A 71,058-nucleotide genomic window follows, 5' to 3' on the forward strand; every position below is an offset into this window, starting at 1 on the left:
GCATGTCTGCCGCTCTCCCGTGCCTACTAATGGCAGCGTGGCGATGCAATTACTTTAAATAGGCCAGTAATGGTGCTGTCGCTGTCAATGTCGTTGGTTCTTCCGGAGAAAAACTGTAGATGGTGTGCGGGTTCCGTCGATAACGAAGGCACCATTCATCCACCATTGGCGCTGAGAACATCAGGTCCAGTGGCAACTGCACTGTCGTTAAAGCGCCAGGTGTCGAAGGAAGCCATGCGCCAAGCAGAAGAAACTGCACAAGGAAATTGAATGGAGGGGTTAGTGGCTAGCGCTTGTCTGCCGCTCTCCTGTGCCTACTGATGGCAGCGTGGCGATGCAATTACCTTAAATAGGCCAGTAATGATGCTGTCGCTGTCGATGTCGTTGGTTCTTCCGGATAAAAACTGTAGATGGTGCCCGGGTTCACTCGATAACGAAGGCACCACTCATCCACTGTCGGCACCAAGAACTTCATGGCCAGTGGCAACGGCACAATCGTCAAAGCGCCAGGTGTCGAAGGAAGCCATGCGCCAAGCAGAAGAAACTGCACAAGGAAATTGAATGGAGGGATTAGCGGCAAGCGCATTTCTGCAGCTCTCCTGTGCCCACTGATGGCACCGTGGCGATGCCTGTCCCTTAAATATGCCGGTGATGGTGCTCTCGCTGTCGATGTCGTTGGTTCTTCCGGAGAAAAACTGTAGATGGTGACGGGTTCACTCGATAACGAAGGCACCACTCATCCACCATCGGCGCCGAGAACTTCAGGTCCAGTGGCAACTGCGCAGTGGTCAAAGTGCCAGATGTCGAAGGAAGCCATGCGCCAAGCAGAAGAAACTGCACAAGGAAATTGAATGGAGGAATTAGCGGCAAGCGCATTTCTGCAGCTCTCCTGTGCCCACTGATGGCAGCGTAGCGATGCCTGCTCGTTAAATAGGCCGGTAATGGTTCTCTCTCTGTCGATGTCGTTGGTTCTTCCGGAGAAAACTTTAGATGGTGCCCGGGTTCAGTCGATAACGAAGGCACCACTCATCCCCCATCGGTGCCGAGAACTTCAGGTCCAGTGGCAACTGAGCAGTCGTCAAAGCACCAGCTGTCGAAGCAAGCCATGTGCCAAGCAGAAGAAGCTGCACAAGGAAATTGAAGGGAGGGATTTACGGCTAGCGCATGTCTGCCGCTCTCCTGCGCCCACTGATGGCAGCGTGGCGATGCCTGTTCGTTAAATAGGCCGGTAATGGTTCTCTCTCTGTCGATGCCGTTGGTTCTTCCGGAGAAAACTTTGGATGGTGCCCGGGTTCCCTCGATAACGAAGGCACCACTCATCCACCACGACGCCGAGAACTTCAGGTCCAGTGGCAACTGCGCAATCGTATAAGCGCCAGGTATCGAAGGAAGCCATGCGCCAAGCAGAAGAAGCTGCACAAGGAAATTGAATGCATGGATTAACGGCTAGCGCATGTCTCCCACTCTCCTGAGCCCACTGATGGCAGCGGGGCGATACGTGTCCGTTAAATACACTGGTAATGGTACTCTCGCTGTCGATGTCGTTCCTTCTTCCGGAGAAAAACTGTAGGTGGTGCCCGGGTTCACTCGATAACGAAGGCACCACTCATCCACTGTCGGCACAAAGAACTTCATGGCCAGTGGCAACTGCGCAATCGTTAAAGCACCAGGTGTCGAAGGAAGCCATGCGCCAAGCAGAAGAAACTGCACACCGAAATTGAATGGAGGGATTAGCGCCAAGCGCATTTCTGCAGCTCTCCAGTGCCCACTGATGGCACCGTGGCGATGCCTGTCCCTTAAGTGTGCCGGTAATGGTGCTCTCGCTGTCGATGTCGTTGGTTCTTCCGGAGAAAAACTTTAGATGGTGCCCGGGTTCACTCGATAATGAAGGCACCACTCATCCACCATCGGCGCCGAGAACTTCAAGTCCAGTGGCAACTGCGCAGTCGTCAAAGTGCCAGATGTCGAAAGAAGCCATGCGCCAAGCAGAAGAAGCTGCACAAGGAAATTGAACGGAGGGATTAGCGGCCAGCACATGTCTGCCGCTCTACCGTGCCTACAGATGGCAGCGTGGTGATGCAAGTACTTTAAATAGGCCAGTCATGGTACAGTCGCTATCGAAGTCGTTGATTCGTCCGGAGAAAAACTGTAGATGGTGCCCTGGCTCAGTCGATAACGAGGGCACAACTCATCCACCATCGGCAGCGAGAACTTCAGGTCCAGTGGCAACAGCGCAGTGGTCAGTGCGCCAGGTGTCGAAGGAAGCCATATGCCAAGCAGTAGAATCTGCAAAAGGAAATGGAACGGAGGCATTAGCGGGCAGCGCATCTCTGGCGCTCCCCCGTGCCCACTGAAGGCAGCGTGGCGATGCCAGTCGCTTAAATAGGCCTGTAATGGTGCTGTCGCTGTCGATGTCGTTGGTTCATCCGGAGAAAAATTAGATGGTGCCTGGGTTCACTCGATAATGAAGTTACCACTTATCCACCATCGGCGCCGAGAACTTCAGGTCCAGTGGCAACTGCGGAGTCATCAAAGCGCCAGGTGTCGAAGGAAGCCATGTGCCAAGCAGAAGAAACTGCTCAAGGAAATAGAACGGAGGGATTAGCGGCCAGCGCATGTCTGCCGCTCTCCCGTGCCTACTGATGGCAGCGTGGCGATGCAAGTACCTTAAATAGCCCAGTAATAGTGCTCTCGCTGTCGATGTCGTTGGTTCTTCCGGAGTAAAACTGTAGATGGTGCCCGTGTTCAGTCGATAACGAAGGCACCACTCATCCACCATCGGCGCCGAGAACGTCAGGTCCAGTGGCAACTGCGCAGTCGACAAAGCGTCAGGTGTCGAAGGAAGCCATGTGCCAAGCAGAAGAAACTGCACAAGGAAATTGATCGGAGGCACTAACGGCCAGCGCTTGTCTGCCGCATTCCCGTGCCTACTGATGGCGGCGTGGCGACGCCTGTCGCTTAAATAGGCCGGTAATGGTGCTCTCGCTGTCGATGTCGTTGGTTCTTCCGGAGTAAAACTGTAGATGGTGCCCGTGTTCAGTCGATAACGAAGGCACCACTCATCCACCATCGGCGCCGAGAACGTCAGGTCCAGTGGCAACTGCGCAGTCGTCAAAGCGCAAGGTGTCGAAGGAAGTCATGCGGCAAGCAGAAGAAGCTGCACAAGGAAATTGAATGCATGGATTAACGGCTAGCGCATATCTCCCGCTCTCCTGTGCCCACTGATGGCAGCGGGGCGATACCTGTCCGTTAAATACGCTGGTAATGGTGCTCCCTCTGTCGATGTCGTTGGTTCTTCCGGAGAAAAACTTTAGATGGTGCCCGGGTTCCCTCGATAACGACGGCACCACACATCCACTGTCGGCACCAAGAACTTCAGGTCCAGTGGCAGCTGCGCAGTCGTCAAAGTGCCAGATGTCGAAGGAAGCCATGCGCCAAGCAGAAGAAGCTGAACAAGGAAATTGAACGGAGGGATTAGCGGCCAGCGCATGTCTGCCGCTCTACCGTGCCTACAGATGGCAGCGTGGCGATGCCAGTCGTTTAAGTAGGCTGGTAATGTTGGTGTCACTGTAGATGTCGTTGGTTCCTCCGGAGAAAAACTTTAGATGGTGCCCGGGTTCAGTCGATAACAAAGGCACCACTTATCTACCATCGGCGCCGAGAACTTCAGGTCCAGTGGCAAGTGCGCAGTCATCAAAGCGCCAGGTGTCCAAGGAAGCCATGTGCCAAGCAGAAGAAACTGCACAAGGAAATTGAACGGAGGGATTAGCGGCCTGCGCATGTCTGCCGGTCTCCCATGCCCACTGAAGGCAGCGTGGTGATGCCAGTCGTTTAAATAGGCCCGTAATGGTGCTGTCGCTGTCAATGTCGTTGGTTCATCCGGAGAAAAACTGTAGATGGTGCGCGGTTTCACTCCATAACGAAGGTATCACCTATCCACCATCGGCGCCGAGAACTTCAGGTCCAGTGGCAACTGCGCAGTAGTCAAAGCGCCAGATGTAGTAGGAAGTCATGTGCCAAGCAGAAGAAACCGCACAAGGAAATTGAAGGGAGGGATTTACGGCTAGCGCTTGTCTGCCGCTCTCCTGTGCGAACTGATGGCCGCGTGGCGATGCCTGTCCCTTAAATAGGCCGGTAATGGTGCTCTCGATGTCGATGTCGTTGGTTCTTCCGGACAAAAACTGTAGATGGTGGCCGGGTTCACTCGATAACGAAGGCACCAATCATCCACCATCGGCGCCGAGACCATCAGGTCTAGTGGCAACTGCGCAGTCGTCAAAGCGCCAGGTGTCGAAGGAAGTCATGTGCCAAGCAGAAGAAGCTGCACAAGGAAATTGAACAGAGGGATTAGCGGCCAGCACATGTCTGCCGGTCTACCGTGCCTACAGATGGCAGCATGGTGATGCAAGTACTTTAAATAGGCCAGTCATGGTACAGTCGCTGTCGAAGTCGTTGATTCGTCCAGAGAAAAACTGTAGATGGTACCCTGGCTCAGTCGGTAACGAGGGCACAACTCATCCACTATCGGCGCCGAGAACTTCAGGTTCAGTGGCAACTGCGCAGTCGTCAGTGCGCCAGGTGTCGAAGGAAGCCATATGCCAAGCAGTAGAATCTGGAAAAGGAAATAGAACGGAGGCATTAGCGGGCAGCGCATCTCTGGCGCTCCCCCGTGCCCACTGAAGCCAGCGTGGCGACGCCAGTCGCTTAAATAGGCCTGTAATGGTGCTGTCGCTGTCGATGTCGTTTGTTCATCCGGAGAAAAATTAGATGGTGCCTGGGTTCACTCGATAATGAAGTTACCACTTATCCACCATCGGCGCCGAGAACTTCAGGTCCAGTGGCAACTGTGCAGTCATCAAAGCGCCAGGTGTCGAAGGAAGCCATGTGCCAAGCAGAAGAAACTGCACAAGGAAATTGAACGGAGGAATTAGCGGCCAGCGCATGTCTGCCGGTCTCCCATGCCCACTGAAGACAGCGTGGCGATGCCAGTCGCTTAAATAGTCCTGTAATGGCGCTGTCGCTGTCGATGTCGTTGTTTCATCCGGAGAAAAACTAGATGGTGCCTGGTTTCACTCGATTATGAAGTTACCACTTATCCACCATTGGCGCCGAGAACTTCAGGTCCAGTGGCAACTGCGCAGTCGTCAAAGCGCCAGGTGTCGAAAGAAGCCATGCGCCAAGCAGAAGAAACTGCACAAGGAAAATGAATGGAGGGATTAGCGGCTAGCGCATGTCTGCCGCTCTCCCGTGCCTACTAATGGCAGCGTGGCGATGCAATTACCTTAAATAGGCCAGTAATGGTGCTGTCGCTGTCGATGTCGTTGGTTCTTCCGGAGAAAAACTTTAGATGGTGCCCGCGTTCCCTCGATAACGAAGGCACCACTCATCCACCATGACGCCGATAATTTCAGGTCCAGTGGCAGCTGCCCAATCGTATAAGCGCCAGGTATCGAAGGAAGCCATGCGGCAAGCAGAAGAAGCTGCACAAGGAAATTGAATGCATGGATTAACGGCTAGCGCATATCTCCCGCTCTCCTGTGCCCACTGATGGCAGCGGGGCGATACGTGTCCGTTAAATACACTGGTAATGGTACTCTCGCTGTCGATGTCGTTCGTTCTTCCGGAGAAAAACTTTAGATGGTGCTCGGGTTCACTCGATAATGAAGGCACCACTCATCCACCATCGGCGCCGAGAACTTCAGGTCCAGTGGCAACTGCGAAGTGGTCAAAGTGCCAGATGTCGAAGGAAGCCATGCGCCAAGCAGAGGAAACTGCAGAAGGAAATTGAATGGAGGAATTAGCGGCAAGCGCATTTCTGCAGCTCTCCTGTGCCCACTGATGGCAGCGTAGTGATGCCTGTTCGTTAAATAGGCCGGTAATGGTTCTCTCTCTGTCGATGTCGTTGGTTCTTCCGGAGAAAACTTTAGATGGTGCCCGGGTTCAGTCGATAACGAAGGCACCACTCATCCCCCATCGGTGCCGAGAACTTCAGGTCCAGTGGCAAGTGCGCAGTCGTCAAAGCACCAGGTGTCGAAGCAAGCCATGTGCCAAGCAGAAGAAACTGCACAAGGAAATTGAAGGGAGGGATTTACGGCTAGCGCATCTCTGCCGCTCTCCTGTGCCCACTAATGGCCGCGTGGCGATGCCTGTCCCTTAAATAGGCCGGTAATGGTGATCTCGATGTCGATGTCGTTGGTTATTCCGGACAAAAACTGTAGATGGTGGCCGGGTTCACTCGATAATGAAGGCACCACTCATCCACCATCGGCGCCGAGAACTTCAGGTCCAGTGGCAACTGCGAAGTGGTCAAAGTGCTAGATGTCGAAGGAAGCCCTGCGCCAAGCACAAGAAGCTGCACAAGGAAATTGAACGGAGGGATTAGCGGCCAGCACATGTCTGCCGCTCTACCGTGCCTACAGATGGCAGCGTGGTGATGCAAGTACTTTAAATAGGCCAGTCATGGTACAGTCGCTGTCGAAGTCGTTGATTCGTCCGGAGAAAAACTGTAGATGGTGACCTGGCTCAGTCGATAACGAGGGCACAACTCATCCACCATCGGCGCCGAGAACTTTAGGTCCAGTGGCAACTGCGCAGTCGTCAGTGCGCCAGGTGTCGAAGCAAGCCATATGCCAAGCAGTAGAATCTGTAAAAGGAAATGGAACGGAGGCATTAGCGGGCAGCGCATCTCTGGCGCTCCCCCGTGCCCACTGAAGGCAGCGTGGCGATGCCAGTCGCTTAAGTAGGCCTGTAATGGTGCTGTCGCTGTCGATGTCGTTGGTTCACCGGAGAAAAATTAGATGGTGCCTGGATTCACTCGATAATGAAGTTACCACTTATCCACCATCGGCGCCGAGAACTTCAGGTCCAGTGGCAACTGCGCAGTCATCAAAGCACCAGGTGTCGAAGGAAGCCATGTGCCAAGCAGAAGAAACTGCACAAGGAAATTGAACGGAGGAATTAGCGGCCAGCGCATGTTTGCCGGTCTCCCATGCCCACTGAAGGCAGCGTGGCGATGCCAGTCGTTGAAATAGGCCGGTAATGGTGCTGTCGCTGTAAATGTCATTGGTTCATCCGGAGAAAAACTGTAGATGGTGCGCGGGTTCACTCGATAACGAAGGTACCACCTATCCACCATCGGCGCCGAGAACTTCAGGTCCAGTGGCAACTGCGCAGTCGTGAAAACGCCAGGTGTCGAAGGAAGTCATGTCCCAAGCAGAAGAAACTGCACAAGGAAATTGATCGGAGGCAGTAGCGGCCAGCGCTTGTCTGCCGCATTCCGGTGCCTACTGATGGCGGCGTGGCGACGCCTGTCGCTTAAATAGGCCGGTAATGGTGCTCTCGCTGTCGATGTCGTTGGTTTGTCAGGAGAAAAGCTGTATATGGTGCCCAGGTTCTGTCGATAACGGAGGCTCCCCTCATCCACCATCGGCGCCGAGAACATCAGGTCCAGTGGCAACTGCGCAGTCGTCAAAGCGCCAGGTGTCGAAAGAAGCCATGCGCCAAGCAGAAGAAACTGCACAAGGAAATTGAACGGAGGGATTAGCGGCTAGCGCATGTCTGCCGCTCTCCCGTGCCTACTAATGGCAGCGTGGCGATGCAATTACCTTAAATAGGCCAGTAATGGTGCTGTCGCTGTCAATGTCATTGGTTCTTCCGGAGAAAAACTGTAGATGGTGCGCGGGTTCAGTCGATAACGAAGGCACCATTCATCCACCATTGGCGCTGAGAACATCAGGTCCAGTGGCAACTGCACTGTCGTTAAAGCGCCAGGTGTCAAAGGAAGCCATGCGCCAAGCAGAAGAAACTGCACAAGGAAATCGAGTGGAGGGATTAGCGACTAGCGCTTGTCTGCCGCTCTCCCGTGCCTACTGATGGCAGCGTGGCGATGCAATTACCTTAAATAGGCCAGTAATGAAGCTATCGCTGTCAATGTCGTTGGTTCTTCCGGAGAAAAACTGTAGATGGTGCGCGGGTTCAGTCGATAACGAAGGCACCATTCATCCACCATTGGCGCTGAGAACATCAGGTCCAGTGGCAACTGCACTGTCGTTAAAGCGCCAGGTGTCGAAGGAAGCCATGCGCCAAGCAGAAGAAACTGCACAAGGAAATCGAGTGGAGGGATTAGCGACTAGCGCTTGTCTGCCGCTCTCCCGTGCCTACTGATGGTAGCGTGGCGATGCAATTACCTTAAATAGGCCAGTAATGAAGCTATCGCTGTCAATGTCGTTGGTTCTTCCGGAGAAAAACTGTAGATGGTGCCCGGGTTCACTCGATAACGAAGGCACCACTCATCCACTGTCGGCACCAAGAACTTCATGGCCAGTGGCAACGGCGCAATCGTCAAAGCGCCAGGTGTCGAAGGAAGCCATGAGCCAAGCAGAAGAAACTGCACAAGGAAATTGAATGGAGGGATTAGCGGCAAGCGCATTTCTGCAGCTGTCCTGTGCCCACTGATGGCACCGTGGCGATGCCTGTCCCTTAAATATGCCGGTGATGGTGCTCTCGCTGTCGATGTCGTTGGTTCTTCCGGAGAAAAACTGTAGATGGTGCCCGGGTTCATTCGATAACGAAGGCGCCACTCATCCACCATCGGCGTCGAGAACTTCAGGTCCAGTGGCAACTGCGAAGTGGTCAAAGTGCCAGATGTCGAAGGAAGCCATGCGCCAAGCAGAAGAAACTGCAGAAGGAAATTGAATGGAGGAATTAGTGGCAAGCGCATGTCTGCCGCTCTCCCATGCCTACTAATGGCGCCGTGGCGATGCAATTACCTTAAATAGGCCAGTAATGGTGCTGTCGCTGTCAATGTCGTTGGTTCTTCCGGAGAAAGACGGTAGATGGTGCCCGGGTTCAGTCGATAACGAAGGCACCATTCATCCACCATTGGCGCCGAGAACATCAGGTCCAGTGGCAACTGCGCAGTTGTCAAAGCACCAGGTGTCGAAGGAAGTCTTGTGCCAAGCAGAAGAAACGGCACACGGAAATTGAACGGAGGGATTAGCGGCCAGCGCATGTCTGCCGGTCTCCCGTGCCCACTGATGGCAGCGTGGCGATGCCTGTTAGTTAAATATGCCTGTAATGGTGCTGTCGCTGTCGATGTCGTTGGTTCATCCGGAGAAAAACCAGATGGTGCCTGGGTTCACTCGATAATGAAGTTACCACTTATCCACCATCGGCGCCGAGAACTTCAGGTCCAGTGCAAACTGCGCAGTAATCAAATCGCCAGGTGTCGAAAGAAGCCATGCGCCAAGCAGAAGAAACTGCACAAGGGAATTGATTGGAGGGATGAGCGGCTAGCGCATGTCTGCCGCTCTCCCGTGCCTACTAATGGCAGCGTGGCGAAGCAATTACCTTAAATATGCCAGTAATGGTGCTGTCGCTGTCAATGTCGTTGGTTATTCCGGAGAAAGACTGTAGATGGTGCCCGGGTTCAGTCGATAACGAAGGCACCATTCATCCACCATTGGCGCCGAGAACATCAGGTCCAGTGGCAACTGCGCAGTTGTCAAAGCACCAGGTGTCGAAGGAAGTCTTCTGCCAAGCAGAAGAGACGGCACACGGAAATTGAATGGAGGGATTTGTGGCTAGCGCATGTCTGACGCTCTCCTGTGCCCACTGAATGCAGAGTGGCGATGCCTGTCCCTTAAATAAGCCGGTAATGGTGCTCTCGCTGTCCATGTCGTTGGTTCTTCCGGAGAAAAACTGTAGATGTGCGCGGGATCAATAGATATCGAAGGCACAACTAATCCACCATCGGCGCCGAGAACTTCAGGTCCAGTGGCAACTGCGCAGTCGTCAAAGCGTCAGGTGTGGAAGGAAGCCATGTGCCAAGCAGAAGAAACTGCACAAGGAAATTGAACGGAGGGATTAGCGTCCAGCGCGTGTCTGCCGCTCTCCCGTGCCTACTGATGGCAGCGTGATGATGGAAGTACCTTGAATAGTCCAGTAATGGTGCTCTCGCTGTCGATGTCGTTGGTTTGTCTGGAGAAAAACTGTAAATGCTGCCCGGGTTCCTTCGATAACGAAGGCTCCACTCATCCACCATCGGCGCCGAGAACATCAGGTCCAGTGGCAACTGCGCAGTCGTCAGAGCGCCAGGTGTCGAAGGAAGCCATGTGCCAAGCAGAAGAAACTGCAGAAGGAAATTGAACGGAGGGATTAGCGGCCAGCGCATGTCTGCCGGTCTCCCATGCCCACTGAATGCAGCGTGGCGATGCCTTTCAGTTAAATATGCCTGTAATGGTGCTGTCGCTGTCGATGTCGTTGGTTCATCCGGAGAAAAACTAGATGGTGCCTGGGTTCACTCGATAATGAAGTTACCACTTATCCACCATCGGCGCCGACAACTTCAGGTCCAGTGGCAACTGCGCAGTCATCAAAGCGCCAGGTGTCGAAGGAAGCCATGTGCCAAGCAGAAGAAACTGCACAAGGAAATATAACGGAGGGATTAGCGGCCAGCTCATGTCTGCCGCATTCTCGTGCCTACTGACTGCACCGTGGCGATGCCAGTACTTTAAATAGGCCGGTAATGGTGCTGTCGCTGTCGTGTCGATGTCGTTGGTTCGTCCGGCCAAAAACTAGATGGTGCCTGGGTTCACTCGATAATGAAGTTACCACTTATCCACCATTGGCGCCGAGAACTTCAGGTCCAGTGGCAACTGCGCAGTCGTCAAAGCGCCAGCTGTCGAAAGAAGCCATGCGCCAAGCAGAAGAAACTGCACAAGGAAATTGAATGGAGGGATTAGCGGCTAGCGCATGTCTGACGCTCTCCTGTGCCCACTGAATGCAGAGTGGCGATGCCTGTCCCTTAAATACGCCGGTAATGGTGCTCTCGCTGTCGATGTCGTTGGTGCTGCCGGAGAAAAACTGTAGATGGTGCCCGGGTTCAATCGATAACGAAGGCACCAATCATCCACTGTCGGCACCAAGAACTTCATGGCCAGTGGCAACGGCGCAATCGTCAAAGCACCAGGTGTCGAAGGAAGCCATGCGCCAAGCAGAAGAATCTGCACAAGGAAATTGAATGGAGGGATTAGCGGCAAGCGCATTTCTGCAGCTCTCCTGTGCCCACTGATGGCACCGTGGCGATGCCTGTTCCTTAAATATGGCGGTGATGGTGCTCTCGCTGTCGATGTCGTTGGTTCATCCGGAGAAAAACTGTAGATGGTGCCCGGGTTCACTCGATAACGAAGGCACCACTCATCCACCATCGGCGCCAAAAACTTCAGGTCCAGTGGCAACTGCGCAGTGGTCAAAGTGCCAGATGTCGAAGGAAACCATGCGCCAAGCAGAAGAAGCTGCACAAGGACATTGAACGGAGGGATTACCGGCGAGCGCAGGTCTGCCGCTCTACCGTGCGTACAGATGGCAGCGTGGCGATGCAAGTACTTTAAATAGGCCAGTCATGGTACAGTCGCTGTCGAAGTCGTTGATCCGCCCGGAGAAAAACTGTAGATGGTGCCCACGCTCAGTCGATAACGAAGGCACAACTCATCCACCATCGGCACCGAGAACTTCAGGTCCAGTGGAAACTACGCAGTCGTCAGAGCGCCAGTTGTCGAAGGAAGCCATATGCCAAGCAGTAGAATCTGCACAAGCAAATTGAACGGAGTCATTAGCGGCCAGCGCATCTCTGGCGCTCTCCCGTGCCCACTGAAGGCAGCGTGGCGATGCCAGTCGTTTAAGTAGGCCGGTAATGTTGCTGTCACTGTAGATGTCGTTGGTTCGTCCGGAGAAAAACTTTAGATGGTGCCCGGGTTCAGTCGATAACGAAGGCACCACTCATCACCCATCGGCGCCGAGAACTTCAGGTCCAGTGGCAACTGCGCAGTCGTCAAAGCACCAGGTGTCGAAGCGAGCCACGTGCCAAGCTGAAGAAACTGCACAAGGAAATTGAACGGGGGTATCAGCGGCCAGCGCATGTCTGCCGCTCTCCCGTGCCTACTGATGGCTGCGTGGCGATGCAAGTACCTTCAATAGGCCAGTAATGGTGCTCTCGCTGTCGATGTCGTTGTTTTGTCCGGAGAAAAACTGTAAATGCTGCCCGGGTTCCCTCGATAACGAAGGCTCCAGTCATCCTCCATCGGCGCCGAGAACATCAGGTCCAGTGGCAACTGCGTAGTCGTCAGAGCGCCAGGTGTCGAAGGAAGCCATGTGCCAAGCAGAAGAAACTGCAGAAGGAAATTGAACGGAGGGATTAGCGGCCAGCGCAAGTCTGCCGGTCTCCCATGCCCACTGATGGCAGCGTGGTGATGCCTGTTAGTTAAATATGCCTGTAATGGTGCTGTCGCTGTCGATGTCGTTGGTTCATCCGGAGAAAAACTAGATGGTGCCTGGGTTCACTCGATAATGAAGTTACCACTTATCCACCATCGGCGCCGAGAACTTCAGGTCCAGTGGCAACTGCGCAGTCATCAAAGCGCCAGGTGTCAAAGGAAGCCATGTGCCAAGCAGAAGAATCTGCACAAGGAAATTGAACGAAGGGATTAGCGGCCAGCTCATGTCTGCCGCATTCTCGTTCCTACTGATTGCACCGTGGCGATGCCAGTACCTTAAATAGGCCGCTAATGGTGCTGTCGCTGTCGTGTCGATGTCGTTGGTTCGTCCGGCCAAAAATGTAGATGGTGCCCGGGTTCAATCGATATTGAAGGCGCAACTCATCCACCATCGGTGCCGAGAACTTCAGGTCCAGTGGCAACTGCGCAGTAGTCAAAGCGCCAGATGTCGGAGGAAGTGATGTGCCAAGCAGAAGAAACTGCACAAGGAAATTGAAGGGAGGGATTTGCGGCTAGCGCATGTCTGCCGTTCTCCTGTGCCCACTAATGGCCGCGTGGCGATGCCTGTCCCTTAAATAGGCCGGTAATGGTGCTGTCTATGTCGTTGGTTCGTCCGGCCAAAAACTAGATGGTGCCTGGGTTCACTCGATAATGAAGTTACCACTTATCCACCATTGGCGCCGAGAACTTCAGGTCCAGTGGCAACTGCGCAGTCGTCAAAGCCCCAGGTGTCGAAAGAAGCCATGCGCCAAGCAGAAGAAACTGCACAAGGAAATTGAATGGAGGGATCAGCGGCTAGCGCTTGTCTGCCGCTCTCCCGTGCGTACTGATGGCAGCGTGGCGATGCATTTACCTTAAATAGGCCAGTAATGATGCTGTCGCTGTCAATGTCGTTGGTTCTTCCGGAGAAAAACTGTAGATGGTGCCCGGGTTCAGTCGATAACGAAGGCACCATTCATCCACCATTGGCGCCGAGTACATGAGGTCCACTGGCAACTGCGCAGTTGTCAAAGCGCCAGGTGTCGAAGGAAGTCTTGTGCCAAGCAGAAGAAACTGCACACGGATATTGAATGGAGGTATTTGCGGCTAGCGCATGTCTGACGCTCTCCTGTGCCCACTGAATGCAGAGTGGCGATGCCTGTCCCTTAAACATGGCGGTGATGGTGCTCTCGCTGTCGATGTCGTTGGTTCTTCCGGAGAAAAACTGTAGATGGTGCACGGGTTCACTCGATAACGAAGGCACCACTTATCCACCATCGGCGCCAAAAACTTCAGCTCCAGTGGCAACTGCGCAGTGGTCAAAGTGCCAGATGTCGAAGGAAACCATGCGCCAAGCAGAAGAAGCTGCACAAGGACATTGAACGGAGGGATAACCGGCCAGCGCAGGTCTGCCGCTCTACAGTGCGTACAGATGGCAGCGTGGCGATGCAAGTACTTTAAACAGGCCAGTCATGGTACAGTCGCTGTCGAAGTCGTTGATCCGTCCGGACAAGAACTGTAGGTGGTGCCCAGGCTCAGTCGATAACGAAGGCACAACTCATCCACCATCGGTACCGAGAACTTCAGGTCCAGTGGCAACTGCGCAGTGGTCAAAGTGCCAGATGTCGAAGGAAACCATGCGCCAAGCAGAAGAAGCTGCACAAGGACATTGAACGGAGGGATAACCGGCCAGCGCAGGTCTGCCGCTCTACAGTGCGTACAGATGGCAGCGTGGCGATGCAAGTACTTTAAACAGGCCAGTCATGGTACAGTCGCTGTCGAAGTCGTTGATCCGTCCGGACAAGAACTGTAGGTGGTGCCCAGGCTCAGTCGATAACGAAGGCACAACTCATCCACCATCGGTACCGAGAACTTCAGGTCCAGTGGCAACTACGCAGTCGTCAGAGCGCCAGGTGTCGAAGGAAGCCATATGCCAAGCAGTAGAATCTGCACAAGCAAATTGAACGGAGTCATTAGCGGGCAGCGCATCTCTGGCGCTCTCCCGTGCCCACTGAAGGCAGCGTGGCGATGCCAGTCGTTTAAGTAGGCCGGTAATGTTGCTGTCACTGTAGATGTCGTTGGTTCGTCCGGAGAAAAACTTTAGATGGTGCCCGGGTTCATTCGATAACGAAGGCACCACTCATCCCCCATCGGCGCCGAGAACTTCAGGTGCAGTGGCAACTGCGCAGTCGTCAAAGCACCAGGTGTCGAAGCGAGCCACGTGCCAAGCTGAAGAAACTGCACAAGGAACTTGAACGGGGGGATCAGCGGCCAGCGCATGTCTGCCGCTCTCCCGTGCCTACTGATGGCTGCGTGGCGATGGAAGTACCTTGAATAGGCCAGTAATGGTGCTCTCGCTGTCGATGTCGTTGGTTTGTCCGGAGAAAAACTGTAAATGCTGCCCGCGTTCCCTCGATAACGAAGGCTCCACTCATCCTCCATCGGCGTCGAGAACATCAGGTCCAGTGGCAACTGCGCAGTCGTCAGAGCGCCAGGTGTCGAAGGAAGCCATGTGCCAAGCAGAAGAAACTGCAGAAGGAAATTGAACGGAGGGATTAGCGGCCAGCGCATGTCGGCCGCTCTCCCGTGCCTACTGATGGCCGCGTGGCAATGCAAGTACCTTAAATAGGCCGCTAATGGTTCTGTCGCTGTCGATGTTGTTGGTTCGTCCGGAGAAAAACTGTAGATGGTGCCCGGGTTTAGTCGATAACGAAGGCACCACTCATCCCCCATCGGCGCCGAGAACTTCAGGTTCAGTGGCAACTGCGCAGTCGTCAAAGCACCAGGTGTTGAAGCGAGCGATGTGCCAAGCAGAAGAAACTACACAAGGAAAGTGAATGGAGGGATTAGCGGCCAGCGCATGTCTGCCGCTATCCAGTGCCCACTGAAGGCAGCATGGCGATGCCATTCGCTTAAATAGGCCGGAAACGGTGCTCTCGCTGTCGACGTCGTTGGTTCTTCCGGAGAAAAACTAGATGGTGCCTGGGTTCACTCGATAATGAAGTTACCACTTATGCACCATCGGCGCCGAGAACTTCAGGTCCAGTGGCAACTGCGCAGTCCTCAAAGCACCAGGTGTCGAAGCGAGCCATGTGCTTAGCAGAAGAAACTGCACAAGGAACTTGAATGGAGGGATTAGCGGCCAGCGCATGTCTGCCGCTCTCCAGTGCCCACTGAAGGCAGCATGGCGATGCCATTCGCTTAAATAGGCCGGAAACGGTGCTCTCGCTATCGATGTTGTTGGTTCTTCCGGAGAAAAACTGTAGATGGTGCCCGGGTTCACTCGATAAGGAAGGCACCAATCATCCACCATCGGCGCCGAGAACTTCAGGTCCAGTGGCAACTGCGCAGTCGTCAAAGCGCCAGGTGTCGAAGGAAGCCTTGCGCCCAGGTGAAGAAGCTGCACAAGGAAATTGAACGGGGGGATCAGCGGCCAGCGCATGTCTGCCGCTCTCCCGTGCCTACTGATGGCAGCGTGGCGATGCAAGTACCTTGAATAGGCCAGTAATGGTGCTCTCGGTGTCGATGTCGTTGGTTTGTCCGGAGAAAAACTGTAAATGCTGCCCGGGTTCCCTCGATAACGAAGGCTCCACTCATCTACCATCGGCGCCGAGAACTTCAGGTCCAGTGGCAATTGCGCAGTCATCAAAGCGCCAGGTGTCGAAGGAAGCCATGTGCCAAGCAAAAGAAACTGCACAGGGAAATTGAACGGAGGGATTAGCGGCCAGCGCATGTCTGCCGCTCTACCGTGCCTACAGATGGCAGCGTGGTGATGCAAGTACTTTAAATAGGCCAGTCATGGTACTGTCACTGTCGAAGTCGTTGATTCGTCCGGAGAAAAACTGTAGATCGTGCCCGGGTTCAGTCGATAACGAAGGCACCATTCATTCACCACTGGCGCTGAGAACATCAGGTCCAGTGGCAACTGTGCAGTCGTCCAAGCGCCAGGTGTCGAAGGAAGTCATGTGCCAAGCAGAAGAAACTGCACACGGAAATTGAATGGAGCGATTTGCGGCTAGCGCATGTCTGCCACCCTCCTGTGCCCACTGAATGCAGAGTGGCGATGCCTGCCCCTAAATACGCCGGTAATGGTGCTCTCGCTGTCGATGTCGTTGGTTCTTCCGGAGAAAAACTGTAGATGGTGCCTGGGTTCACTCGATAACGAAGGCACCACTCATCCACTGTCGGCACCAGGAACTTCATGGCCAGTGGCAACTGCGAAATCGTCAAAGCGCCAGGTGTCGAAGGAAGTCATGCGCCAAGCAGAAGAAACTGCACAAGGAAATTGAATGGAGAGATTAGCGGCAAGCGCATTTCGGCAGCTCTCCTGTGCCCACTGATGGCACCGTGCCGATGCCTGTCCCTTAAATATTCCGGTAATGGTGCTCTCGCTGTCGATGTCGTTGGTTCTTCCGGAGAAAAACTGTAGATGGTGCCTGGGTTCACTCGATAACGAAGGCACCACTCATCCACCATCGGCGCCAAGAACTTCAGGTCCAGTGGCAACTGCGTAGTCGTCAAAGTGCCAGATGTCGAAGGAAGCCATGCGCCAAGCAGAAGAAGCTGTCAAGGAAATTGTACGGAGGGATTAGCGGCCAGCGCATGTCTGCCGCTCTACCGTGCCTACAGATGGCAGCGTGGCGATGCAAGTACTTTAAATAGGCCAGTCATGGTACAGTCGCTGTCGAAGTCGTTGATTCGTCCTGTGAAAAACTGTAGATGGTGCCCTGGCTCAGTCGATAACGAAGGCACAACTCATCCACCATCGGCGCCGAGAACTTCAGGTCCAGTGGCAACTGCGCAGCCGTCAGAGCGCCAGGTGTCGAAGGAAGCCATATGCCAAGAAGTAGAATCTGCACAAGGAAATTGAACGGAGGCATTAGCGGGCAGCGCATCTCTGGCGCTCTCCCGTGCACACTGAAGGCAGCGTGGCGATGCCAGTCGTTTAAGTAGGCCGGTAATGTTGCTGTCACTGTAGATGTCGTTGGTTCGTCCGGAGAAAAGCTTTAGATGGTGCCCGGGTTCAGTCGATAACGAAGGCACCACTCATCCCCCAGCGGCGCCGAGAACTTCAGGTCCAGTGGCAACTGCGCTGTCGTCAAAGCACCAGGTGTCGAAGCGAGCGATGTGCCAAGCAGAAGAAACTGCACAAGAAAATTGAATGGAGGGATTAGCGGCCAGCGCATGCCTGCCGCTCTCCAGTGCCCAATGAAGGCAGCATGGCGATGCCATTCGCCTAAATAGGCCGGAAACGGTGCTCTCGCTATCGATGTTGTTGGTTCTTCCGGAGAAAAACTGTAGATGGTGCCCGGGTTCACTCGATAACGAAGGCACGACTCATCCACCATCGGCGCCGAGAACTTCAGGTGCAGTGGCAACTGTGCGGTCGTCAAAGCGCCAGGTGTCGAAGGAAGCCATGCACCCAGCAGAAGAAGTGGCACAAGGAAATTTAACAGCGGATTAGCGGCCAGCGCATGTCTGCCGCTCTCCCGTGCCTACTGATGGCCGCGTGGCAATGCATGTACCTTAAATAGGGCGGTAATGGTGCTGTCGCTGTCGATGTTGTTGGTTCGTCCGTAGAAAAAGCTGTAGATTGTGCCCGGGTTTAGTCTATAACGAAGGCACCATTCATCCACCGTCGGCGCCGAGAACTTCAGGTCCAGTGACAACTGTGCAGTCATCAGAGCGCCAGGTGTCGAAGCAAGCCATATGCCAAGCAGTAGAATCTGCACAAGGAAATTGAACGGAGGCATGAGCGGGCAGAGCATCTCTCACGCTCTCCGCTGCCCACTGAAGGCAGCGTGGCAATACCTGTCCGTTAAATACGCCGGTAATGGTGCTCTCGCTGTCGATGTCGTTGGTTCTTACGGAGAAAAACTGTAGATGGTGCCAGGGTTTACTCGATAACGAAGGCACCACTCATCCACTGTCGGCACCAAGAATTTCATGGCCAGTGGCAACTGCGCAATCGTCAAAGCGCCAGGTGTCGAAGGAAGCCATGCGCCAAGCAGAAGAAACTGCACACGGAAATTGAATGGAGGGATTAGCGGCAAGCGCATTTCTGCAGCTCTCCTGTGCCCACTCATGGCACCGTGGCGATGCCTGGCCCTTAAATATGCCGGTAATGGTGCTCTCGCTGTCGATGTCGTTGGTTCTTCCGGAGAAAAACTGTAGATGGTGCCCGGGTTCACTCGAAAACGAAGGCACCACTCATCCACCATCGGCGCCGAGAACTTCAGGTCCAGTGGCAACTGCGCAGTGGTCAAAGTGCCAGATGTCGAAGGAAGCCATGCGCCAACCAGAAGAAGCTGCACAAGGAAATTGAACGGAGGGATTACCGGCCAGCGCATGTCTGCCGCTCTACCGTGCCTACAGATGGCAGCGAGGCGATGCAAGTACTTTAAATAGGCCAGTCATGGTACAGTCGCTGTCGAAGTCGTTGATCCGTCCGGAGAAAAACTGTAGATGGTGCCCTGGCTCAGTCGATAACGAAGGCACAACTCATCCACCATCGGCGCCGAGAAGTTCAGGTCCAGTGGCAACTGCGCAGGCGTCAGAGCGCCAGGTGTCGAAGGAAGCCATATGCCAAGCAGTAGAATCTGCACAAGGAAATTGAACGGAGGCATTAGCTGGCAGTGCATCTCTGGCGCTCTCCCGTGCCCACTGAAGGCAGCGTGGCGATGCCAGTCGTTTAAGTAGGCCGGTAATGTTGCTGCCACTGTAGATGTCGTTGGTTCGTCCGGAGAAAAACTATAAATGGTGCCCAGGTTCAGTCGATAACGAATGCAACACTTGTCCACCACCGGCGCCGTGAACTTCAGGTCCAGTGGCAGCTGCGCAGTCGTCAGAGCGCCATGTGTCGAAGGAAGCCATGTGCCAAGCGGACGAAGCTGCACAAGGAAATTGAACGGAGGGATTAGCGACCAGCGCATGTCTGCCGCTCTCCCGTGCCTACGTATGGGGGCGTGGTGACGCCTGTCCCTTAAATAGGCCGGTAATGGTGCTCTCGCTGTCGATGTCGTTAGTTCGTCCGGAGGAAAACTGTAGATGGTGCCCAGGTTCAGTCAATAATGAAGGCTCCACTCATCCACCATCTGCGCCTTGAACTTTAGGTCCAGTGGCAACTGTGCAGTCGTCAGAGCGCCAGGTGTCGAAGGAAGCCATGTGGGAAGCAGAAGAAATTGCACAAGGAAATTGAACGGAGGGATTAGCGGCCAGCGCATGTCTGACGCTCTCCTGTGCCCACTGAATGCAGAGTGGCGATGCCTGTCCCTTAAATACGCCGGTAATGGTGCTCTCGCGGTCGATGTCGTTGGTTCTTCCGGAGAAAAACTGTAGATGGTGCCCGGGTTCACTCGATAACGAAGGCACCACTCATCCACTGTCGGCATCAAGAACTTCATGGCCAGTGACAACGGCGCAATCGTGAAAGCGCCAGGTGTCGAAGGAAGCCATGCGCCAAGCAGAAGAAACTGCACAAGGAAATTGAATGGAGGGATTAGCGGCAAGCGTATTTCTGCAGCTCTCCTGTGCCCACTGATGGCACCGTGGCGATGCCTGTCCCTTAAATATGCCTGTGATGGTGCTCTCGCTGTCGATGCCGTTGGTTCTTCCAGAGAAAAACTGTAGATGGTGCCCGGGTTCACTCGATAACGAAGGCACCACTCATCCACCATCGGCGCCTTGAACTTTAGGTCCAGTGGCAATTGTGCAGTCGTCAGAGCGCCAGGTGTCGAAGGAAGCCATGTGGGAAGCAGAAGAAATTGCACAAGGAAATTGAACGGAGGGATTAGCGGCCAGCGCATGTCTGACGCTCTCCTGTGCCCACTGAATGCAGAGTGGCGATGCCTGTCCCTTAAATACGCCGGTAATGGTGCTCTCGCGGTCGATGTCGTTGGTTCTTCCGGAGAAAAACTGTAGATGGTGCCCGGGTTCACTCGATAACGAAGGCACCACTCATCCACTGTCGGCACCAAGAACTTCATGGCCAGTGGCAACGGCGCAATCGTCAAAGCGCCAGGTGTCGAAGGAAGCCATGCGCCAAGCAGAAGAAACTGCACAAGGAAATTGAATGGAGGGATTAGCGGCAAGCGCATTTCTACAGCTCTCCTGTGCCCACTGATGGCACCGTGGCGATGCCTGGCCCTTAAATATGCCGGTGATGGTGCTCTCGCTGTCGATGTCGTTGGTTCTTCCGGAGAAAAACTGTAGATGGTGCCCGGGTTCACTCGATAACGAAGGCACCACTCATCCACCATCGGCGCCAAAAACTTCAGCTCCAGTGGCAACTGCGCAGTGGTCAAAGTGCCAGATGTCGAAGCAAGCCATGCGCCAAGCAGAAGAAGCTGAACAAGGACTTTGAATGGAGGCATTACCGGCCAGCGCAGGTCTGCCGCTCTACCGTGCCTACAGATGGCAGCGAGGCGATGCAAGTACTTTAAATAAGCCAGTCATGGTACAGTCGCTGTCGAAGTCGTTGATCCGTCCGGAGAAAAACTGTAGATGGTGCCCTGGCTCAGTCGATAACGAAGGCACAACTCATCCACCATCGGCGCCGAGAAGTTCAGGTCCAGTGGCAACTGCGCAGTCGTGAGAGCGCCAGGTGTCGAAGGAAGCCATATCCCAAGCAGTAGAATCTGCACAAGGAAATTGTACGGGGGGATCAGCGGCCAGCGCATGTCTGCCGCTCTCCCGTGCCTACTGATAGCAGCGTGGCGATAGAAGTACCTTGTATAGGCCAGTAATGGTGCTCTCGCTGTCGATGTCGTTGGTTCGTCCGGAGAAAAACTATAAATGGTGCCCAGGTTCAGTCGATAACGAAGGCACCACTCATTCCCCATCGGCGCCGAGAACTTCAGGTCCAGTGGCAACTGCGCAGTCGTCAAAGCACCAGGTGTCGAAGCGAGCCATGTGCCAAGCAGAATAAACTACACAAAGAAATTGAACGGAGGGATTAGCGGCCAGCGCATTTCTGCCGCTCTCCTGTGCCCACTGAATGCAGAGTGGCGATGCCTGTCCCTTAAATACGCCGGTAAAGGTGCTCTCGCTGTCGCTGTCGTTGGTTCTTCCGGAGAAAAACTGTAGATGGTGCCTGGGTTCACTCGATAACGAAGGCACCACTCATCCACTGTCGGCACCAGGAACTTCATGGCCAGTGGCAACTGCGAATTCGTCAAAGCGCCAGGTGTCGAAGGAAGTCATGCGCCAAGCAGAAGAAACTGCAGAAGGATATTGAATGGAGAGATTAGCGGCAAGCGCATTTCTGCAGCTCTCCTGTGCCCCCTGATGGCACCGTGGCGATGCCTGTCCCTTAAATAATCCGGTAATGGTGCTCTCGCTGTCGATGTCGTTGGTTCTTCCGGAGAAAAACGGTAGATGGTGCCTGGGTTCACTCGATAACGAAGGCACCACTCATGCACCATCGGCGCCGAGAACTTCAGGTCCAGTGGCAGCTGCGCAGTCGTCAAAGTGCCAGATGTCGAATTAAGCCATGCGCCAAGCAGAAGAAGCTGTACAAGAAAATAACGGAGGGATTAGCGACCAGCGCATGTCTGCCGCTGTACCGTGCCTACAGATGGCAGCGTGGCAATGCAAGTACTTTAAATAGGCCAGTCATGGTACATTCGCTGTCGAAGTCGTTGGTTCGTCCTGAGAAAAACTGTAGATGGTGCCCTGGCTCAGTCGATAACGAAGCCACAACTCATCCACCATCGGCGCCGAGAACTTCAGGTCCAGTGACAACTGCGCAGTCGTCAGAGCGCCAGGTGTCGAAGGAAGCCATATGCCAAGAAGTAGAATCTGCACAAGGAAATTGAACGGAGGCATTAGCGGGCAGCGCATCTCTGGCGCTCTCCCGTGCCCACTGAAGGCAGCGTGGCGATGCCAGTCGTTTAAGTAGGCCGGTAATGTTGCAGTCACTGTAGATGTCGTTGGTTCGTCCGGAGAAAAGCTTTAGATGGTGCCCGGGTTAAGTCGATAACGAAGGCACCACTCATCCCCCATCGGAGCCGAGAACTTCAGGTCCAGTGGCAACTGCGCAGTCGTCAAAGCACCAGGTGTCGAAGCGAGCCATGTGCCAAGCAGAAGAAACTGCACAAGAAAATTGAATGGAGGGATTAGCGGCCAGCGCATGTCTGCCGCTCTCCAGTGCCCAATGAAGGCAGCATGGCGATGCCAGTCGTTTAAGTAGGCCGGTAATGTTGCTGTCACTGTAGATGTCGTTGGTTCGTCCGGAGAAAAGCTGTAGATGGTGCACGGGTTGACTCGATAACGAAGGCACCACTCGTCCACCATCGGCGCCGAGAACTTCAGCTCCAGTGGCAACTGCGCAGTCGTCAAAGCGCGAGGAGTCGAAGGAAGCCATGCGCGCAGGAGAAGAAGCTGCACAAGGAAATTGTACGGGGGGATCAGCGGCCAGCGCATGTCTGCCGCTCTCCCGTGCCTACTGAAGACAGCGTGGCGATGCCAGTCGCTTAAATAGGCCTGTAATGGTGCTGTCGCGGTCGATGTCGTTGGTTCATCCGGAGAAAAACTAGATGGTGCCTGGGTTCACTCGATAATAAGGTTACCACTTATCCACCATCGGCGCCGAGAACTTCAGGTCCAGTGGCAACTGCGCAGTCATCAAAGCGCCAGGTGTCGAAGGAAGCCATGTGCCAAGCAGAAGAAACTGCACAAGGAAATTGAACGGAGGGATTAGCGGCCAGCGCATGTCTGCCGGTCTCCCATGCCTACTGATGGCAGCGTGGCGATGCAAGTCGCTTAAATAGGCCAGTAATGGTGCTCTCGCTGTCGTAATCGTTGGTTCTTCCGGAAGAAAACTGTAGATGGTGCCTGGGTTCACTCGATAACGAAGGCAACACTTATCCACCACCGGCGCCGAGAACATCAGGTCCAGTGGCAACTGCGCAGTCGTCAGAGCGCCAGGTACCGAAGGAAGCCATACGCCAAGCAGAAGGAACTGGAGAAGGAAATTGAACGGAGGGATTAGCGGCTAGCGCATGTCTGCCGGTCTCCCATGCCCACTGATGGCAGCGTGGCGATGCAAGCACCTTAAATAGGCTAGTAATGGTGCTCTCACTGTCGATGTCGTTGGTTCTCCCGGAGAAAAACTGTAGATGGTGCCCGGGTTTAGTCGATAACGAAGGCACGACTCATCCACCATCGGCGCCGAGAACTTCAGGCGCAGTGGCAACTGTGCGGTCGTCAAAGCGCCAGGTGTCGAAGGAAGCCATGCTCCGAGCAGAAGAAGCTGCACAAGGAAATTTAACTGGGGGATTAGCGGCCAGCGCATGTCTGCCGCTCTCCCGTGCCTACTGATGGCCGCGTGGCAATGCAAGTACCTTAAATAGGCCGGTAATGGTGCTGTCGCTGTCGATGTTGTTGATTCGTCCGTAGAAAAACTGTAGATGGTGCCCAGGTTTAGGCGATAACGAAGGCACCATTCATCCACCGTCGGCGCCGAGAACTTCAAGTCCAGTGGCAACTGTGCATTCGTCAGAGCGCCAGGTGTCGAAGCAAGCCATATGCCAAGCAGTAGAATCTGCACAAGAAAATTGAACGGAGGCAGGAGCGGGCAGAGCATCTCTCGCGCTCTCCACTGCCCACTGAAGGCAGCGTGGCGATGCCAGTCATTTAAGTATGCCGGTAATGTTGCTGTCGCTGTAGATGTCGTTGGTTCGTCCAGAGAAAAACTGTAGATGGTGCCCGGGCTCCGTCGATAACGAAGGCACCCCTCATCCACCATCAGCGCCGAGAACTTCTGGTCCAGTGGCAACTGCGCAGTCATCAAAGCGCCAGGTGTCGAAGGAAACCATGTGCCAAGCAGAAGAAACTGCACAAAGAAATTGAACGGAATGATTAGCGGCCAGCGCATGCCTGCCGCTCTCCCGTGCCTACTGAAGACGGCGTGGCGATGCCAGTCACCTAAATATGCCGATAATGGTACTCTCGCTGTCGATGTCGTTGGTTCTTCCTTAGAAAAACTGTAGATGGTGCCTGTGTTCACTCGATAACGAAGGCACCACTTATGCATCTGCGGTGCCGAGAACTTCAGGTACAGTGGCAGCTGCGCAGTCGTCAAAGCGCCAGGTGTCGAAGGAAGCCATGCACCCAGCACAAGAAGCTGCACAAGGAAATTGAACGTGGGCATTAGCAGCCACCAATTCTGCCGCTCTCCCGTGCCTACTGATGGCAGCGTGGCGATGCAAGTACCTTAAGTAGGCCAGTAATGGTGCTCTCGCTGTCGATATCATTGGTTCTTCCGGAGAAAAACTGTAGATGGTGCCTGGGTTCACTCGATAACGAACGCAACACTTGTCCACCACCGGCGCCGTGAACTTCAGGTCCAGTGGCAGCTGCGCAGTCGTCAGAGCGCCAGGTGTCGAAGGAAGCCATGTGCCAAGCGGAAGAAACTGCACAAGGAAATTGAACGTGGGCATTAGCAGCCACCACTTTTCTGCCGCTCTCCCGTGCCTACTGATGGCAGCGTGGCGATGCAAGTACCTTAAATAGGCCAGTATAGGGGCTCTCGCTGTCGATATCGTTGGTTCTTCCGGAGAAAAACTGTAGATGGTGCCCAGGTTCAGTCAATAACGAAGGCTCCACTCATCCACCATCTGCGCCGAGAACTTCAGGTCCAGTGGCAACTGTGCAGTCGTCAGAGCGCCAGGTGTCGAAGGAAGCCATGTGGGAAGCGGAAGAAACTGCACAAGGAAATTGAACGGATGGATTAGCGGCCAGCGCATGTCTGCCGCTCTCCCGTGCCCAATGAAGGCAGCGTGGCGATGCCGGTCGCTTAAATACGCCGGTAATGGTGCTGTCGCTGTAGATATCGCTGGTTCATCCGGAGAAAAACTGTAGATGGTGCCTGGGTTCACTCGATAGCGAAGGCACCACTTATCCACCATCAGCGCCGCGAACTTCAGGTCCAGTGGCAACTGCGCAGTCGGCAAAGCGCCAGGTGTCGAAGGAAGCCATGTGCCAAGCATAATAAGGTGCACAAGCAAATTGAATGGAGGGAATAGCGGCCAGCGCATGTCTGCCGCTCTCCCGTGCCTACTGATGGCAGCGTGACGATGCAAGTCCCTTAAATAGGCCAGTAATGGTGCTCTCGCTGTCGATATCGTTGGTTCTTCCGGAGAAAAACTGTAGATGGTGCCTGGGTTCACTCGATAACGAAGGCACCACTTATGCATCTGCGGTGCCGAGAACTTCAGGTACAGTGGCAGCTGCGCAGTCGTCAAAGCGCCAGGTGTCGAAGGAAGCCATGCACCCAGCACAAGAAGCTGCACAAGGAAATTGAACGTGGGCATTAGCAGCCACCAATTCTGCCGCTCTCCCGTGCCTACTGATGGCAGCGTGGCGATGCAAGTACCTTAAGTAGGCCAGTAATGGTGCTCTCGCTGTCGATATCATTGGTTCTTCCGGAGAAAAACTGTAGATGGTGCCTGGGTTCACTCGATAACGAACGCAACACTTATCCACCACCGGCGCCGAGAACTTCAGGTCTAGCGGCAGCTGCGCAGTCGTCAAAGCGCCAGGTGTCGAAGGAAGCCATGTGCCAAGCGGAAGAAACTGCACAAGGAAATTGAACGGAGGGATTAGCGGCCAGCGCATGTCTGCGGCTCTACCGTGCCTACTGATGCCAGCGTGGCGATGCAAGTCCCTTAAATAGGCCAGTAATGGTGCTCTCGCTGTCGATATCGTTAGTTCGTCCGGAAAAAAACTGTAGATGGTGCCCGGGTTCAGTCAATAACGAAGGCTCCCCTCATCCACCATCGGCGCTGAGAACGTCAGGTCCAGTGGCAGCTGCGCAGTCGTCAGAGCACCAGGTGTCGAAGGAAGACATGTGGCAAGCAGAAGAAATTGCACAAAAAATTGAACGGAGGGATTAGCGGCCAGCGCATGTCTGCCGCTCTCTCGTGCCGACTGAAGTCACCGTGGCGATGCTAGTCGCTTAAATAGCCCGGTAATGGTACTGTCGCTGTCGAAGTCGTTGGTTCATCCGGAGAAAAACTGTAGATGGTACCCGGGATCAGTCGATAACGAAGGTACCACTCATCCACCATCGGCGCCGAGAACTTCAGGTCCAGTGGCAACTGCGCAGTAGTCAAAGCGCCAGATGTCGGAGGAAGTCATGTGCCAAGGAGAAGAAACTGCACAAGGAAATTTAATGCAAGGATTAACGGCTAGCGAATGTCTGCCGCTCTCCTATGCCCACTGATGGCAGCGTGGCGATACCTTTCCGTTAAATACGCCGGTAATGGTGCTCTCGCTGTCGATATCGTTGGTTCTTACGGAGAAAAGCTGTAGATGGTGCCCGGGTTCACAAGATAACGAAGGCACCACTCATCCACTGTGGGCACCAAGAACTTCATGGCCAGTGTTAACTGCACAATCGTCAAAGCGCCAGGTGTCGAAGGAAGCCATGCGCTAAGCAGAAGAAACTGCACAAGGAAATTGAATAGAGGGATTAGCGGCAAGCGCATTTCTGCAGCTCTCCTGTGCCCACTGATGGCACCGTGGCGATGCCTGGCCCTAAATATGCCAGTATAGGGGCTCTCGCTGTCGATATCGTTGGTTCTTCCGGAGAAAAACTGTAGATGGTGCCCAGGTTCAGTCAATAACGAAGGCTCCACTCATCCACCATCTGCGCCGAGAACTTCAGGTCCAGTGGTAACTGTGCAGTCGTCAGAGCGCCAGGTGTCGAAGGAAGCCGTGTGGGAAGCAGAAGAAATTGCACAAGGAAATTGAACGGAGGGATTAGCGGCTAGCGAATGTCTGCCACTTTCCCATGCCCACTGAAGGCAGCGTGCGATGCCAGTCGCTTAAGTAGCCCGGTAGTGGTACTGTCGTTGTCGAAGTCGTTGGTTCGTCCAGAGAAAAACTGTAGATCGTGCCCGGGCTCAGTCGATAACGAAGGCACAACTCATCCACCATCGGCGCCGAGAACTTCAGGTCCAGTGGCAACTGCGCAGTCGTCAAAGCGTCAGTTGTCGAAGGAAGCCAAGCGTCAAGCGGAAGAAACTGCACAAGGAAATTGAACGGATGGATTAGCGGCCAGCGCATGTCTGCCGCTCTCCCGTGCCCACTGAAGGCAGCGTGGCGATGCCGGTCGCTTAAATACGCCGGTAATGGTGCTGTCGCTGTAGATGTCGTTGGTTCATCCGGAGAAAAACTGTAGATGGTGCCTGGGTTCACTCGATAGCGAAGGCACCACTTATCCACCATCAGCGCCGCGAACTTCAGGTCCAGTGGCAACTGCGCAGTCGGCAAAGCGCCAGGTGTCGAAGGAAGCCATGTGCCAAGCAGAATAAGGTGCACAAGCAAATTGAATAGAGGGATTAGCGGCAAGCGCATTTCTGCAGCTCTCCTGTGCCCACTGATGGAACCGTGGCGATGCCTGGCCCTTAAATATGCCGGTAATGGTGCTCTCGCTGTCGATGTCGTTGGTTCTTCCCGAGAAAAACTGTAGATGGCGCCTGGGTTCACTCGTTAACGAAGGCACCACTCATCCACCATCGGAGCTGAGAACTTCAGGGTCAGTGGCAACTGCGCAGTGGTCAAAGTGCCAGATGTTGAAGGAAGCCATGCGCCAAGCAGAAGAAGCTGCACAAGGAAATTGAACGGAGGGATTACCGGCCAGCGCATCTCTGGCGCTCTCCCGTGCCCACTGAAGGCAGCATGGCGATGCCATTGGCTTAAATAGGCCGGAAACGGTGCTCTCGCTATCGATGTTGTTGGTTCTTCCGGAGAAAAACTATAGATGGTGCCCGGGTTCACTCGATAAGGAAGGCACCAATCATCCACCATCGGCGCCGCGAACTTCAGGTCCAGTGGCAACTGCGCAGTCGTGAAAGCGCCAGGTGTCGAAGGAAGCCATGCGCCCAGGAGAAGAAGCTGCACAAGGAAATTGAACGGGGGGATCAGCGGCCAGCGCATGTCTGCCGCTCCCCGTGCCTACTGATGGCAGGGTGGCGATGCAAGTACCTTGAATAGGCCAGTAATGGTGCTCTCGGTGTCGATGTCGTTGGTTCTTCCGGAGAAAAACTGTAGATGGTGCCTGGGTTCACTCGATAACGAAGGCACCACTCATCCACTGTCGGCACCAAGAACTTCATGGCCAGTGGCAACTGCGAAATCGTCAAAGCGCCAGGTGTCGAAGGAAGTCATGCGCCAAGCAGAAGAAACTGCACAAGGAAATTGAATGGAGAGATTAGCGGCAAGCGCATTTCGGCAGCTCTCCTGTGCCCACTGATGGCACGTGCCGATGCCTGTCCGTTAAATATTCCGGTAATGGTGCTCTCGCTGTCGATGTCGTTGGTTCTTCCGAAGAAAAACTGTAGATGGTGCCCGGGTTCACTCGATAACGAAGGCACCACTCATCCACCATCGGCGCCGAGAACTTCAGGTCCAGTGGCAACTGCGTAGTCGTCAAAGTGCCAGATGTCGAAGGAAGCCATGCGCCAAGCAGAAGAAGCTGTCAAGAAAATTGTACGGAGGGATTAGCGGCCAGCGCATCTCTGCCGCTCTACCGTGCCTACAGATGGCAGCGTGGCGATGCAAGTACTTTAAATAGGCCAGTCATGGTACAGTCGCTGTCGAAGTCGTTGATTCGTCCTGAGAAAAACTGTAGATGGTGCCCTGGCTCAGTCGATAACGAAGGCACAACTCATCCACCATCGGCGCCGAGAACTTCAGGTCCAGTGGCAACTGCGCAGTCGTCAGAGCGCCAGGAGTCGAAGGAAGGCATATGCCAAGCAGAAGAAACTGCACAAGAAAATTGAATGGAGGGATTAGTGGCCAGCGCATGTCTGGCGCTCTCCCGTGCCCACTGAAGGCAGCGTGGCGATGCCAGTCGTTTAAGTAGGCCGGTAATGTTGCTGTCACTGTAGATGTCGTTGGTTCGCCCGGAGAAAAGCTTTAGATGGTGCCCGGGTTCAGTCGATAACGAAGGCACCACTCATACCCCATCGGCGCCGAGAACATCAGGTCCAGTGGCAACTGCGCAGTCGTCAAAGCACCAGGTGTCGAAGCGAGGCATGTGCCAAGCAGAAGAAACTGCACAAGAAAATGGAATGGAGGGATTAGCGGCCAGCGCATGTCTGCCGCTCTCCAGTGCCCAATGAAGGCAGCATGGCGATGCCAGTCGTTTAAGTAGGCCGGTAATGTTGCTGTCACTGTAGATGTCGTTGGTTCGTCCGGAGAAAAGCTTTAGATGGTGCCCGGGTTCAGTCGATAACGAAGGCACCACTCATCCACCATCGCCGCCGAGAACTTCAGCTCCAGTGGCAACTGCGCAGTCGTCAAAGCGCGAGGAGTCGAAGGAAGCCATGCGCCCAGGAGAAGCTGCACAAGGAAATTGTACGGGGGGATCAGCGGCCAGCGCATGTCTGCCGCTCTCCCGTGCCTCCTGATAGCAGCGTGGTGATGCAAGTACCTTGTATAGGCCAGTAATGGTGCTCTCGCTGTCGATGTCGTTGGTTTGTCCGGAGAAAAACTGTAGATGCTGCCCGGGTTCCCTCGATAACGAAGGCTCCACTCATCCACAATCGGCGCCGAGAACATCAGGTCCAGTGGCAACTGCGCAGTCGTCAGAGCGCCAGGTATCGAACGAAGCCATGCGCCAAGCATAAGAATCTGGAGAAGGAAATTGAACGGAGGGATTAGCGGCCAGCGCATGTCTGCCGGTCTCCCATGCCCACTGAAGACAGCGTGGCGATGCCAGTCGCTTAAATAGGCCTGTAATGGTGCTGTCGCGGTCGATGTCGTTGGTTCTCCCGGAGAAAAACTGTAGATGGTGCCCGGGTTTAGTCGATAACGAAGGCACGACTCATCCACCATCGGCGCCGAGAACTTCAGGTGCAGTTGCAACTGTGCGGTGGTCAAAGCGCCAGGTGTCGAAGGAAGCCATGCTCCCAGCAGAAGCTGCACAATGAAATTTAACTGGGGGATTAGCGGCCAGCGCATGTCTGCCGCTCTCCCGTGCCTACTGATGGCCGCGTGGCAATGCAAGTACCTTAAATAGGCCGGTAATGTTGCTGTCGCTGTAGATGTCGTTGGTTCGTCCAGAGAAAAACTGTAGATGGTGCCCGGGCTCAGTCGATAACGAAGGCACCACTCATCCACCATCAGCGCCGCGAAGTTCAGGTCCAGTGGCAACTGCGTAGTCGGCAAAGCGCCAGGTGTCGAAGGAAGCCATGTGCCAAGCAGAATAAGGTGCACAAGCAAATTGAATGGAGGGAATAGCGGCCAGCGCATGTCTGCCGCTCTCCCGTGCCTACTGATGGCAGCGTGGCGATGCAAGTCCCTTAAATAGGCCAGTAATGGTGCTCTCGCTGTCGATATCGTTGGTTCTTCCGGAGAAAAACTGTAGATGGTGCCTGGGTTCACTCGATAACGAAGGCAACACTTATCCACCACCGGCACCGAGAACTTCAGGTCTAGTGGCAGCTGCGCAGTCGTCAAAGCGCCAGGTGTCGAAGGAAGCCATGTGCCAAGCGGAAGAAACTGCACAAGGAAATTGAACGGAGGGATTAGCGGCCAGCGCTTGTCTGCGGCTCTACCGTGCCTACATATGGCGGCGTAGTGACGCCTGTCCCTTAAATAGGCCGGTAATCGTGCTCTCGCTGTCGATGTCGTTAGTTCGTCCGGAGAAAAACTGTAGATGGTGCCCGGGTTCAGTCAATAACGAAGGCTCCCCTCATCCACTATCGGCGCCGAGAACTTCAGGTCCAGTGGCAGCTGCGCAGTCGTCAGAGCGCCAGGTGTCGAAGGAAGACATGTGGCAAGCAGAAGAAATTGCACAAAAAATTGAACGGAGGGATTAGCGGCCAGCGCATGTCTGCCGCTCTCTCGTGCCGACTGAAGTCAGCGTGGCGATGCTAGTCGCTTAAATAGCCCGGTAATGGTACTGTCGCTGTCGAAGTCGTTGGTTCATCCGGAGAAAAACTGTAGATGGTACCCGGGATCAGTCGATAACGAAGGTACCACTCATCCACCATCGGTGCCGAGAACTTCAGGTCCAGTGGCAACTGCGCAGTAGTCAAAGCGCCAGATGTCGGAGGAAGTCATGTGCCAAGGAGAAGAAACTGCACAAGGAAATTGAATGCAAGGATGAACGGCTAGCGAATGTCTGCCGCTCTCCTATGCCCACTGATGGCAGCGTGGCGATACCTTTCCGTTAAATACGCCGGTAATGGTGCTCTCGCTGTCGATGTCGTTGGTTCTTACGGAGAAAAACTGTAGATGGTGCCCGGGTTCACTCGATAACGAAGGCACCACTCATCCACTGTCGGCACCAAGAACTTCATGGCCAGTGGCAACTGCACAATCGTCAAACCGCCAGGTGTCGAAGGAAGCCATGCGCCAAGCAGAAGAAGCTGCACAAGGAAATTGTAAGGGGGGATCAGCGGCCAGCGCATGTCTGCCGCTCTCCCGTGCCTCCTGATAGCAGCGTGGTGATGCAAGTACCTTGTATAGGCCAGTAATGGTGCTCTCGCTGTCGATGTCGTTGGTTTGTCCGGAGAAAAACTGTAGATGCTGCCCGGGTTCCCTCGATAACGAAGGCTCCACTCATCCACAATCGGCGCCGAGAACATCAGGTCCAGTGGCAACTGCGCAGTCGTCAGAGCGCCAGGTATCGAACGAAGCCATGCGCCAAGCATAAGAATCTGGAGAAGGAAATTGAACGGAGGGATTAGCGGCCAGCGCATGTCTGCCGGTCTCCCATGCCCACTGAAGACAGCGTGGCGATGCCAGTCGCTTAAATAGGCCTGTAATGGTGCTGTCGCGGTCGATGTCGTTGGTTCTCCCGGAGAAAAACTGTAGATGGTGCCCGGGTTTAGTCGATAACGAAGGCACGACTCATCCACCATCGGCGCCGAGAACTTCAGGTGCAGTTGCAACTGTGCGGTGGTCAAAGCGCCAGGTGTCGAAGGAAGCCATGCTCCCAGCAGAAGCTGCACAAGGAAATTTAACTGGGGGATTAGCGGCCTGCGCATGTCTGCCGCTCTCCCGTGCCTACTGATGGCCGCGTGGCAATGCAAGTACCTTAAATAGGCCGGTAATGTTGCTGTCGCTGTAGATGTCGTTGGTTCGTCCAGAGAAAAACTGTAGATGGTGCCCGGGCTCAGTCGATAACGAAGGCACCACTCATCCACCATCAGCGCCGCGAACTTCAGGTCCAGTGGCAACTGCGTAGTCGGCAAAGCGCCAGGTGTCGAAGGAAGCCATGTGCCAAGCAGAATAAGGTGCACAAGCAAATTGAATGGAGGGAATAGCGGCCAGCGCATGTCTGCCGCTCTCCCGTGCCTACTGATGGCAGCGTGGCGATGCAAGTCCCTTAAATAGGCCAGTAATGGTGCTCTCGCTGTCGATATCGTTGGTTCTTCCGGAGAAAAACTGTAGATGGTGCCTGGGTTCACTCGATAACGAAGGCAACACTTATCCACCACCGGCACCGAGAACTTCAGGTCTAGTGGCAGCTGCGCAGTCGTCAAAGCGCCAGGTGTCGAAGGAAGCCATGTGCCAAGCGGAAGAAACTGCACAAGGAAATTGAACGGAGGGATTAGCGGCCAGCGCTTGTCTGCGGCTCTACCGTGCCTACATATGGCGGCGTAGAGACGCCTGTCCCTTAAATAGGCCGGTAATGGTGCTCTCGCTGTCGATGTCGTTAGTTCGTCCGGAGAAAAACTGTAGATGGTGCCCGGGTTCAGTCAATAACGAAGGCTCCCCTCATCCACTATCGGCGCCGAGAACTTCAGGTCCAGTGGCAGCTGCGCAGTCGTCAGAGCGCCAGGTGTCGAAGGAAGACATGTGGCAAGCAGAAGAAATTGCACAAAAAATTGAACGGAGGGATTAGCGGCCAGCGCATGTCTGCCGCTCTCTCGTGCCGACTGAAGTCAGCGTGGCGACGCTAGTCGCTTAAATAGCCCGGTAATGGTACTGTCGCTGTCGAAGTCGTTGGTTCATCCGGAGAAAAACTGTAGATGGTACCCGGGATCAGTCGATAACGAAGGTACCACTCATCCACCATCGGTGACGAGAACTTCAGGTCCAGTGGCAACTGCGCAGTAGTCAAAGCGCCAGATGTCGGAGGAAGTAATGTGCCAAGGAGAAGAAACTGCACAAGGAAATTGAATGCAAGGATGAACGGCTAGCGAATGTCTGCCGCTCTCCTATGCCCACTGATGGCAGCGTGGCGATACCTTTCCGTTAAATACGCCGGTAATGGTGCTCTCGCTGTCGATGTCGTTGGTTCTTACGGAGAAAAACTGCAGATGGTGCCCGGGTTCACTCGATAACGAAGGCACCACTCATCCACTGTCGGCACCAAGAACTTCATGGCCAGTGGCAACTGCACAATCGTCAAAGCGCCAGGTGTCGAAGGAAGCCATGCGCCAAGCCGAAGAAACTGCACAAGGAAATTGAATAGAGGGATTAGCGGCAAGCGCATTTCTGCAGCTCTCCTGTGCCCTCTGATGGCACCGTGGCGATGCCTGGCCCTTAAATATGCCGGTAATGTGCTCTCGCTGTCGATGTCGATGGTTCTTCCCGAGAAAAACTGTAGATGGTGCCCGGGTTCACTCGTTAACGAAGGCACCACTCATCCATCATCGGCGCCGAGAACTTCAGGTCCAGTGGCAACTGCGCAGTGGTCAAAGTGCCAGATGTTGAAGGAAGCCATGCGCCAAGCAGAAGAAGCTGCACAAGGAAATTGAACGGAGGGATTACCGGCCAGCGCATGTCTGCCGTGCTACCGTGCCTACAGATGGCAGCGTGGCGATGCAAGTAGTTTAAATAGGCCAGTCATGGTACAGTTGCTGTCGAAGTCGTTGATCCGTCCGGAGCAAAACTGTAGATGGTGCCCTGGCTCAGTCGATAACGAAGGCACAACTCATCCACCATCGGCGCCGAGAACTTCAGGTCCAGTGGCAACTGCGCAGTCGTCAGAGCGCCAGGCGTCGAAGGAAGCCATATGCCAAGCAGTAGAATCTGCACAAGGAAATTGAACAGAGGCATTAGCGGGCAGCGCATCTCTGATGCTCTCCCGTGCCCACTGAAGGCAGCGTGGCGATGCCAGTCGTTTAAGTAGGCCGGTAATGTTGCTGTCACTGTAGATGTCGTTGGCTCGTCCGGAGAAAAACATTAGATGGTGCCCAGGTTCAGTCGATAACGAAGGCACCACTCATCCCCCATCGGCGCCGAGAACTTCAGGTCCAGTGGCAACTGCGCAGTCGTCAAAGCACCAGGTGTCGAAGCGAGCCATGTGCCAAGCAGAAGAAACTGCACAAGAAAATTGAATGGAGGGATTAGCGGCCAGCGCATGTCTGCCGCTCTCCAGTGCCCAATGAAGGCAGCATGGCGATCCCATTCGCCTAAATAGGCCGGAAACGGTGCTCTCGCTGCCGATGTTGTTGGTTCTTCCGGAGAAAAACTGTAGATGGTGCCCGGGTTCACTCGATAACGAAGGCACGACTCATCCACCATCGGCGCCGAGAACTTCAGGTGCAGTGGCAACTGTGCGGTCGTCAAAGCGCCAGGTGTCGAAGGAAGCCATGCACCCAGCAGAAGAAGCTGCACAAGGAAATTTAACTGGGGGATTAGCGGCCAGCGCATGTCTGCCGCTCTCCCGTGCCTTCTGTTGGCCGCGTGGCAATGCAAGTACCTTAAATAGGGCGGTAATGGTGCTGTCGCTGTCGATGTTGTTGGTTCGTCCGTAGAAAAACTGTAGATGGTGCCCGGGTTTAGTCTATAACGAAGGCACCATTCATCCACCGTCGGCGCCGAGAACTTCAGGTCCAGTGACAACTGTGCAGTCATCAGAGCGCCAGGTGTCGAAGCAAGCCATATGCCAAGCAGTTGAATCTGCACAAGGAAATTGAACGGAGGCATGAGCGGGCAGAGCATCTCTCACGCTCTCCACTGCCCACTGAAGGCAGCGTGGCGATGCCACTCATATAAGTATGCCGGTAATGTTGCTGTTGCTGTAGATGTCGTTGGTTCGTCCAGAAAAAAACTGTAGATGGTGCCCGGGCTCAGTCGATAACGAAGGCACCACTCATGCACCATCAGCGCCGAGAACTTCTGGTCCAGTGGCAACTGCGCAGTCGTCAGAGCGCCAGTTGTTGAAGGAAGCCATGTGGCAAGCAGAAGAAACTGCACAAAGAAATTGAACGGAGTGATTAGCGGCCAGCTCATGTCTGCCGCTCTCCCGTGCCCACTGAGGGCAGCGTGGCGATGCCAGTCGCTTAAATAGGCCGGTAATGGTGCTGTCAATGTCGAAGTCTTTGGTTCATACGGAGAAAAACTGTAGATGGTGACCGCGTTTCTCGATAACGAAGTCACGACTCATCCACCATCGGCGCCGAGAACTTCAGGTCCAGTTGTAACTTCGCAGTCATGAAAGCGCCAGGTGTCGAAGGAAGCCATGTGCCAAGCGGAAGAAACTGCACAAGGAAATTGAACGTGGGCATTAGCAGCCACCACTTTTCTGCCGCTCTCCTGTGCCTACTGATGGCAGCGTGGCGATGCAATACCTTAAATAGGCCAGTAATGGGGCTCTCGCTGTCGATATCGTTGGTTCTTCCGGAGAAAAACTGTAGATGGTGCCTGGGTTCACTCGATAACGAATGCAACACTTGTCCACCACCGGCGCCGTGAACTTCAGGTCCAGTGGCAGCTGCGCAGTCGTCAGAGCGCCAGGTGTCGAAGGAAGCCATGTGCCAAGCGGACGAAACTACACAAGGAAATTGAACGGAGGGATTAGCGACCAGCGCATGTCTGCCGCTCTCCTGTGCCCACTGATGGCACCGTGATGATGCCTGTCCCTTAAGTATGCCGGTGATGGTGCTCTCGCTGTCGATGTCGTTGGTTCTTCCGGAGAAAAACTGTAGATGGTGCCCGGGTTCACTCGATAACGAAGGCACCACTCATCGACCATCGGCGCCGAGAACTTCAGCTCCAGTGGCAACTGCGCAGTGGTCAAAGTGCTAGATGTCGAAGCAAGCCAAGCGCCAAGCAGAAGAAGCTGCACACGGACTTTGAACGGAGGGATTACCGGCCAGCGCATGTCTGCCGCTGTACCGTGCCTACAGATGGCAGCGTGGCGATGCAAGTACTTTAAATAGGCCAGTCATAGTACAGTCGCTGTCGAAGTCGTTGATCCGTCCGGAGAAAAACTGTAGATGGTGCCCAGGCTCAGTCGATAACGAAGGCACAACTCATCCACCATCGGCGCCGAGAACTTCAGGTCCAGTGGCAACTGCGCAGTCGTCAGAGCGCCAGGTGTCGAAGGAAGCCATATGCCAAGCAGTAGAATCTGCACAAGCAAATTGAACGTAGGCATTAGCGGGCAGCGCATCTCTGGCACTCTCCCGTGCCCACTGAAGGCAGCGTGGCGATGCCAGTCGTTTAAGTAGGCCGGTAATGTTGCTGTCACTGTAGATGTCGTTGGCTCTTCCGGAGAAAAACTATAGATGGTGCCCAGGTTCAGTCGATAACGAAGGCACCACTCATCCACCACGACGCCGAGAACTTCAGGTCCAGTGGCAACTGCACAGTGGTCAAAGTGCCAGATGTCGAAGGAAGCCATATGCCAAGAAGTAGAATCTGCACAAGGAAATTGAACGGAGGGATTACCGGCCAGCGCATGTCTGCCACTCTACCGTGCCTACAGATGGCAGCGTGGCGATGCAAGTACTTTAAATAGGCCAGTCATGGTACAGTCGCTGTCGAAGTCGTTGATTCGTCCTGAGAAAAACTGTAGATGGTGCCCTGGCTCAGTCGATAACGAAGGCACAACTCATCCACCATCGGCGCCGAGAACTTCAGGTCCAGTGGCAACTGCGCAATCGTCAAAGCGCCAGGTATCGAAGGAATCCATGCGCCAAGCAGAAAAAGCTGCACAAGGAAATTGAATGCATGGATTAACGGCTAGCGCATGTCTGCCGCTCTCCTATGCCCACTGATGGCTGGTGGCGATACCTGTCCGTTAAATACGCCGGTAATGGTGCTCTCGCTGTCGATGTCGTTGGTTCTTTCGGAGAAAAGCTTTAGATGGTGCCCGGGTTTACTCAATAACGAAGGCACCACTCATCCACTGTCGGCACTAAGAATTTCATGGCCAGTGGCAACTGCGCAATCGTCAAAGCGCCAGGTGTCGAAGGAAGAGATGCGCCAAGCAGAAGAAATTGCACAAGGAAATTGAATGGAGGGATTAGCAGCAAGCGCATTTCTGCAGCTCTCCTGTGCCCACTGATGGCACCGTGGCGATGCCTGGCCCTTAAATATGCCGGTAATGGTGCTCTCGCTGTCGATGTCGTTGGTTCTTCCGGAGAAAAACTGTAGATGGTGCCCGGGTTCACTCGATAACGAAGGCACCACTCATCCACCATCGGCGCCGAGAACTTCAGGTCTAGTGGCAACTGCACAGTGGTCAAAGTGCCAGATGTCGAAGGAAGCCATATGCCAAGAAGTAGAATCTGCACAAGGAAATTGAACGGAGGGATTACCGACCAGCGCATGTCTGCCGCTCTACCGTGCCTACAGATGGCAGCGTGGCGATGCAAGTACTTTAAATAGGCCAGTCATGGTACAGTCGCTGTCGAAGTCGTTGATTCGTCCTGAGAAAAACTGTAGATGGTGCCCTGGCTCAGTCGATAACGAAGGCACAACTCATCCACCATCGGCGCCGAGAACTTCAGGTCCAGTGGCAACTGCGCAGTCGTCAGAGCGCCAGGTGTCGAAGGAAGCCATATGCCAAGAAGTAGAATCTGCACAACGAAATTGAACGGAGGCATTAGCGGGCAGCGCATCTCTGGCGCTCTCCCGTGCCCACTGAATGCAGCGTGGCGACGCCAGTCGTTTAAGTAGGCCGGTAATGTTGCTGTCACTGTAGATGTCGTTGGTTCGCCCGGAGAAAAGCTTTAGATGGTGCCCGGGTTCAGTCGATAACGAAGGCACCACTCATCCCCCATCGGCGCCGAGAACTTCAGGTCCAGTGGCAACTGCGCAGTCGTCAAAGCAACAGGTGTCGAAGCGAGCCATGTGCCAAGCAGAAGAAACTGCACAAGAAAATTGAATGGAGGGATTAGCGGCCAGCGCATGTCTGCTGCTCTCCAGTGCCCAATGAAGGCAGCATGGCGATGCCAGTCGTTTAAGTAGGCCGGTAATGTTGCTGTCACTGTAGATGTCGTTGGTTCGTCCGGAGAAAAGCTTTAGATGGTGGCCGGGTTCAGTCGATAACGAAGGCACGACTCATCCACCATCGCCGCCGAGAACTTCAGCTCCAGTGGCAACTGCGCAGTCGTTAAAGCGCGAGGAGTCGAAGGAAGCCATGCGCCCAGGAGAAGAAGCTGCACAAGGAAATTGTACGGGGGATCAGCGGCCAGCGCATGTCTGCCGCTCTCCCGTGCCTACTGATAGCAGCGTGGCGATGCAAGTACCTTGTATAGGCCAGTAATGGTGCTCTCGCTGTCGATGTCGTTGGTTTGTCCGGAGAAAAACTGTAGATGCTGCCCGGGTTCCCTCGATAACGAAGGCTCCACTCATCCACCATCGGCGCCGAGAACTTCAGGTCCAGTGGCAACTGCGCAGTCATCAAAGCGCCAGGTGTCGAAGGAAGCCATGTGCCAAGCAGAAGAAACTGCACAAGGAAATTGAACGGAGGGATTAGCGGCCAGCGCATGTCTGCCGGTCTCCCATGCCCACTGATGGCAGCGTGGCGATGCAAGTACCTTAAATAGGCTAGTAATGGTGCTCTCGCTGTCGATGCCGTTGGTTCTCCGGGAGAAAAACTGTAGATGGTGCCCGGGTTTAGTCGATAACGAAGGCACGACTCATCCACCATCGGCGCCGAGAACTTCAGGTGCAGTGGCAACTGTGCGGTGGTCAAAGCGCCAGGTGTCGAGGGAAGCCATGCTCCCAGCAGAAGAAGCTGCACAAGGAAATTTAACTGGGGGATTAGCGGCCAGCGCATGTCTGCCGCTCTCCCGTGCCTACAGATGGCAGCGTGGCGATGCAAGTACTTTAAATAGGCCAGTCATGGTACAGTCGCTGTCGAAGTCGTTGATTCGTCCTGTGAAAAACTGTAGATGGTGCCCGGGCTCAGTCGATAACGAAGGCACCACTCATCCACCATCAGCGCCGAGAACTTCTGGTCCAGTGGCAACTGCGCAGTCGTCAGAGCGCCAGGTGTTGAAGGAAGCCATGTGGCAAGCAGAAGATACTGCACAAAGAAATTGAACGGAGTGATTAGCCGCCAGCTCATGTCTGCCGCTCTCCTGTGCCCACTGAAGGCAGCGTGGCGATGCCAGTCACCTAAATATGCCGATAATGGTACTCTCGCTGTCGATGTCGTTGATTCTTCCTTAGAAAAACTGTAGATGGTGCCTGTGTTCACTCGATAACGAAGGCACCACTTATGCATCTTCGGTGCCGAGAACTTCAGGTACAGTGGCAGCTGCGCAGTCGTCAAAGCGCCAGGTGTCGAAGGAAGCCATGCGCCCAGCACAAGAAGCTGCTCAAGGAAATTGAACGTGGGCATTAGCAGCCACCAATTCTGCCGCTCTCCCGTGCCTACTGATGGCAGCGTGGCGATGCAAGTACCTTAAATAGGCCAGTAATGGTGCTCTCGCTATCGATTTCATTGGTTCTTCCGGAGAAAAACTGTAGATGGTGCCTGGGTTCACTCGATAACGAACGCAACACTTGTCCACCACCGGCGCCGTGAACTTCAGGTCCAGTGGCAGCTGCGCAGTCGTCAGAGCGCCAGGTCTCGAAGGAAGCCATGTGCCAAGCGGAAGAAACTGCACAAGGAAATTGAACGTGGGCATTGGCAGCCACCACTTTTCTGCCGCTCTCCCGTGCCTACTGATGGCAGCGTGGCGATGCAAGTACCTTAAATAGGCCAGTATAGGGGCTCTCGCTGTCGATATCGTTGGTTCTTCCGGAGAAAAACTGTAGATGGTGCCCAGGTTCAGTCAATAACGAAGGCTCCACTCATCCACCATCTGCACCGAGAACTTCAGGTCCAGTGGCAACTGTGCAGTCGTCAGAGCGCCAGGTGTCGAAGGAAGCCATGTGGCAAGCAGAAGAAAGTGCGCAAGGAAATTGAACGGAGGGATTAGCGGCCAGCGCATGTCGGCCGCTTTCCCGTGCCCACTGAAGGCAGCGTGGCGATGCCAGTCGCTCAAGTAGCCCGGTAGTGGTACTGTCGCTGTCGAAGTCGTTGGTTCGTCCAGAGAAAAACTGTAGATCGTGCCCGGGCTCAGTCGATAACGAAGGCACAACTCATCCACCATCGGCGCCGAGAACTTCAGGTCCAGTGGCAACTGCGCAGTAGTCAAAGCGCCAGATGTCGGAGGAAGTCATGTGCCAAGCAGAAGAAACTGCACAAGGAAATTGAAGGGAGGGATTTGCGGCTAGCGCATGTCTACCGCTCGCCTGTGCCCACTAATGGGTGCGTGGCGATGCCTGGCCCTTGAATATGCCGGTAATGGTGCTCTCGCTGTCGATGTCGTTGGTTCTTCGGGAGAAAAACTGTAGATGGTGCCCGGGTTCACTCGATAACGAAGGCACCACTCCTCCACCATCGGCGCCGAGAACTTCAGGTCCAGTGGCAACTGCACAGTGGTCAAAGTGCCAGATGTCGAAGGAAGCCATGCGCAAAGCAGAAGAAGCTGCACAAGGAAATTGAACGGAGGGATTACCGGCCAGCGCATGTCTGCCGGCCTACCGTGCCTACAGATTGCAGCGTTGCGATGCAAGTACTTTAAATAGGCCAGTCATGGTACAGTCGCTGTCGAAGTCGTTGATCCGTCCGGAGAAAAACTGTAGATGGTGCCCTGGCTCAGTCGATAACGAAGGCACCACTCATCCCCCATCGGCGCCAAAAACATCAGGTCCAGTGGCAACTGCGCAGTCGTCAGAGCGCCAGGTGTCGAAGGAAGCCATGTGCCAAGCAGAAGAAAGTGCACAAGGAAATTGAATGGAGGGATTAGCGGCCAGCGCATGTCTGCCGGTCTCCCATGCCCACTGATGGCAGCGTGGCGATGTCTGTTAGTTAAATATGCCTGTAATGGTGCTGTCGCTGTCGATGTCGTTGATTCATCCGGAGAAAAACTAGATGGTGCCTGGGTTCACTCGATAATGAAGTTACCACTTATCCACCATCGGCGCCGAAAACTTCTGGTCCAGTGGTAACTGCACAGTCATCAAAGCGCCAGGTGTCGAAGGAAGCCATGTGCCAAGCAGAAGAAACTGCAGAAGGAAATTGAACGGAGGGATTAGCGGCCAGCGCATGTCTGCCGGTCTCCCATTCCCACTGATGGCAGCGTGGCGATGCCTGTTAGTTAAATATGCCTGTAATGGTGCTCTCGCTGTCGATGTCGTTGGTTCATCCGGAGAAAAACTAGATGGTGTCTGGGTTCACTCGATAATGAAGTTTCCACTTATCCACCATCGGCGCCGAGAACTTCAGCTCCAGTGGCAACTGCGCAGTCGTCAAAGCGCGAGGAGTCGAAGGAAGCCATGCGCTCAGGAGAAGATGCTGCATAAGGAAATTGAACGGGGGGATCAGCGGCCAGCGCATGTCTGCCGCTCTCCCGTGCCTACTGATGGCAGCGTGGCGATGCAAGTACCTTGAATAGGCCAGTAATGGTGCTCTCGCTGTCGATGTCGTTCGTTTGTCCGGAGAAAAACTGTAGATGCTGCCCGGGTTCCCTCGATAACGAAGGCTCCACTCATCCACCATCGGCGCCGAGAACATCAGGTCCAGTGGCAACTGCGCAGTCGTCAGAGCGCCAGGTGTCGAAGGAAGCCATGCGCCAAGCAGAAGAAACTGGAGAAGGAAATTCAACGGAGGGATTAGCGGCCAGCGCATGTCTGCCGGTCTCCCATGCCCACAGAAGGGAGCGTGGCGATGCCAGTCGCTTAAATAGGCCTGTAATGGTACTGTCGCTGTCGATGTCGTTGGTTCATGCGGAGAAAACCTAGATGGTGCCTGGGTTCACTCGATAATGAAGTTACCACTTATCCACCATCGGCGTCGAGAACTTCAGGTCCAGTGGCAACTGCGGAGTCTTCAAAGCTCCAGGTGTCGAAGGAAGCCATGTGCCAAGTAGAAGAAACTGCACAAGGAAATTGAACGGAGGGATTAGCGGCCAGCGCATGTCTGCCGGTCTCCCATGCCCAGTGATGGCAGCGTGGCGATGCAAGTACCTTAAATAGGCTAGTAATGGTGCTCTCGCTGTCGATGTCGTTGGTTCTCCAGGAGAAAAACTGTAGATGGCGCCCGGGTTTAGTCGATAACGAAGGCACGACTCATCCACCATCGGCGCCGAGAACTTCAGGTGCAGTGGCAACTGTGCAGTCGTCAAAGCGCCAGGTGTCGAAGGAAGCCATGCACCCAGCAGAAGAAGCTGCACAAGGAAATTTAACCGGGGGATTAGCGGCCAGCGCATGTCTGCCGCTCTCCCGTGCCTACTGATGGCCGCGTGGAATGCAAGTACCTTAAATAGGCCGGTAATGGTGATGTCGCTGGCGATGTCGTTAGTTCGTCCGGAGAAAAACTGTAGATGGTGCCCGGGCTCAGTCGATAACGAAGGTACCACTCATCCACCATCGGCGCCGAGAACTTCAGGTCCAGTGGCAACTGCGCAGTAGTCAAAGCGCCAGATGTCGGAGGAAGTCATGTGCCAAGCAGAAGAAACTGCACAAGGAAATTGAAGGGAGGGATTTGCGGCTAGCGCATGTCTACCGCTCGCCTGTGCCCACTAATGGCCGCGTGGCGATGCCTGGCCCTTAAATATGCCGGTAATGGTGCTCTCGCTGTCGATGTCGTTGGTTCTTCCTTAGAAAAACTGTAGATGGTGCCTGTGTTCACTCGATAACGAAGGCACCACTTATGCATCATCGGCGCCGAGAACTTCAGGTACAGTGGCAGCTGCGCAGTCGTCAAAGCGCCAGGTGTCGAAGGAAGCCATGCGCCAAGCGGAAGAAACTGCACAAGGAAATTGAACGGAGGGATTAGCGACCAGCGCATGTCTGCCGCTCTCCCGAGCCTACATATGGGGGCGTGGTGACGCCTGTCCCTTAAATAGGCCGGTAATGGTGCTCTCGCTGCCGATGTCGTTAGTTCGTCCGGAGGAAAACTGTAGATGGTGCCCAGGTTCAGTCAATAACGAAGGCTCCACTCATCCACCATCTGCGCCGAGAACTTCCGGTCCAGTGGCAACTGTGCAGTCGTCAGAGCGCCAGGTGTCGAAGGAAGCCATGTGGCAAGCAGAAGAAATTGCACAAGGAAATTGAACGGAGGGATTAGCGGCCAGCGCATGTCTGCCGCTTTCCCGTGCCCACTGAAGGCAGCGTGGCAATGCCAGTCGCTTAAGTAGCCCGGTAGTGGTACTGTCGCTGTCGAAGTCGTTGGTTCGTCCAGAGAAAAACTGTAGATCGTGCCCGGGCTCAGTCGATAACGAAGGCACAACTCATCCACCATCGGCGCCGAGAACTTCAGGTCCAGTGGCAACAGCACAGTCGTCAAAGCGTCAGTTGTCGAAGGAAGCCATGCGTCAAGCGGAAGAAACTGCACAAGGAAATTGAACGGAAGGATTAGTGGCCAGCGCATGTCTGCACTCTCCCGTGCCCACTGAAGGCAGCGTGGCGATGCCGGTCGCTTAAATATGCCGGTAATGGTGCTGTCGCTGTAGATGTCGTTGGTTCATCCGGAGAAAAACTGTAGATGGTGCCTGGGTTCACTCGATAGCGAAGGCACCACTTATCCACCTTCAGCGCCGCGAACTTCAGGTCCAGTGGCAACTGCGCAGTCGGCAAGGCGCCACGTGTCGAAGGAAGCCATGTGCCAAGCAGAATAAGGTGCACAAGCAAATTGAATGGAGGGATTAGCGGCCAGCGCATGTCTGCCGCTCTCCCGTGCCTACTGATGGCAGCGTGGCGATGCAAGTACCTTAAATAGGCCAGTAATGGTGCTCTCGCTGTCGATATCGTTGGTTCTTCCGGAGAAAAACTGTAGATGGTGCCTGGGTTCACTCGATAACGAAGGCAACACTTATCCACCACCGGCGCCGTGAACTTCAGGTCTAGTGGCAGCTGCGCAATCGTCAAAGCGCCAGGTGCCGAAGGAAGCCATGTGCCAAGCGGAAGAAACTGCACAAGGAAATTGAACGGAGGGATTAGCGGCCAGCGCATGTCTGCGGCTCTACCGTGCCTACATATGGCGGCGTGGTGACGCCTGTCCCTTAAATAGGCCGGCAATGGTGCTCTCGCTGTCGATGTCGTTAGTTCGTCCGGAGAAAAACTGTAGATGGTGCCCGGGTTCAGTCAATAACGAAGGCTCCCCTCTTCCACCATCGGCGCCGAGAACTTCACGTCCAGTGGCAACTGTGCGGTCGTCAGAGCGCCAGGTGTCGAAGGAAGCCATGTGGCAAGCAGAAGAATTTGCACAAGAAAATTGAACGCAGGGATTAGCGGCCAGCGCATGTCTGCCGCTCTCTCGTGCCGACTGAAGTCAGCGAGGCGTTGCCAGTCGCCTAAATAGCCAGGTAATGGTACTGTCGCTGTCGAAGTCGTTGGTTCATCCGGAGAAAAACTGTAGATGGTGCCCGGGTTCAGTCGATAACGAAGGCACCACTCATCCACCATCGGCGCCGAGAACTTCAGGTCCAGTGGCAACTGCGCAGTAGTCAAAGCGCCAGATGTCGGGGGAAATCATGTGCCAAGCAGAAGAAACTGCACAAGGAAATTGAAGGGAGGGATTAGGGGCTCGCGTATGTCTGCCGCTCTCCTGCGCCCACTGATGGCAGCGTGGCGATGCCTGTTCGTTAAATAGGCCGGTAATGGTTCTCTCTCTGTCGATGTCGTTGGTTCTTCCGGAGAAAAACTTTAGATGGTGCCCGGGTTCCCTCGATAACGAAGGCACCACTCATCCACCACGACGCCGAGAACTTGAGGTCCAGTGGCAACTGCGCAATCGTCAAGGCGGCAGGTATCGAAGGAATCCATGCGCCAAGCAGAAAAAGCTGCACAAGGAAATTGAATGGAGGGATTAGCGGCAAGCGCATTTGTGCAGCTCTCCTGTGCCCACTGATTGCACCGTGGCGATGCCTGGCCCTTAAATATGCCGGTAATGGTGCTCTCGGTGTCGATGTCGTTGGTTCTTCCGGAGAAAAACTGTAGATGGTGCCCGGGTTCACTCGATAACGAAGGCACCACTCATCCCCCATCGGCGCCGAGAACTTCAGGTCCAGTCGCAACTGCGCAGTCGTCAAAGCGCCAGGTGTCGAAGGAAGTCATGTGCCAAGCAGAAGAAACAGCACAAGGAAATTGAATGGAGGGATTAGGGGCTCGCGCATGTCTGCCGCTCTCCTGCGCCCACTGATGGCAGCGTGGCGATGCCTGTTCGTTAAATAGGCCGGTAATGGTTCTCTCTCTGTCGATGTCGTTGGTTCTTCCGGAGAAAAACTTTAGATGGTGCCCGGGTTCCCTCGATAACGAAGGCACCACTCATCCACCATCGGAGCTGAGAACTTGAGGTCCAGTGGCAACTGCGCAATCGTCAAAGCGGCAGGTATCGAAGGAATCCATGCGCCAAGCAGAAAAAGCTGCACAAGGAAATTGAATGGAGGGATTAGCGGCAAGCGCATTTGTGCAGCTCTCCTGTGCCCACTGATTGCACCGTGGCGATGCCTGGCCCTTAAATATGCCGGTAATGGTGCTCTCGGTATCGATGTCGTTGGTTCTTCCGGAGAAAAACTGTAGATGGTGCCCGGGTTCACTCGATAACGAAGGCACCACTCATCCCCCATCGGCGCCGAGAACTTCAGGTCCAGTCGCAACTGCGCAGTCGTCAAAGCGCCAGGTGTCGAAGGAAGTCATGTGCCAAGCAGAAGAAACAGCACAAGGAAATTGAATGGAGGGATTAGCGGCAAGCGCATTTGTGCAGCTCTCCTGTGCCCACTGATGGCACCGTGGCGATGCCTGGCCCTTAAATATGCCGGTAATGGTGCTCTCGGTGTCGATGTCGTTGGTTCTTCCGGAGAAAAACTGTAGATGGTGCCCGGGTTCACTCGATAACGAAGGCACCACTCCTCCACCATCGGCGCCGAGAACTTCAGGTCCAGTGGCAACTGCACAGTGGTCAAAGTGCCAGATGTCGAAGGAAGCCATGCGCAAAGCAGAAGAAGCTGCACAAGGAAATTGAACGGAGGGATTACCGGCCAGCGCATGTCTGCCGGCCTACCGTGCCTATAGATTGCAGCGTTGCGATGCAAGTACTTTAAATAGGCCAGTCATGGTACAGTCGCTGTCGAAGTCGTTGATCCGTCCGGAGAAAAACTGTAGATGGTGCCCTGGCTCAGTCGATAACGAAGGCACCACTCATCCCCGATCGGCGCCGAGAAATTCAGGTCCAGTGGCAACTGCGCAGTCGTCAAAGCACCAGGTGTCGAAGCGAGCCATGTGCCAAGCAGAAGAAACTGCACAAGGAAATTGAATGGAGGGATTAGCGGCCCGCGCATGTCTGCCGCCCTCCAGTGCCCACTGATGGCAGCGTCGCAATGCAAGTACCTTGAATAGGCCAGTAATGGTGCTCTCGCTGTCGATGTCGTTGGTTTGTCCGGAGAAAAACTGTAAATGCTGCCCGGGTTCCCTCTATAACGAAGGCTCCACTCATGCACCATCGGCGCCAAAAACATCAGGTCCAGTGGCAACTGCGCAGTGGTCAAAGTGCCAGATGTCGAAGGAAGCCATGTGCCAAGCAGAAGAAAGTGCACAAGGAAATTGAATGGAGGGATTAGCGGCCAGCGCATGTCTGCCGGTCTCCCATGCCCACTGATGGCAGCGTGGCGATGTCTGTTAGTTAAATATGCCTGTAATGGTGCTGTCGCTGTCGATGTCGTTGATTCATCCGTAGAAAAACTAGATGGTGCCTGGGTTCACTCGATAATGAAGTTACCACTTATCCACCATCGGCGCCGAAAACTTCTGGTCCAGTGGTAACTGCGCAGTCATCAAAGCGCCAGGTGTCGAAGGAAGCCATGTGCCAAGCTGAAGAAACTGCAGATGGAAATTGAACGGAGGGATTAGCGGCCAGCGCATGTCTGCCGGTCTCCCATTCCCACTGATGGCAGCGTGGCGATGCCTGTTAGTTAAATATGCCTGTAATGGTGCTCTCGCTGTCGATGTCGTTGGTTCATCCGGAGAAAAACTAGATGGTGTCTGGGTTCACTCGATAATGAAGTTTCCACTTATCCACCATCGGCGCCGAGAACTTCAGCTCCAGTGGCAACTGCGCAGTCGTCAAAGCGCGAGGAGTCGAAGGAAGCCATGCGCTCAGGAGAAGATGCTGCATAAGGAAATTGAACGGGGGGATCAGCGGCCAGCGCATGTCTGCCGCTCTCCCGTGCCTACTGATGGCAGCGTGGCGATGCAAGTACCTTGAATAGGCCAGTAATGGTGCTCTCGCTGTCGATGTCGTTCGTTTGTCCGGAGAAAAACTGTAGATGCTGCCCGGGTTCCCTCGATAACGAAGGCTCCACTCATCCACCATCGGCGCCGAGAACATCAGGTCCAGTGGCAACTGCGCAGTCGTCAGAGCGCCAGGTGTCGAAGGAAGCCATGCGCCAAGCAGAAGAAACTGGAGAAGGAAATTCAACGGAGGGATTAGCGGCCAGCGCATGTCTGCCGGTCTCCCATGCCCACAGAAGGGAGCGTGGCGATGCCAGTCGCTTAAATAGGCCTGTAATGGTACTGTCGCTGTCGATGTCGTTGGTTCATGCGGAGAAAACCTAGATGGTGCCTGGGTTCACTCGATAATGAAGTTACCACTTATCCACCATCGGCGTCGAGAACTTCAGGTCCAGTGGCAACTGCGGAGTCTTCAAAGCTCCAGGTGTCGAAGGAAGCCATGTGCCAAGTAGAAGAAACTGCACAAGGAAATTGAACGGAGGGATTAGCGGCCAGCGCATGTCTGCCGGTCTCCCATGCCCACTGATGGCAGCGTGGCGATGCAAGTACCTTAAATAGGCTAGTAATGGTGCTCTCGCTGTCGATGTCGTTGGTTCTCCAGGAGAAAAACTGTAGATGGCGCCCGGGTTTAGTCGATAACGAAGGCACGACTCATCCACCATCGGCGCCGAGAACTTCAGGTGCAGTGGCAACTGTGCAGTCGTCAAAGCGCCAGGTGTCGAAGGAAGCCATGCACCCAGCAGAAGAAGCTGCACAAGGAAATTTAACCGGGGGATTAGCGGCCAGCGCATGTCTGCCGCTCTCCCGTGCCTACTGATGGCCGCGTGGAATGCAAGTACCTTAAATAGGCCGGTAATGGTGATGTCGCTGGCGATGTTGTTGGTTCGTCCGTAGAAAAACTGTAGATGGTGCCCGGGTTTAGTTGATAACGAAGGCACCATTCATCCACTGTCGGCGCCGAGAACTTCAGGTCCAGTGGCAACTGTGCAGTCGTCAGAGCGCCAGGTGTCGAAGCAAGCCATATGCAAAGCAGTAGAATCTGCACAAGGAAATTGAACGGAGGCATGAGCGGGCAGAGCATCTCTCGCGCTCTCTACTGCCCACTGAAGGTAGCGTGGCGATGCCAGTCATTTAAGTATGCCGGTAATGTTGCTGTCGCTGTAGATGTCGTTGGTTCGTCCAGAGAAAAACTGTAAATCGTGACCGCGTTTGTCGATAACGAAGGCACCACTCATCCACCATCGGCGCCGAGAACTTCAGGTCCAGTGGTAACTTCGCAGTCATCAAAGCGCCAGGTGTCGAAGGAAACCATGCGCCAAGCAGAAGAAACTGCACAAAGAAATTGAACGGAGTGATTAGCGGCCAGCGCATGCCTGCCGCTCTCTCGTGCCTACTGAAGGCGGCGTGGCGATGCCAGTCACCTAAATATGCCGATAATGGTACTCTCGCTGTCGATGTCGTTGGTTCTTCCTTAGAAAAACTGTAGATGGTGCCTGTGTTCACTCGATAACGAAGGCACCACTTATGCATCATCGGCGCCGAGAACTTCAGGTACAGTGGCAGCTGCGCAGTCGTCAAAGCGCCAGGTGTCGAAGGAAGCCATGCGCCAAGCGGAAGAAACTGCACAAGGAAACTGAACGGAGGGATTAGCGACCAGCGCATGTCTGCCGCTCTCCCGTGCCTACATATGGGGGCGTGGTGACGCCTGCCCCCTAAATAGGCCGGTAATGGTGCTCTCGCTGCCGATGTCGTTAGTTCGTCCGGAGGAAAACTGTAGATGGTGCCCAGGTTCAGTCAATAACGAAGGCTCAACTCATCCACCATCTGCGCCGAGAACTTCCGGTCCAGTGGCAACTGTGGCGTCGTCAGAGCGCCAGGTGTCGAAGGAAGCCATGTGGCAAGCAGAAGAAATTGCGCAAGGAAATTGAACGGAGGGATTAGCGGCCAGCGCATGTCGGCCGCTTTCCCGTGCCCACTGAAGGCAGCGTGGCGATGCCAGTCGCTCAAGTAGCCCGGTAGTGGTACTGTCGCTGTCGAAGTCGTTGGTTCGTCCAGAGAAAAACTGTAGATCGTGCCCGGGCTCAGTCGATAAAGAAGGCACAACTCATCCACCATCGGCGCCGAGAACTTCAGGTCCAGTGGCAACTGCGCAGTCGGCAAAGCGCCACGTGTCGAAGGAAGCCATGTGCCAAGCGGAAGAAACTGCACAAGGAAATTGAACGGAGGGATTAGCGGCCAGCGCATGTCTGCGGCTCTATCGTGCCTACATATGGCGGCGTGGTGACGCCTGTCCCTTAAATAGGCCGGTAATGGTGCTCTGGCTGTCGATGTCGTTAGTTCTTCGGGAGAAAAACTGTAGATGGTGCCCGGGTTCACTCGATAACGAAGGCACCACTCCTCCACCATCGGCGCCGAGAACTTCAGGTCCAGTGGCAACTGCGCAGTGGTCAAAGTGCCAGATGTCGAAGGAAGCCATGTGCCAAGCAGAAGAAGCTGCACAAGGAAATTGAAAGGAGGGATTACCGGCCAGCGCATGTCTGCCGGCCTACCGTGCCTACAGATGGCAGCGTGGCGATGCAAGTGCTTTAAATAGGCCAGTCATGGTACAGTCGCTGTCGAAGTCGTTGATCCGTCCGGAGAAAAACTGTAGATGGTGCCCTGGCTCAGTCGATAACGAAGGCACAACTCATCCACCATCAGCGCCGAGAACTTCAGGTCCAGTCGCAACTGCGCAGTCGTCAGAGTGCCAGGTGTCGAAGGAAGCCATATGCCAAGCAGTAGAATCTGCACAAGGAAATTGAACGAAGGCATTAGCGGGCAGCGCATCTCTGGCGCTCTCCCATGCCCACTGAAGGCAGCGAGGCGATGCCAGTCGTTTAAGTAGGCCGGTAATGTTGCTGTCACTGTAGATGTAGTTGGTTCGTCCGGAGAAAAACTTTGGATGGTGCCCAGGTTCAGTCGATAACGAAGGCACCACTCATCCCCCATCGGCGCCGAGAACTTCAGGTCCAGTGGCAACTGCGCAGTCGTCAAAGAAGCGGGTGTCGAAGCGAGCCATGTGCCAAGCAGAAGAAACTGCACAAGGAAATTGAATGGAGGGATTAGCGGCCAGCGCATGTCTGCCGCTCTCCAGTGCCCACTGAAGGCAGCATGGCGATGCCATTCGCTTAAATAAGCCGGAAACGGTGCTCTCGCTGTCGATGTTGTTGGTACTTCTGGAGAAAAACTGTAGATGGTGCCCGGGTTCACTCGATAAGGAGGGCACCACTCATCCACCGTCGGCGCCGAGAACTTCAGCTCCAGTGGCAACTGCGCAGTCGTCAAAGCGCCAGGTGTCGAAGGAAGCCATGTGCCAAGCAGAAGAAACTGCAGAAGGAAATTGAACGGAGGGATTAGCGGCCAGCGCATGTCTGCCGGTCTTCCATGCCCACTGATGGCAGCGTGGCGATGTGTGTTAGTTAAATATGCCTGTAATGGTGCTGTCGCTGTCGATGTCGTTGGTTCATCCGGAGAAAAACTAGATGGTGTCTGGGTTCACTCGATAATGAAGTTTCCACTTATCCACCATCGGCGCCGAGAACTTCAGGTCCAGTGGCATCTGCGCAGTCATCAAAGCGCCAGGTGTTGGAGGAAGCCATGTGCCAAGCAGAAGAACTGAACAAGGAAATTGAACGGAGGGATTAGCGGCCAGCGCATGTCTGCCGCTCTACCGTGCCTACAGATGGCAACGTGGGGATGCAAGTACTTTAAATAGGCCAGTCATGGTACAGTCGCTGTCGAAGTCGTTGATTCGTCCGGAGAAAAACTGTAGATGGTGCCCGGGTTCAGTCGATAACGAAGGCACCATTCATCCACCATTGGCGCCGAGAACATCAGGTCCAGTGGCAACTGCGCAGTCGTCCAAGCGCCAGGTGTCGAAGGAAGTCATGTGCCAAGCAGAAGAAACTGCACAAAGAAATTGAAAGGAGTGATTAGCGGCCAGCGCATGCCTGCCGCTCTCCCGTGCCTACTGAAGGCGGCGTTGCGATGCCAGTCACCTAAATATGCCGATAATGGTACTCTCGCTGTCGATGTCGTTGGTTCTTCCTTAGAAAAACTGTAGATGGTGCCTGTGTTCACTCGATAACGAAGGCACCACTTATGCATCATCGGCGCCGAGAACTTCAGGTACAGTGGCAGCTGCGCAGTCGTCAAAGCGCCAGGTGTCGAAGGAAGCCATGCGCCAAGCGGAAGAAACTGCACAAGGAAATTGAACGGAGGGATTAGCGACCAGCGCATGTCTGCCGCTCTCCCGAGCCTACATATGGGGGCGTGGTGACGCCTGTCCCTTAAATAGGCCGGTAATGGTGCTCTCGCTGCCGATGTCGTTAGTTCGCCTGGAGGAAAACTGTAGATGGTGCCCAGGTTCTTTCAATAACGAAGGCTCCACTCATCCACCATCTGCGCCGAGAACTTCCGGTCCAGTGGCAACTGTGCAGTCGTCAGAGCGCCAGGTGTCGAAGGAAGCCATGTGGCAAGCAGAAGAACTGAACAAGGAAATTGAACGGAGGGATTAGCGGCCAGCGCATGTCTGCCGCTCTACCGTGCCTACAGATGGCAACGTGGGGATGCAAGTACTTTAAATAGGCCCGTCATGGTACAATCGCTGTCGAAGTCGTTGATTCGTCCGGTGAAAAACTGTAGATGGTGCCCGGGTTCAGTCGATAACGAAGGCACCATTCATCCACCATTGGCGCCGAGAACATCAGGTCCAGTGGCAACTGCGCAGTCGTCCAAGCGCCAGGTGTCGAAGGAAGTCATGTGCCAAGCAGAAGAAACTGCACAAAGAAATTGAAAGGAGTGATTAGCGGCCAGCGCATGCCTGCCGCTCTCCCGTGCCTACTGAAGGCGGCGTTGCGATGCCAGTCACCTAAATATGCCGATAATGGTACTCTCGCTGTCGATGTCGTTGGTTCTTCCTTAGAAAAACTGTAGATGGTGCCTGTGTTCACTCGATAACGAAGGCACCACTTATGCATCATCGGCGCCGAGAACTTCAGGTACAGTGGCAGCTGCGCAGTCGTCAAAGCGCCAGGTGTCGAAGGAAGCCATGCGCCAAGCGGAAGAAACTGCACAAGGAAATTGAACGGAGGGATTAGCGACCAGCGCATGTCTGCCGCTCTCCCGAGCCTACATATGGGGGCGTGGTGACGCCTGTCCCTTAAATAGGCCGGTAATGGTGCTCTCGCTGCCGATGTCGTTAGTTCGTCCGGAGGAAAACTGTAGATGGTGCCCAGGTTCTTTCAATAACGAAGGCTCCACTCATCCACCATCTGCGCCGAGAACTTCCGGTCCAGTGGCAACTGTGCAGTCGTCAGAGCGCCAGGTGTCGAAGGAAGCCATGTGGCAAGCAGAAGAAATTGCACAAGGAAATTGAACGGAGGGATTAGCGGCCAGCGCATGTCTGCCGCTTTCCCGTGCCCACTGAAGGCAGCGTGGCAATGCCAGTCGCTTAAGTAGCCCGGTAGTGGTACTGTCGCTGTCGAAGTCGTTGGTTCGTCCAGAGAAAAACTGTAGATCGTGCCCGGGCTCAGTCGATAACGAAGGCACAACTCATCCACCATCGGCGCCGAGAACTTCAGGTCCAGTGGCAACAGCACAGTCGTCAAAGCGTCAGTTGTCGAAGGAAGCCATGCGTCAAGCGGAAGAAACTGTAAAAGGAAATTGAACGGAAGGATTAGTGGCCAGCGCATGTCTGCACTCTCCCGTGCCCACTGAAGGCAGCGTGGCGATGCCGGTCGCTTAAATATGCCGGTAATGGTGCTGTCGCTGTAGATGTCGTTGGTTCATCCGGAGAAAAACTGTAGATGGTGCCTGGGTTCACTCGATAGCGAAGGCACCACTTATCCACCTTCAGCGCCGCGAACTTCAGGTCCAGTGGCAACTGCGCAGTCGGCAAGGCGCCACGTGTCGAAGGAAGCCATGTGCCAAGCAGAATAAGGTGCACAAGCAAATTGAATGGAGGGATTAGCGGCCAGCGCATGTCTGCCGCTCTCCCGTGCCTACTGATGGCAGCGTGGCGATGCAAGTACCTTAAATAGGCCAGTAATGGTGCTCTCGCTGTCGATATCGTTGGTTCTTCCGGAGAAAAACTGTAGATGGTGCCTGGGTTCACTCGATAACGAAGGCAACACTTATCCACCACCGGCGCCGTGAACTTCAGGTCTAGTGGCAGCTGCGCAGTCGTCAAAGCGCCAGGTGCCGAAGGAAGCCATGTGCCAAGCGGAAGAAACTGCACAAGGAAATTGAACGGAGGGATTAGCGGCCAGCGCATGTCTGCGGCTCTACCGTGCCTACATCTGGCGGCGTGGTGACGCCTGTCCCTTAAATAGGCCGGTAATGGTGCTCTCGCTGTCGATGTCGTTAGTTCGTCCGGAGAAAAACTGTAGATGGTGCCCGGGTTCAGTCAATAACGAAGGCTCCCCTCTTCCACCATCGGCGCCGAGAACTTCACGTCCAGTGGCAACTGTGCAGTCGTCAGAGCGCCAGGTGTCGAAGGAAGCCATGTGGCAAGCAGAATAAATTGCACAAGAAAATTGAACGCAGGGATTAGCGGCCAGCGCATGTCTGCCGCTCTCTCGTGCCGACTGAAGTCAGCGAGGCGTTGCCAGTCGCCTAAATAGCCCGGTAATGGTACTGTCGCTGTCGAAGTCGTTGGTTCATCCGGAGAAAAACTGTAGATGGTGCCCGGGTTCAGTCGATAACGAAGGCACCACTCATCCACCATCGGCGCCGAGAACTTCAGGTCCAGTGGCAACTGCGCAGTAGTCAAAGCGCCAGATGTCGGGGGAAATCATGTGCCAAGCAGAAGAAACTGCACAAGGAAATTGAATGGAGGGATTAGCGGCAAGCGCATTTGTGCAGCTCTCCTGTGCCCACTGATGGCACCGTGGCGATGCCTGGCCCTTAAATATGCCGGTAATGGTGCTCTCGGTGTCGATGTCGTTGGTTCTTCCGGAGAAAAACTGTAGATGGTACCCGGGTTCACTCGATAACGAAGGCACCACTCCTCCACCATCGGCGCCGAGAACTTCAGGTCCAGTGGCAACTGCGCAGTGGTCAAAGTGCCAGATGTCGAAGGAAGCCATGCGCCAAGCAGAAGAAGCTGCACAAGGAAATTGAACGGAGGGATTACCGGCCAGCGCATGTCTGCCGGCCTACCGTGCCTACAGATTGCAGCGTGGCGATGCAAGTACTTTAAATAGGCCAGTCATGGTGCAGTCGCTGTCGAAGTCGTTGATCCGTCCGGAGAAAAACTGTAGATGGTGCCCTGGCTCAGTCGATAACGAAGGCACCACTCATCCCCCATCGGCGCCGAGAACTTCAGGTCCAGTCGCAACTGCGCAGTCGTCAGAGCGCCAGGTGGCGAAGGAAGCCATGTGCCAAGCAGAAGAAACTGCAGAAGGAAATTGAACGGAGGGATTAGCGGCCAGCGCATGTCTGCCGGTCTCCCATGCCCACTGATGGCAGCGTGGCGATGTCCATTAGTTAAATATGCCTGTAATGGTGCTGTCGCTGTCGATGTCGTTGGTTCATCCGGAGAAAAACTAGATGGTGCCTGGGTTCACTCGATAATGAAGTTACCACTTATCCACCATCGGCGCCGAGAACTTCTGGTCCAGTGGTAACTGCGCAGTCATCAAAGCGCCAGGTGTCGAAGGAAGCCATGTGCCAAGCAGAAGAAACTGCAGAAGGAAATTGAACGGAGGGATTAGCGGCCAGCGCATGTCTGCCGGTCTCCCATTCCCACTGATGGCAGCGTGGCGATGCCTGTTAGTTAAATATGCCTGTAATGGTGCTGTCGCTGTCGATGTCGTTGGTTCATCCGGAGAAAAAATAGATGGTGTCTGGGTTCACTCGATAATGAAGTTTCCACTTATCCACCATCGGCGCCGAGAACTTCAGGTCCAGTGGCAACTGCGCAGTCATCAAAGCGCCAGGTGTTGAAGGAAGCCATGTGTCAAGCAGAAGAAACTGCACAAGGAAATTGAACGGGGGGATTAGCGGCCAGCGCATGTATGCCGCTCTACCGTGCCTACAGATGGCAGCGTGGTGATTCAAGTACCTTAAATAGGCCAGTCATGGTACAGTCGCTGTCGAAGTCGTTGATTCGTCCAAAAAAAACTGTAGATGGTGCCCGGGTTCAGTCGATAACGAAGGCACCATTCATCCACCATTGGCGCCGAGAACATCAGGTCCAGTGGCAACTGCGCAGTCGTCCAAGCGCCAGGTGTCGAAGGAAGTCATGCGCCAAGCAGAAGAAACTGCACACGGAAATTGAATGGAGGGATTAGCGGCCAGCGCATGTCTGCCGCTCTCCCGTGCCTGCTGATGGCAGCGTGGCGATGCAAGTACCTTAAATAGGCCAGTAATGGTGCTCTCGCTGTCGATATCGTTGGTTCTTCCGGAGAAAAACTGTAGATGGTGCCAGGGTTCAGTCGATAACGAAGGCACCACTCATCCACTATCGGCGCCGAGAACTTCAGGTCCAGTGGCAACTGCGCAGTAGTCAAATCGCCAGATGTCGGGGGAAGTCATGTGCCAAGCAGAAGAAACTGCACAAGCAAATTGAATGGAGGGATTAGCGGCCAGCGCATGTCTGCCGCTCTCCCGTGCCTACTGATGGCAGCGTGGCGATGCAAGTACCTTAAATAGGCCAGTAATGGTGCTCTCGCTGTCGATATCGTTGGTTCTTCCGGAGAAAAACTGTAGATGGTGCCTGGGTTCACTCGATAACGAAGGCAACACTTATCCACCACCGGCGCCGTGAACTTCAGGTCTAGTGGCAGCTGCGCAGTCGTCAAAGCGCCAGGTGCCGAAGGAAGCCATGTGCCAAGCGGAAGAAACTGCACAAGGAAATTGAACGGAGGGATTAGCGGCCAGCGCATGTCTGCGGCTCTACCGTGCCTACATCTGGCGGCGTGGTGACGCCTGTCCCTTAAATAGGCCGGTAATGGTGCTCTCGCTGTCGATGTCGTTAGTTCGTCCGGAGAAAAACTGTAGATGGTGCCCGGGTTCAGTCAATAACGAAGGCTCCCCTCTTCCACCATCGGCGCCGAGAACTTCACGTCCAGTGGCAACTGTGCAGTCGTCAGAGCGCCAGGTGTCGAAGGAAGCCATGTGGCAAGCAGAAGAAATTGCACAAGAAAATTGAACGCAGGGATTAGCGGCCAGCGCATGTCTGCCGCTCTCTCGTGCCGACTGAAGTCAGCGAGGCGTTGCCAGTCGCCTAAATAGCCCGGTAATGGTACTGTCGCTGTCGAAGTCGTTGGTTCATCCGGAGAAAAACTGTAGATGGTGCCCGGGTTCAGTCGATAACGAAGGCACCACTCATCCACCATCGGCGCCGAGAACTTCAGGTCCAGTGGCAACTGCGCAGTAGTCAAAGCGCCAGATGTCGGGGGAAATCATGTGCCAAGCAGAAGAAACTGCACAAGGAAATTGAATGGAGGGATTAGCGGCAAGCGCATTTGTGCAGCTCTCCTGTGCCCACTGATGGCACCGTGGCGATGCCTGGCCCTTAAATATGCCGGTAATGGTGCTCTCGGTGTCGATGTCGTTGGTTCTTCCGGAGAAAAACTGTAGATGGTACCCGGGTTCACTCGATAACGAAGGCACCACTCCTCCACCATCGGCGCCGAGAACTTCAGGTCCAGTGGCAACTGCGCAGTGGTCAAAGTGCCAGATGTCGAAGGAAGCCATGCGCCAAGCAGAAGAAGCTGCACAAGGAAATTGAACGGAGGGATTACCGGCCAGCGCATGTCTGCCGGCCTACCGTGCCTACAGATTGCAGCGTGGCGATGCAAGTACTTTAAATAGGCCAGTCATGGTGCAGTCGCTGTCGAAGTCGTTGATCCGTCCGGAGAAAAACTGTAGATGGTGCCCTGGCTCAGTCGATAACGAAGGCACCACTCATCCCCCATCGGCGCCGAGAACATCAGGTCCAGTGGCAACTGCGCAGTCGTCAGAGCGCCAGTTGGCGAAGGAAGCCATGTGCCAAGCAGAAGAAACTGCACAAGGAAATTGAATGGAGGGATTAGCGGCCAGCGCATGTCTGCCGGTCTCCCATGCCCACTGATGGCAGCGTGGCGATGTCTGTTAGTTAAATATGCCTGTAACGGTGCTGTCGCTGTCGATGTCGTTGTTTCATCCGGAGAAAAACTAGATGGTGCCTGGGTTCACTCGATAATGAACTTACCACTTATCCACCATCGGCGCCGAAAACTTCTGGTCCAGTGGTAACTGCGCAGTCATCAAAGCGCCAGGTGTCGAAGGAAGCCATGTGCCAAGCAGAAGAAACTGCAGAAGGAAATTGAACGGAGGGATTAGCGGCCAGCGCATGTCTGCCGGTCTCCCATTCCCACTGATGGCAGCGTGGCGATGCCTGTTAGTTAAATATGCCTGTAATGGTGCTGTCGCTGTCGATGTCGTTGGTTCATCCGGAGAAAAACTAGATGGTGTCTGGGTTCACTCGATAATGAAGTTTCCACTTAGCCACCATCGGCGCCGAGAACTTCAGGTCCAGTGGCAACTGCGCAGTCGTCAAAGCACAAGGTATCCAAGGGAGGCATGTGCCAAGCAGAAGAAACAGCACAAGGAAATTGAATGGAGGGATTAGGGGCTCGCGCATGTCTGCCGCTCTCCTGCGCCCACTGATGGCAGCGTGGCGATGCCTGTTCGTTAAGTAGGCCGGTAATGGTTCTCTCTCTGTCGATGTCGTTGGTTCTTCCGGAGAAAAACTTTAGATGGTGCCCGGGTTCCCTCGATAACGAAGGCACCACTCATCCACCACGACGCCGAGAACTTGAGGTCCAGTGGCAACTGCGCAATCGTCAAAGCGGCAGGTATCGAAGGAAACCATGCGCCAAGCAGAAAAAGCTTCACAAGGAAATTGAATGGAGGGATTAGCGGCAAGCGCATTTGTGCAGCTCTCCTGTGCCCACTGATGGCACCGTGGCGATGCCTGGCCCCTAAATATGCCGGTAATGGTGCTCTCGGTGTCGATGTCGTTGGTTCTTCCGGAGAAAAACTGTAGATGGTGCCCGGGTTCACTCGATAACGAAGGCACCACCCCTCCACCATCGGCGCCGAGAACTTCAGGTCCAGTGGCAACTGCACAGTGGTCAAAGTGCCAGATGTCGAAGGAAGCCATGCGCAAAGCAGAAGAAGCTGCACAAGGAAATTGAACGGAGGGATTACCGGCCAGCGCATGTCTGCCGGCCTACCGTGCCTACAGATTGCAGCGTGGCGATGCAAGTACTTTAAATAGGCCAGTCATGGCACAGTCGCTGTCGAAGTCGTTGATCCGTCCGGAGAAAAACTGTAGATGGTGCCCTGGCTCAGTCGATAACGAAGGCACCACTCATCCCCCATCGGCGCCGAGAACTTCAGGTCCAGTGGCAACTGCGCAGTCGTCAAAGCACCAGGTGTCGAAGCGAGCCATGTGCCAAGCAGAAGAAACTGCACAAGGAAATTGAACGGAGTGATTAGCGGCCAGCGCATGCCTGCCGCTCTCTCGTGCCTACTGAAGGCGGCGTGGCGATGCCAGTCACCTAAATATGCCGATAATGGTACTCTCGCTGTCGATGTCGTTGGTTCTTCCTTAGAAAAACTGTAGATGGTGCCTGTGTTCACTCGATAACGAAGGCACCACTTATGCATCATCGGCGCCGAGAACTTCAGGTACAGTGGCAGCTGCGCAGTCGTCAAAGCGGCAGGTGTCGAAGGAAGCCATGCGCCCAGCACAAGAAGCTGCACAAGGAAATTGAACGTGGGCATTAGCAGCCACCACTTTTCTGCCGCTCTCCCGTGCCTACTGATGGCAGCGTGGCGATGCAAGTACCTTAAATAGGCCAGTAATGGTGCTCTCGCTGTCGATATCGTTGGTTCTTCCGGAGAAAAACTGCAGATGGTGCCTGGGTTCACTCGATAACGAACGCAACACTTGCCCACCCCCGGCGCCGTGAACTTCAGGTCCAGTGGCAACTGCGCAGTCGTCAGAGCGCCAGGTGTCGAAGGAAGAAATATGCCAAGAAGTAGAATCTGCACAAGGAAATTGAGCGGAGGCATTAGCGGGCAGCGCATCTCTGGCGCTCTCCCGTGCCCACTGAAGGCAGCGTGGCGATGCCAGTCGTTTAAGTAGGCCGGTAATGTTGCTGTCACTGTAGATGTCGTTAGTTCTTCCGGAGAAAAGCTTTAGATGGTGCCCGGGTTCAGTCGATAACGAAGGCACCACTCATCCCCCATCGGCGCCGAGAACTTCAGGTCCAGTGGCAACTGCGCAGTCGCCAAAGCACCAGGTGTCGAAGCGAGCCATGTGCCAAGCAGAAGAAACTGCACAAGAAAAATGAATGGAGGGATTAGCGGCCAGCGCATGTCTGCCGCTCTCCATTGCCCAATGAAGGCAGCATGGCGATGTCATTCGCTTAAATAGGCCGGAAACGGTGCTCTCGCTGTCGATGTTGTTGGTTCTTCCGGAGAAAAACTGTAGATGGTGCACGGGTTCACTCGATAACGAAGGCTCCACTCATCCAACATCGGCGCCGAGAACATCAGGTCCAGTGGCAACTGCGCAGTCGTCAGAGCGCCAGGTGTCGAAGGAAGCCATGCGCCAAGCAGAAGAAACTGGAGAAGGAAATTGAACGGAGGGATTAGCGGCCAGCGCATGTCTGCCGGTCTCCCATGCCCACTGAAGACAGCGTGGCGATGCCAGTCGCTTAAATAGGCCTGTAATGGTGCTGTCGCGGTCGATGTCGTTGGTTCATCCGCAGAAAAACTAGATGGTGCCTGGGTTCACTCGATAATGAAGTTACCACTTATCCACCATCGGTGTCGAGATCTTCAGGTCCAGTGGCAATTGCGCAGTCATCAAAGCGCCAGGCGTCGAAGGAAGCCATGTGCCAAGCAGAAGAAACTGCACAAGGAAATTGAACGGAGGGATTAGCGGCCAGCGCATGTCTGCCGGTCGCCCATGCCCACTGATGGCAGCGTGGCGATTCAAGTACCTTAAATAGTCTAGTAATGGTGCTCTCGCTGTCGATGTCGTTGGTTCTCCCGGAGAAAAACTGTAGATGGTGCCCGGGTTTAGTCGATAACGAAGGCACGACTCATCCACCATCGGCGCCGAGAACTTCAGGTGCAGTGGCAACTGTGCAGTCGTCAAAGCGCCAGGTGTCGAAGGAAGCCATGCACCCAGCAGAAGAAGCTGCACAAGGAAATTTAACCGGGGGATTAGCGGCCAGCGCATGTCTGCCGCTCTCCCGTGCCTACTGATGGCCGCGTGGCAATGCAAGTACCTTAAATAGGCCGGTAATGGTGCTGTCGCTGTCGATGTTGTTGGTTCGTCCGTAGAAAAACTGTAGATGGTGCCCGGGTTTAGTCGATAACGAAGGCACCATTCATCCACCGTCGGCGCCGAGAACTTCAGGTCCAGTGGCAACTGTGCAGTCGTCAGAGAGCCAGGTGACGAAGCAAGCCATATGTCAAGCAGTAGAATCTGCACAAGAAAATTGAACGGAGGCATGAGCGGGCAGAGCATCTCTCGCGCTCTCCACTGCCCACTGAAGGCAGCCTGGCGATGCCAGTCATTTAAGTATACCGGTAATGTTGCTGTCGCTGTAGATGTCGTTGGTTCGTCCAGAGAAAAACTGTAGATGGTGCCCGGGCTCAGTCGATAATGAAGGCACCACTCATCCACCATCAGCGCCGAGAACTTCTGGTCCAGTGGCAACTGCGCAGTCGTCAGAGCGCCAGGTGTTGAAGGAAGCCATGTGGCAAGCAGAAGAAACTGCACAAAGAAATTGAACGGAGTGATTAGCGGCCAACTCATGTGTGCCGCTCTCCCGTGCCCACTGAAGGCAGCGCGGCGATGCCAGCCGCTTAAATAGGCCGGTAATGGTGCTGTCAATGTCGATGTCGTTGGTTCATACGGAGAAAAACTGTAGATGGTGACCGCGTTTGTCGATAACGAAGGCACGACTCATCCACCATCGGCGCGGAGAACTTCAGGTCCAGTGGTAACTTCGCAGTCATCAAAGCGCCAGGTGTCGAAGGAAACCGTGTGCCAAGCAGAAGAAACTGCACAAAGAAATTGAACGGAGTGATTAGCGGCCAGCGCATGTCTGCGGCTCTCCCGTGCGTCGTTAGTTCGTCCGGAGAAAAACTGTAGATGGTGCCCGGGTTCAGTCAATAACGAAGGCTCCCCTCATCCACCATCGGCGCCGAGGACTTCAGGTCCAGTGGCAACTGCGCAGTCGGCAAAGCGCCAGGTGTCGAAGGAAGGCATGTGCCAAGCAGAAGAAACTGCACAAGGAAATTGAACGGAGGAATTAGCGGGCAGCGCATGTCTGGCGCTCTCCCGTGCCCACTGAAGGCAGCGTGGCGATGCCAGTCGTTAAAATAGGCCGGTAATGGTGCTGTCGCTGTCGATATCGCTGGTTCGTCAGGAGGAAAACTGTAGATGGTGCCCGGGTTCAGTCGATAACGAAGGCGCCATTCATCCACCATCGGCGCCGAGAACATCAGGTCCAGTGGCAACTGCGCAGTCGTCAGAGCGCCAAGTGTCGAAGGAAGCCATGTGCCAAGCAGAACAAACTGCACAAGGAAATTGAACGGAGGGATTATCGGCCAGCGCATGTCTGCGGCTCTCCCGTGCGTCGTTAGTTCGTCCGGAGAAAAACTGTAGATGGTGCCCGGGTTCAGTCAATAACGAAGGCTCCCCTCATCCACCATCGGCGCCGAGGACTTCAGGTCCAGTGGCAACTGCGCAGTCGGCAAAGCGCCAGGTGTCGAAGGAAGGCATGTGCCAAGCAGAAGAAACTGCACAAGGAAATTGAACGGAGGAATTAGCGGGCAGCGCATGTCTGGCGCTCTCCCGTGCCCACTGAAGGCAGCGTGGCGATGCCAGTCGTTAAAATAGGCCGGTAATGGTGCTGTCGCTGTCGATATCGCTGGTTCGTCAGGAGGAAAACTGTAGATGGTGCCCGGGTTCAGTCGATAACGAAGGCGCCATTCATCCACCATCGGCGCCGAGAACATCAGGTCCAGTGGCAACTGCGCAGTCGTCAGAGCGCCAAGTGTCGAAGGAAGCCATGTGCCAAGCAGAACAAACTGCACAAGGAAATTGAACGGACTGATTAGCGGCTAGCGCACGTCTGCCGCTCTCCCATGCCTGCTGATGGCGGCGTGGCGATGCCAGTCACTGAAATAGGCCAGGAATTGTGCTGTCGATGTCGTTGGTTTTTCCGGAGAAAAACTGTACACGGTGCCCGGGTTTAGTCGATAACGAAGGCACCACTCATCCACCATTCGCGCTGAGAACTTCAGGTCCAGTGGCAACTGCAGAGTCATCAAAGGCCAGGTGTCGAAGGAAGCCATGTGCAAAGCAGAAGAAACGGCACAAGGAAATTGAACGGAGGCATTCGCAGCCATCGCATGTCTGCCGCTCTCCCGTGCCCACTGAAGGCAGCGCGGCGATGCCAGTCGCTTAAATATGCTAGTAATGGTATTGTCCGTGTCGAAGTCGTTGGTTCGTCCAGAGAAAAACTATACATGGCGCCCGGGTTCACTCGACATCGATGGCACCACTCATCCACCATCGGCGCCGAGAACTTCAGGTCCAGTGGCAACCGCGCACTCGCCAAAGCGCCAGGTGTCGAAGGAAGTCATGTGTAAAGTAGAAGCTGCACAAGGAAATTGAATGGAGGCATTAGCGGCCAGCGCATTTCTGCTGCTCTCCCGTGCCCACTGAAGGCAGCGTGGCGATGCCAGTACCTTAAATAGGCCGGTAAGGGTGCTGTCGCTATCGATGTCGTGTTTTCGTCCGGTCAAAAGCTGTAGATGGTGTGCGGGTTCAGTCGATAACGAAGGCACCACTTATCCACCATCGGCGCCGGGAACTTCAGGTCCAGTGGCAACTGCGCAGTTTTCAATGCGCCAGGTGTGGAAGGAAACCATACGCAGAGCAGAAGAAACTGCAGAAGAAAATTGAATGGAGGGATTAGCGGCCAGCGCATGTCTGCCGCTCTCCCGTTCCAACTGAAGGCAGCGTGGCGATGCCACTCGTTTACATAGGCCGGTAATGGTGCAGTCGCTGTGGATGTCGTTGGCTCGTCCGGAGAAAAACTGTACATGGTGCCCGGGCTCAATCAATCACGAAGGCACCGCTCATCCCCCATCGGCGCCGAGAACTTCAGGTGCAGTGGCAACTGTACAGTCATCAAAGCACAAGGAATCCAAGGGAGCCATGTGCCATGCAGAAAAAACTGCACAATAAAATTGAATGGAGGGATTCGTGGCCAGCGCATGTCGGCCGCTCTCCCGTGCCCACTGAAGGCAGCGTGGCGATCGATGCCAGCAGCTTAAAAAGGCAGGTATTGGTGCTCTCGCGGTCGATGTCGTTGGTTCGTCCGGAGAAAAACTTTAGATGGTGCCCGGGTTCAGTCGATAACGAAGGCGCCACTCATCCACCATCGGCGCCGAGAACTTCAGGTCGAGTGGCAACTGTGCAGTCATCAATGCGCCAGCTATCGAAGGAAGCCATGTGCCAAGCAGAAGAAACTGCACAAGGAAATTGAACAGAGGGATTAGCGGCCAGCGCATGTCTACCGCTCTCCCGCGCCCACTGATGCCGGCGTGCCGATGCCGGTCACCTAAATAGGCAAGTAATGGTGCTCTCGCTGTCGATGTCGTTGGTTCTTCCGGAGAAAAACTTTAGATGGTGCCTGGGTTCACTCGATAACGAAGGCACCACTTATCCATCATCGGCGCCGAGAACTACAGGTCCAGTGGCAACTGCGCAGTCGTCAAAGCGCCAGGTGTCGAAGGAAGCCATGCGCCCAGCAGAAGAAGCTGCAGAAGGAAATTGAACGGAGGCATTAGCGGGCAGCGCATGTCTGATGGTCTCCTGTGCCCACTGAAGGCAGGGTGGCGATGCCACTCGTTTACATAGGCCGGTAATGGTGCTGTCGCTGTGGATGTCGTTGGCTCATCCGGAGAAAAACTGTACATGGTGCCCGGGCTCACTCAATCACGAACGCGCCAATCATCCAACATCGGCGCTGAGAACTTCTGGTCCAGTGGCAACTGTGCAGTCGTCAGAGCGCCAGGTGTTGATGGATGCCATGTGGCATGCGGAAGAAATTGCACAAGGAAATTGAACGGAGGGATTAGCGGCCAGCTCATGTCTGCCGCTCTCCCGTGCCCAGTGAAGGCAGCGTAGCGATGCCAGTCGCCTAAATATGCCGGTAATGGTGCTGTCGCAGTCGATGTCGTTGGTTCGTCCGGAGAAAAACTGTAGATGGTGCCTAGGTTCACTCGATAACGAACGCCCCACTTATCCATCATCGGCGCCGAGAACTACAGGTCCAGTGGCAACTGCTTAGTCGTCAAAGCGTCAGGTGTCGAAGGAAGCCATGCGCAGAGCAGAAGAAACTGCACAAGGAAAATGAACGGAGGGATTAGCGGCCAGCGCATGTCTGCCGCTCTCCCGTGCCTACGGATTGCAGCGTGGCGACGCCAGTACCTTAAATGGGCCGGTAAGGGTGCTGTCACTATCGATGTCGTTGGTTCGTCCGGACAAAAGCTGTAGATGGTGCGCGGGTTTAGTCGATAACGAAGGCACCACTCATCCACAATCGGAGCTGAGAACTTCAGGTCCAGTGGCAACTGCGCAGTCTTCAATGCGCCAGGTGGCGAAGGAAGCCATGAGCAAAGCAGAAGAAACTGCACAAGGAAATTGAACGGAGGCATTAGCGGCCATCGCATGTCTGCTGCTCTCCCGTGCCTACTGATTGCAGCGTGGCGACGCCAGTACCTTAAGTAGGCCGATAAGGGTGCTGTCGCTATCGATGTCGTTGGTTCGTCCGGACATATGCTGTAGATGGTGCGCGGATTTAGTCGATAACGAAGGCACCACTCATCCACAATCGGCGCCGAGAACTTCTGGTCGAGTGGCAACTGCGCAGTCGTCAGAGCGTCAGGTTTGGAAGGAAGCCATGTGCCAAGGAGAAAAAACTGAACAAGGAAATTGAATGCAGGCATTTGCGGGCAGCGCATGTCTGGCGCTCTCCCGTGCCCACTGAAGGCTGCGTGGCGATGCCAGTCGCCTAAATAGGCCGGTAATGGTGCTCTCGCTGTCGATGTTGTTGGTTCGTCCGGAGAAAAACTGTAGATGGGGCCCGGGTTCAGTCAATAACGAAGGCACCACTCATCCCCCATTGGCGCCGAGAACTTCTGGTCCAGTGGCAACTGCGTAGTCGTCAGAGCGCCAGGTGTCGAAAGAAGCCATCTGCCAAGCAGAAGAAACAGCACAAGGAAATTGAACGGAGTGATTAGCAACCAGCGCACGTCTGCCGCTCTCCCATGCCTGCTGATGGCGGCGTGGCGATGCCAGTCGCCAAAATAGGCCGGTAATTGTGCTGTATCTGTCGATGTCGTTGGTTCTTCCCGAGAAAAACTGTACATGGTGCCCGGGTTAGTCGATAACGAAGGCTCCACTTATCCACCATCGGCACTGAGAACTTTAGGTCCAGTGGCAACTGCGCAGTCATCAAAGCGCCAGGTGTGGAAGGAAGCCATGTGCAAAGCAGAAGAAACCACACAAGGAAATGGAACGAAGGCATTAACGGCCATCGCATGTCTGCCGCTCTCTCGTGCCTACTGAAGGCATCGTGGCGATTCCAGTCCCTTAAATATGCTGGTAATGATATTGTCGCTGTCGAAGTCGTTGGTTCGTCCAGAGAAAAACTATAGATGGCGCCCGGGTTCACTCGACATCGATGGTACCACTCATCCACCATCGGCGCTGAGAACTTCAGGTCCAGTGGCAACTGCGCACTCGTCAATACGCCAGGTGTCGAAGGAAGCCATGAGCAAAGCAGAAGAAACTGCACAAGGAAATTGAACGGAGGCATTAGCGGCCATCGCATGTCTGCTGCTCTCCCGTGCCTACGGATTGCAGCGTGGTGACACCAGTACCTTAAATGGGCCCGTAAGGGTGATGTCGCTATCGATGTCGTTGGTTCGTCCGGACATATGCTGTAGATGGCGCGCGGATTTAGTCGATAACGAAGGCACCACTCATCCACAATCGGAGCTGAGAACTTCAGGTCCAGTGGCAAATGCGCAGTCGTTAGAGCGCCAGGAGACGAAGGAAGCCAAGCGCCTAGTAGAAGAAGCTGCACAAGGAAATTGAACGGAGGGATTAGCGGCCAGCGCATGTCTGGCGCTCTCCCGCGCCCACTGAAGGCAGCGTGGCGATGCCAGTCGCCTAAATAGGCCGGTAATGGTGCTCTCGCTGTCGATGTTGTTGGTTCGTCCGGAGAAAAACTGTAGATGGTGCCCGGGTTCAGTCAATAACGAAGGCACCAGTCATCCCCCATTGGCGCCGAGAACTTCAGGTCCAGTGGCAACTGCGCAGTCGTCAAAGCACAAGGTATCCAAGGGAGCCATGTGCCAAGCAGAAGAAACTGCACAAGGAAATTGAATGGAGGGATTAGCCGCCAGCGAATGTTTGCCGCTCTCCCGTGCCCACTGAAGGCTGCGTGGCGATGCCAGTCGCCTAAATAGGCCGGTAATCGTGCTGTCGCAGTCGATGTCGTTGGTTCGTCCAGAGAAAAACTGTAGATGGTGCCCGAGTTCAGTCGATAACGAAGGCGCCACTCATCCACCATCGGCGCCGGGAATTTCAGGTCCAATGGCAACTGCGCAGTCTTCAATGCGCCAGGTGGGGATGTAAGCCATGTGCAGAGTAGAAGAAACTGCACAAGGAAATTGAATGGAGGGATTAGCGGCCAGCGCATGTTTGCCGCTCTCCCGTGCCCACTGAAGGCAGCGTGGCGATTCCAGTCGCCTAAATAGGCCGGTAATCGTGCTGTCGCAGTCGATGTCGTTGGTTCGTCCAGAGAAAAACTATAGATGGGGCCCGGGTTCACTCGACATCGATGGCGCCGCTCATCCACCATCGGCGCCGAGAACTTCAGGTGCAGTGGCAACTGCGCACTCGTCAGAACGCCAAGAGTCGAAGGAAGCCATGAGCAAAGCAGAAGAAACTGCACAAGGAAATTCAACGGAGGCATTAGCGGCCATCGCATGTCTGCTGCTCTCCCCTGCCCACTGAAGGCAGCGTGGCGATGCCAGTCGCGTAAATAGGCCGGTAATTGTACTGTCGCCAGCGATGTCGTTGGTTCGTCCGGACAAAAGCTGTAGATGGTGCGTGGGTTTAGTCGATAACGAAGGCACCACTCATCCACAATCGGAGCTGAGAACTTCAGGTCCAGTGGCAACTGCGCAGTCGTTAGAGCGCCAGGAGACGAAGGAAGCTATGTGCCTAGCAGAAGAAGCTGCACAAGGAAAATGAACGGAGGGATTAGCGGCCAGCGCATGTCTGTCGCTCTCCCGTGCCTACGGATTGCAGCTTGGCGACGCCAGAACCTTAAATGGGCCGGTAAGGGTGCTGTCGCTATCGATGTCGGTGGTTCGTCCGGACAAAAGCTGTAGATGGTGCGCGGGTTTAGTCGATAACGAAGGCACCACTCATCCACAATCGGAGCTGAGAACTTCAGGTCCAGTGGCAACTGCGCAGTCTTCAATGCGCCAGGTGTCGAAGGAAGTAATGAGCAAAGCAGAAGAAACTGCACAAGGAAATTGAACGGAGGCATTAGCGGCCATCGCATGTCTGCTGCTCTCCCGTGCCTACTGATTGCAGCGTGGCGACGCCAGTACCTTAAGTAGGCCGATAAGGGTGTTGTCGCTATCGATGTCGTTGGTTTGTCCGGACAAAAGCTGTCGATGAAGCGCGGGTTTAGTCGATAACGAAGGCACCACTCATCCACCATCGGAGCTGAGAACTTCAGGTCCAGTGGCAACTGCGCAGTCGTTAGAGAAGAAACTGCACAAGGAAATCAAATGGAGCGATCAGCAGCCAGCGCATGTCTGCCGCTCTCCCGTGCCCACTGAAGGCAGCGTGGCGATGCCAGTCGCCTAAATAGGCCGGTAATGGTGCTGTCGCAGTCGATGTCTTTGGTTCGCCCGGAGAAAAACGGTAGATGGTGCCTGGATTCAGTCGATAACGAAGGCGCCACTCATCCACCATCGGAGCCGAGAACTTCAGGTCCAGTGCCAACTGCGCACTCGTCAAAACGCCAGGTGTCGAAGGAAGCCATGTGGAAAGCAGAAGAAACGACACAAGGAAATTGAACGGAGGCATTAACGGCCATCGCATGTCTGCTGTTCTCCCGTGCCTACTGATTGCAGCGTGGCGACGCCAGTACCTTAAATAGGCTGGTAATGGTGCTGTCGCTATCGATGTCGTTGGTTCGTCCGGAGAAAAAGTGTAGATGGTGCCCGGGCTCAGTCGAAAACGATGGCACCACTCATCCACCATCGGCGCCGAGAACTTCGGGTCCAGTGGCAACTGTGCAGTCATCAAAGCGTCAGAGGTTGAAGGAAGCCATGTGCCAAGCAGAACAAACTGCACAAGGAAATTGAATGGAGTGATTAGCGCCCAGCGCAGGTCTGCCGCTCTCTCGTGCCTACTGAAGGCAGCGTGGCGATTCCAGTCGCTTAAATAAGCTGGTAATGGTATTGTCGCTGTTGAAGTTGTTGGTTCGTCCAGAGAAAACCTATAGATGGGGCCCTGGTTCACTCGACATCGATGGCACCACTCATCCACCATCGGCGCCGAGAACTTCAGGTTCAGTGGCAACTACGCACTCATCAAAGCGCCAGGTGTCGAAGGAAGCTATGTGCTAAGCAGAAGAAGCTGCACAAGGAAATTGAACGGAGGCATTAGCGGCCAGCTCATGTCTGCGGCTCTCCCGTGCCCACTGAAGGCAGCGTGGCGATGCCAGTCGCCTAAATAGGCCGGTAATGTGCTGTCGCAGTCGATGTCGTTGGTTCCTCCGGAGAAAAACTGTACATAGTGCCCGGGTTGAGTCGATAACGAAAGCGCCGCTCATCCACCATCGGCGCCGAGAACTTCAGGTCCAGTGGCAACTGCGCACTCGTCAAAACGCCAGCTGTCGAAGGAAGCCATGAGCAAAGCAGAAGAAACTGCACAAGGAAATTGAACGGAGGCATTAGCAGCCATCGCATGTCTGCTGCTCTCCCCTGCCCACTGAAGGCAGCGTGGCGATACCAGTCGCTTAAATAGGCCGGTAATTGTACTGTCGCTGTCGAAGTCGTTGGTGCGTCCGGAGAAAAACTGTGGATGGCGCCCGGGTTTACTCGATAACGAAGGCACCACTTATCCACCATCGGCGCCGGGAACTTCAGGTCCAGTGGCAACTGCGCAGTCATCAAAGCGCCAGGTGTCGAAGGAAGCCATGTGCAGAGCAGAAGAAACTGCACAAGGAAATCGAACGGAGGGATTAGCGGCCAGCGCATGTCTGCCGCTCTCCCGTGCCTACGGATTGCAGCGTGGCAATGCCAGTCGTTTAAAAAGGCCGGTAATGGTGCTGTCGCTGTCGATGTCGTTGGTTCGTCGGGAAAAAAACTGTAGATGTTGGCCGGGCTCACTCGATAACGAAGGCACCAATCATCCGCCATCGGCGCCGAGAACTTCTGGTCCAGTGGCAACTGCGCAGTCGTCAGAGCGTGAGGTTTGGAAGGAAGCCATGTGCCAAGGAGAAAAAACTGAACAAGGAAATTGAATGCAGGCATTTGCGGGCAGCGCATGTCTGGCGCTCTCCCGTGCCCACTGAAGGCAGCGTGGCGATGCCAGTCGCCTAAATAGGCCGGTAATGGTGCTCTCGCTGTCGATGTTGTTGGTTCGTCCGGAGAAAAACTGTAGATGGGGCCCGGGTTCAGTCAATAACGAAGGCACCACTCATCCCCCATTGGCGCCGAGAACTTCAGGTCCAGTGGCAACTGCGCAGTCGTCAAAGCACAAGGTATCCAAGGGAGCCATGTGCCAAGCAGAAGAAACTGCACAAGGAAATTGAACGGAGGCATTAGCGGCCAGCGCATGTCTGGCGCTCTCCTGTCCCCACTGAAGGCAGGGTGGCAATGCCAGTCGTTTAAATAGGCCGGTAATGGTGCTGTCGCTGTCGATGTCGTTGGTTCGTCCGGAGAAAAACTGTAGATGGTGCCCGGGCTCACTCGATAACGAAAGCACCACTCATCCACCAACGGCGCCGACAACTTCTGGTCCAGTGGCAACTGCGTAGTCGTCAGAGCGCCAGGTGTCGAAAGAAGCCATGTGCCAAGCAGAAGAAACAGCACAAGGAAATTGAACGGAGTGATTAGCGACCAGCGCACGTCTGCCGCTCCCCCATGCCTGCTGATG

This window comes from Dermacentor variabilis, chromosome 5 (assembly GCF_050947875.1).
Source record: "Dermacentor variabilis isolate Ectoservices chromosome 5, ASM5094787v1, whole genome shotgun sequence".
NCBI lineage: Eukaryota > Metazoa > Arthropoda > Arachnida > Ixodida > Ixodidae > Dermacentor > Dermacentor variabilis.